Here is a 60,032-nt window from a genome sequence, read left to right on the forward strand (position 1 = left end):
CAGTTACATGCTAATCTTAATTGATCCCATTAGGAGTGTAATTGTCAGCAATCAATAGAATCACTTCCTCTTTTGATAAAAGACAAGTTAATCATTTCAGCTCACACCTACCGCTTGCTACTGCAATAGAGTCTAAAGGTGCCAATCACTCTTTCAATATACAACCAGCACAAGTCACGTCTATGTTAATGGATTGGAGAGCATATTAAACTTGCAATAACACTATATAGAAGCAATATTTGAGACTCATATTTTGAATATAAGTACAGTCAGTGACATTGATCTGCTAACAAACAGAAGACAAATATTTTGATGATTGTACACTTTAAAGTCCAAGGTATAAAGTCCAGGGTATTTTCTTTTTCTAAAATTTTACTAACCATATCTTTCTTTGTTGTATTTCTCATAATATAATTAATTTGATAACCTGAAAAAGCTTGGATCAAGAAAAAATATCAAGGATAATGATGATGCTTTTGAATTTTTGATGTTAATAATTTTTAAAATTCCTGGATACCTCAATAACGATAGATGGGACAGCAGCGTATAGTAGGCATTTGCTGATGGAGGTCGACTCATGGAGGACGCACAATGGCTCAGTGGTAGAGCAGTGGTTTCCTATCCGGAGGGTCCCAGATTCAAAACCAAGTCAATGTGCTCGTGCCCTTTGATCAGGCCTGCATCAATCCTTATTACCAAGTCCCTCGGAAAGGACTTAAAGCTGTTGGTCCCCTGGTTGCTTAGTACTCACAAGCATATAATGCTTTCTTATCAGTCAGGTAAAACACTCCTCAAACATCAAACGTCAATTTAATACAAATGAGCGTCAATGCTCTTCTGGTTCTCTCTACCCACTAATGAAATTATCAAGTATCACAGACATTATTTATGAACCAGAATACATTATCATTGTATTTTTATTTTGTGTGTTTTTTACTGGTGTGTGGAGAATGAATAAATTAAATAAATGTGGATATTAAGAGCTACTTAAACACCAGAATAACTTTTGACATAAATCTAACATTAAAAGAGGAATTCAATTTGAAATTTATTCTTGCAAGGAGATTCTTTATTTTTCAGATTAAAGTTAATCTCATTTGAGTCTGATACCTACACTACATTATACTATTTCTAATATTCAATGCCAGTAAGATTTGGTGTTCTTAATATTAGCAATAATATTTATAAGACTTTACTAAATTAGCTTATTTAGCACAAAACTCATCTATGAATGTCCTTCAAAAAGTCTAAATCATGTATGCTCAGTCCTACAAATTAAATAAAGGGATGACCAACTATTGCGTGGTGAAAAAAATGGACCTACACCATGGTTAAAATAAACAAGCAATAAGCATAAACTCCAATCCAAAAACAATGACAATGTATGTAAATTATACCTTGATCCACTTAATATTCCCCCAATTTATTGTCTTTAGTTTGCATAGTAATCATCTGTGCACACGTTAACAGCCTTGCGTGAGGTCGGTAGCATAATGGCAAATAACGGCAGTTATTGATCCGCATTGTTTGTGACTGGTCTATTAGGGTTAGGAGGCTGTGTTTGCTCTCCCTGTTTACCGTGTCCTTAGATGCCCTAGTTTATCTGCAGCTAATTATCCACGCAAGAGAGAGCACAGCTGTACGCCTACCAAATGGTGGTAGATTCATTCGCACTGGCCATGCAGGTAGATGATTCCCTAGTGTTTTAACGGTGCAAGCTTTTCACAGACTTACTGTACGTAATCTTTGATTATAGTACCTCAAGCTTTCTTCATCCGTTGAATAATCTTTTGGTTTCTATCTTTTTCCTGAAGCTTAGATTATTATTTTGTATTCTCTCTCTGTCTCTCTGTCTCCCTCTTTCTTTCTATCTCCTCCCTTACATGTACATGATATGTATCTCTATTCAAAAGATTCCCCTAAGCTCAGTTCCCTCTTCCCCCACTAATATCCCCCTTTCTTTCTTTCTTTTTCTCTCTCTCCACTTTTCTCCCCATTCTATTTCTTTCTTTCTTTCTCTTAATCTCTCTCATCCACCCTCCCCCTCCCCCACCCCCCCCCCCTCTCTCTCTCTCTCTCTCTCTCTGTTTCTCTTTATCTCCCTATCTCTCACTATCTCACTCTATCCCTATCTCTCACTATCTCACTCTATCCCTCTCTCTCTCTCTCTCTCTCTCTCCTTCACCATACTCCCTTCCTTTGTCTTGTTTTCCATCTTAATCTTCTTTTAGCCACTATCTTGTACTCCCTTTCTTTCTTATACATTATTACTAACCTCTATGCTGCTCTACATTTCTCTCCTTCTTCTGTATTCATCTGTTCTCTTTCTTGCCTTCTTTCCTCTCTAGTATTTGCTCTACCTACCATTCCTCCCCCCCCCCCCATACCCCCCTATCTCGCTCTCTCTCTCTCTCTCTCTCTCTCTCTCTCTCTCTCTCTCTCTCTCTCTCTCTCTCTCTCTGTCTCTCTTTCTCTTTCTCTTTCTCTCCTTCTTCTGTTACAATATCTTATAGCTGTCTATCTTTCATTACTCTAATATAGATGACTTTGCTCTAAACTGAATACTTTACAATAATGTTATCAGTCTCAAATAAAAAATATTGAATATAGAAAATATAGAATTGATATAGTCCAAAATACAATATTACACACATATTCACAAAAATTATGAATATACTCTAAAAAGTTGCATTCAAGATGCTGAGCAAAATGCATTCAGCAAATTCTAAAATGCAAACAATATCTTTTAAGTGCTGTCAGCAGATGAACTGCTATCCTCCTCTTTAAAAAAAAAAAATAACCCTGAAAATTCAGAACTGAAAATGTTCACTGATATGTTTTACTTTTGAATTATTGGGTTTTGTTATCACTCATCAAAATATTTGACAGTACGCTTCATCATTATTTGTGTGATCACTTAAGTTAAAAGGAAAAGGAAACTACAACCTACATGTAGTTGGCATTCAGAATAAATTCTATGATACTCTTTTATTTTATAGAGAAAATCATGAAATAGTCTCAAAATATTAGTCGTGGAGACAGGCCATTGCATTCTTTGTAGTCAGTCAATGCATAATCAGAGGTCATCACATATCAAGATTTCACTCGACGCTATATATTGAAATGCTTTTCATTTGCAGCAAATTGCAGGCATATACGAGTCCATAAGGGTCATAAATTACTGATATTGATCATGTAAAAAATAAAGTTTGAAACATGAATTGCTCCCCTTCATATCATCTTCTCCTTATATTTCTTCTTCTTCTCTCTTGCCATGCCTCCTCCCAAGACTCTCCTCCTATCTTCCCTTTCTCCCCTTTCTCTTGTTTCCTTTCTATCTTTTCCCTTCTCATTTTCTCTCTCCTTCTCTAAATTATTCTTTATTGATGCAGATTCAACTGCAAGATAAGAAAAATATTATATTATTCTTTCATCCAATCATCAAAATCATCACCACCACCACCATCATCATCATCATCATCATCATCATATCATCATCATCATCATCATCATCATCATCATCATATCATCATCATCATCATCATCATCATCATCATCATCATCATCATCATCACCATCACCATCATGATCATCATCATCACCATCATCACCATCATGATCATCATCTCCATTATCACCATCACCATCATATTCATCATCACCATCATCATCATCATCTACAACATTATCATCATCATAAGGTAATTTAATAATGACATATAAATTAATGAAAAAATATGGGTCAGATAAGCTATGATTTGAGAAAATGTGAAGGGAAAACAGTAACACACAACAAATCATCCCTGTTTACATTCACACACCGTTACTGACCTTCTTTCTACGCCGAAAACTCCGGCTGATAACGACAGCTGATTGCGCTGGAGAGTCCTCCTCCAGATAAAATTCAGCACAAAATCAGTCCAAATTTCAGCCTCTTTGATGACACAAGAAGACGAACCAGTCGGACAAAGACGGATACAGTTTTTGAGAGACAAAACGGCTCAACTTAATTTCTATGAAGCAACACTAGTGTGAATACAAATGCGATTTTTAGCTGCTGCTATGCAGATTTGTGTAGCGGTTTTAGAAGCTAGCTGAGTAAGCGCAATGTAGCCTACCACCTGCAGTGTCTGGTGCAGAATAATCAAAACATTGAAGAGCGTTTTGATGACCATAGATGGCGCTCGTTCTCTGCAAGGAAAGATTCAAAGCTTACAGCTAGCTCTTCGAAATCAAAGTTTCAATCAATAGTTTTGATTTCGATGGTATATATATTTCATATATTTTCCACCACGTGGTTTTACGTGGATATCCGGACAGGATGGTTATGCGGACAGATAATTTGTTTTCAAACAGAAAAAAGACAAACGGCGGATCCAAAGGGAGGAGGGGGGGGGGGCACATGTTCACCACACAGATCATAAAAAATAGGCCATTGTATAGGGAATGCCTCCCCCAAGAATCTCCGATATACTTTTGAAATACTACCCCCCCCCCCTGCGCCATATAGGCCGCCACCCCCCCCCCCCCCCCCCGTTTTTAGTTCTTCTTCTGCCTAGCTTAGATGTCGGACCAGATTAATGGCAGCTTAATGGCAGCTTTAGACCCTAAAAATAGATTCTTTGATAGGGGTGCACCTCCCCTAAGATTCCCCGATATTTGTTTGCTATACACCCCCCCCCCCCCGCGCCTTATTTCATTAGTTTGTTTTTTGTTTTTCCCCAGCTTAGCTGTCGAATCCAGTAAAATGATAGGTTAGTGGCAACTTCAGGCACTAAAAAAAGACCCACATTTAGGGGCGACCTCACAAAAGTCTCCCAAATATTTTTTGCTATACTACCCCCCCCCCCCCCCTTACCGCCATAGGCCCCTATTTTCTTTCATGATAAGACAATTGACATGACGTTTATCTTACATCAACAACAACAATAATTTTGATTATAAATGGCCAGACTGGACAATTTTCTTTTTAAATATTGAGTTTTCCCGCCAAAAAAAAAAGATTTAATCAATCTTGGAATTCTTGTTTTCAAGTGATAACCTATCTAAGTGATTTTGTCAAAAACATGCATAGTCCAAGCCTCCAAGACATTCATGATGGCGTTCATTGGAAATGAAGTTTTAACAATGTACTTCAACTCTTCATCCTTGCTCTCATGTTAAAATCAGTCTCTAAAAAGATGGATTAAAGTGTGAAAAACCAAGAAAAGGACACATGTTTTCACGTGTAAGTAACTTATCTAACTCGTTTTCTTTACACAGTAATTTCCGCTAGCCGAGAGTAATAGGAAGTAAGTCAGAATAAATTATCTTGATACTAATATTAGAGGTCTTTGCTTCCATCCTGAAAAAATGCTTGACCTTCGGCTGTTGATGACCAAACCCTTCCAAAAATTAGTAAATAAAAAAAAATAAAAAAAACACAACAATAAATAGATATGTCATCACCCATTCACCTCAAAAGGGGGAAGGGCACATAATTATTTGAATTTGTGAACTTATAGAATATATGACTCTTTGTTTCCAAAAGACAACCATAACAAAATGGGGAAGGGGTCATCAGATGTTTTTAATGTTGACTTAAAGTTTTGGGAAATTCGAAAATTGGGTGGAGAGTGATTCTTTACAATTTTGATATATTTGGATGCCCCTGTAGATGTATTATAAGCACATGAAAAAATTAGCCCTTAAAACACTTCTCCTTTCGAGAAAAATTGAATATAAAAACTTACCGGTGCTCCCGGTAAATTTTGATAAATTTCAAATAGCGCCTGCGTTGTTGTTGTTCGTTTGGTATTATAATGGCTATTAGTCAAATTTGACTATTGTTGCCAATAGTCAATGCGGACGTACAATGGTAGCTGTGAATGTCCAAACGGGAATAGCTAATTGGTCGATTTTAGTCAAGAAACATTGTTTTATAGCTTAATTAATATCTTGACCTTGAGAGGGAACTATATAACATAAATAATTTATTATTTACAATTTCATAACTTAGACTCGATTTCAACCGTAAACACGATCCCTGAATATTGTAGGATCGCATTATGCTTCCAATATGTTCATTTGAACCAAATTCATGATCCCATCCCAAAACTTTGTATCACCTTTAACCAAATCGAGAAACTCTCTTGGAAATCATTGTATAAAGATTATTATGCAAAAACGGCGGGGGGAGGGGGTCCAATCAGGCAAAAAAAAAGAAGGAAAAAAAGGGCGACGGACGGTCCACTATACGCAGCATTTTATGACAAGGTAAACAAAAAGATGGGGTCCGGATCCCGTGATCCCTCTTTGTGGGGGGGGGGGGGGGGAGAACTATTTTCTTCTTCTTTTTCTTTGCTCAAGGGGAGGGGCCCCGGCCCCTACATCCGCCACTGGTATCAGAAGCGCTACCTTCAAGCGCAAAACGAGCATTTGAAGAAAATCAAATTTTGAACAGGCTTGGGACTGAAGTTATAGACTACATCCAAAGAGAAATCCAACATGGCGTCAAGAATTTCCCAAAATCTGCTGTCTAAATAAAGGTAAAAACTAGTCATTTTGACAATCATTATTAATATTTATGTATAGTTTTGTAATGGCGATTCCGTATTTCTTACTCTACATATCCTATGAATCATATCTTATATTGTAACAATGTGATTTTGTAGAGTAATTAGAACCATACGAGAAAGCGTATTGTAGAATTCTAAAATGTAGTCCCGTTCTGTCATAACTGTGTCTTGTTTATCCAAATTGTTGGTGTCGCGACGCTGCGCGGACGGGGACTCGACGGCTTGGTCTGAGCCTCGCGACAATGGGACCTCTGCGCATTCTTGCTTAAGCCTCGGAGCACAGGCTCGGATTTGATGCCCAATGATTAATTAGGAATAATGAAATCTATTTGGTGTTTGTTTATTAAATCTTATTCATGTTCTTTTTCTTTATTTATTTTAGGAAACTCTGTTTCTTTCAATTTGTCATGTTTTGTCACAGTGACTGAAATTGATTCAGTGATGTTGGACATGTGTTATTCTCTAAAATTTCCTTTTTATGTTGAAAGGAATGAAATTTCACTTTTGAAGTATTATTGCTTGGCATGTATGAAAGAACTAACCTTCTTTATTTAATAAAATTTCATTTAGAAAACATACAAGGAAGGTCTCTCCATCGATTTTGAAGGCAAACAATGTCAGGGACGCCTGGAGGTGGTGTTCAGACTCCAGCGATCCCCGTCCCCCAGGGTCTGCCTCCCTTAGGATTAACCATGCCTGGTATACAGACCCCTAACCCTGGGCCAGGAGGCAATATGATGGGTGTGGCACAGGCAGGAGGGATGCAGATGGTTCCTATGCAACCAATGGCAGGTGGAGGAGGAGGGGGAGGAGGGGCTAGTATTTCTCTCGGTCTACTTCTGGAGCATCTTGTCCAGAAAACCTACCATGAGCTGACTGTCCTGTCTGAACTGTAAGTTCCAAGTTGGATTTAAAAACATGATTTTTGATGAGACGATGAATGTACAATGCTTTAAAAGAGGAATTGATCATACTTGCATTGTGTTTTTCAATACTTGAAGAAAATTTGTTATCATGAGCCAAAAAATGTCTAATCCTTTGTGACTGCATGCAAGATTTCAAATATATGTCATTGCAGCATCACTTGTATGTTACATCTTGGCAGGCCAAGAATTTAACTTCTCATGGATGCTTTAAAGTAGAGTTTCACTTTGTGTCACTATTGCATTGATACTCTAGACTTGCTTAAGCATGTAAGTGCATTTGCGATTGTCTTTTCTACAAATTCTTTTACAAGTCACTGTACCTGGATGGGAAATCATGTCATTCTATCTTGAAATATGTAGAGTGTAACATAACCATATACATGTGTATGTACCATCATTCTAGTGTTTACCGTTATGTTGAAACCTTTATTCCTGTCCTAACACACAATTTTTCTTAACTTCTCAGATTACCTCGAAAGATGGACATGGAAAAGTGAGTACCGGTATTACAATATTGCTATCTTAACCTTGATGATGTGAATAGCTCTGGGCCCTGGAACATAAAAATGGACTTACAATAATTTGTAAAAATGTATTGTAGATGTCTCCAATCTTGCTACAAATAATGGTATCTTACCATGAATTGTATCATCTGTGACATCAAATTAGTTTTAAACTTACTATTAAGTGAAGGAGATACAATTAATAGATGCAATCAATTGTAACTCTTTTTGTTACGAGGCCTTAATAGATCATCCATATATATATCCATATCGTTAGAATTGAATATGGAGTGTCTTAAATGGATAATTTTATTTATCAGTCACTTATATCTGTTCTTTCCAACTTATTACACCTACAGGAAAATTGAGATTGTGAAGTTTGCCCGCAGTACAAGACAGTCCTTCATCCGTCTCTTAGCTCTGGTTAAGTGGGCCGGCAGTGCAGCTAAGGTGGACAAGTGTGCGGTGAGTAGAGTCTTAAATTGGCAACCTTCTAGAGCACTTGTCTCCTGTATTGGATAGATGGTAGAACTGTGTTAGAAATCCATGTTTAAGAGCGGAAGTTTTTATTAATTCAAAAGTTTTTTTTTATTGTACATTTCTGTGACGTTGTTCTGTACATGTAGATATATTTTTGCAAATTGCGGAATGTTGCAATTGTTACACCAATTATTAATTGTCATGAAGTTGTCATTATAATTTTGTTTGTATTGTTTTTCTTCCTGCAGGCGATTTCATTATTTTTAGACCAGCAATCATTTCTCTTGGTAGACACTGCTGACATGCTATCTAGAATGGCCAGGGAGAATCTTGTCCATGCAAGGTAAAAACGCATTTTTTTTTTGGGGGGGGGGGGGGGGGGGAAGGGGGTCAGAAGTGTGAGTTTATTTACAAAAAATTCCAGTTAATTTTGTGGATGAAATACTCATTAAATTTCATTTTGCTTATCAATTTGGAATTTCTAAGGACATAATTCTTGTTTTCAAGAAAAGAATTTAAAGTAGAAGCTTATGTGTAAATTTAACTGAAGATCACCTTTGAATTATTGAAGAGAAAAAATCATTTTGTGTTTGAAAATAACACCCCTTATTTAAATTGTGTGATTCTGGCTTCTTGCTCTTTACATTGGGTAGTGCAAGACTAATAAATCTTGTATATCTTTAATCAAAGCTATTCTTTGATATTTAGTGCATGTCATTTTGTTGTGTCATATTTTCCTCAGGTTGCCCAATTTCAACTTGCCCCATGCTGTGGACGTGCTAACGATGCGTCAGTACAAGCGCATGCCGGCATGCATCAAGGAACGCATCGTTCCTCCCGATCCCATCACATCCGTGGAGAAGGAGACCGTTCTTCATCGACTAGATCAGATTATCCAGCATAGATTGGTGACCAGTGAACTCCCTCCCCAGCTCGCTAACCTTACTATCGGTCAGTTTCTAGGACATTTTATTTGAGTTAAAGCCTATCTGCCCGGTCACTGACAGGTGGTTATCTCATCAAATCAGCTCTCAATTAACATAAGAAAAAGGGGACCATGGGGGACCAACAGTCACCGCTTAGGCATTGTTTGCTATATTATAGAGGGAGCAAGTAGATATAAGTATTGCAGTAGGGCTTTAATGAGAGTAATCTCCTCTTACATGTATTTATGAGGAGACTATTTTTATAGACTGAGATCATACAGCTAGTACATATCTTACTATGGGTTAGATTCTAGCTGTTTGCTATAGTTGGAGATATTTGTAATATAGAGATGTTATATCATATTGTGATATGCACTATACAAAAATGGTTTATTATTATTATTATACATTTTTAAATTGAATTGACTAGATTTAAAAGTAAGTGAATAAAGATTTCTAATTCACTCTTGTTTTGTAATGAAGGAAGAGATGGGAATTGATAGCTTTAAGAAAAAAATAATTAGAACATGGAACATTCTTGCATATGTATATATTGTAGAGTATTGTACATTGTAGAGTAAAATGTTCAGAATTCCTTGGGCATTTTTATTTTTGTTTTTCTTACAGAGGAAGGGAGAGTCAAGTTCCGTGTACCGCAGGAGTTTGAGGTAAGTTGAGTTGAAGGATGTTTGCAGGGCTTATACTTCTTTAATTATTATATCACATTTTGTTCTGATTATGCCTGACCCATTCCCAAAAGGAGCTTGACATTATTTTCTTAAGTTTCATGCAATTCCTATTTAATTTCCAGGATAAATTTACAGAATATTTCAAGATGAATTCTCATAAAGTCAAACAAAAATGACACGTAAAAACTGTCTAATAATAGAGTAATATGTAATAAAAGATGAGAAAAGTGATTTTGTAGGACTGAGCTTGTATATATGTTGCAGTATATGTGCATTATAAACAATCAAGAGTTGCTTAGAGTTGGTTGGCTTAAGCTAGTTTCTCACAAACTCCAATTCTAATACCACATCTCATTTTGATGAGCAGCAACTGTGATTGTCCTAACCCTTTCTCAAAAAAGTTGTCATTCTTGATAAATCGGTGTATTTGCTTCTCTTTCATGTACAGGTGACTCTGACTTTAATGGAAGATAACAAGACCATTCCATGGAGGTTACTCAATATTGAGATCCTGGTACAAGATCCTGATACTGGAGGTGAGGTTGTCAAGTTAAAATCACCCCTTCCACAATAGACTGGTTTACTAACATATTTAAAGTTGATGCACACTTTTTAAAGAAAGGTTGTTCTTGACAATCTGAAAGCTTGTCTGAGATTTGCCTGACATAGTAACAAGTATTATATGCAGACTGGATTCCGAGTATTGCAGTTCCTTCATTGATAACAGGTTAATCAAATAACTTTTCACTATGTCCCCAGGAAAGAACCATCCATAAATTTGAATATGTTAGTAAACTGTAGGCCAGAGGAGAAAATCAACTGGAAGGGAGGTTGACATCAGGATTGGATTTTAACCTGTTTAATATGATTTGCCTTTAATATAACACATAATTTATCAATAGACCCTTGACTCAGTTATACAGGGCTTAGTATTCAAAGGGTTAATTCATCTTGTGCCATACTTAACGGATCCCTTGTGCTATTCTTTTAAAGTAGATATTCATTGATTTTAAAAACTAACTTTATTTTCATTATTGCAAGGTTGACACTTTGATTCGACAACGTTATCAAAATTCAATGCTTGGAAACATTCGAAGTAATGATTATTATAAATTACAAAACGCTTAAAAAAAGCCCCGGCATAGCACCTGAAGATCTGTCCGAACGCTGCTGAGATGTGTGAGATCACAGCATGGACATGACTTGCACAAGCAGACGATGCCCCATTACATCTCACACATTTTCAGTGCCTGTGTTTTCATCTTCTCTTGAGTTCTTTCTCTTACTTCACTACCGTCAGGCTAAATGTATAATCTATTGCCTCACTCTAAACCCCGCGCATGTATTTATTTTGATGACAAATGCAACGATACAAAAATAAAGGAATCTGTCGCTTGTAAACAAAATAAGACGCCATTGTATATTCTGCTGCACACACCGGGGTATGTTCGGCGTTTCAAGAGGGAACAAATGCGGTCCTTAATATCATTCTGGGGGGTTTTCAGTTGAAAGTCTGGTTTCTTTGATTGTTAATTAACCCCTATCCTGTGTATTTACAAGCAAAAGATTTTAGTTATCAGAATCGGGTCATATCCCCTTTTGAATGGTTTGACATGCCATTACATTTATATACACTAAACTCATTATAATTTGAGAAATAATAGCTTTGCAATTATGTTCATTCTCTATGGGATGTCGTCTGCTTGGGCAGTGTTGGTCCATAGAGTGACGTCATTAAAACATCGTTATTTTTCCGGCGAATCTCTCGTATATCCCAGCTGTTATGGAGGTGGTTGTATTTGTATTTTTATAAATCACCGGATATGTAGTTGACCTATAACTTGTACGATGGCCATCTGTTAGCTTACCAGTTTCTAGTGATACATGAGTTGACATACTTGTGATTTTCTTTGAATTTCACCTTTAACAGGGTTATTGGTTTCAGCAAAACCTACAGATTTTAGACAAAATTGTCAGTGTCTTTTCATATTATTGATACATATCTGAGGTGAAATTTTAATTTCTTCCATGTCTTTTAGTTTGACTCGGTGGAAATAGATTATTAATAATTTCTGTAACAATGTAATATGCATTATAGATGATAGTTGCCAATTGTTTGCATGATAAGTGTGAGTGGCACCAAATAAATAATGTTTTTGTCAATATTCTCCCATTTTTCAGATGGTAAAACTCTGGTTCACCCTATACAGGTAAGTCCTTTGTGATCCAATTTCAAATGTAAATATTTTTTTCATTGACTCTTATTAAAAAAGATTGAGGAAATCTTCAATTTTCTAAATCAACTTTGTAAAACAAATTGGGGATGTTTTTTGTTAAGATTTACAAGTAACACTGATAATGTGATATGTTACATGTGTTCTATCTTGTTTCTAACATCAATACATTGTGCTTGTATGTATGGGTTATTTTGTAGTGTGTTTTCTTTACCATGTTTACTGTACAACTTTACAGGACTACATGTTTGATTTTGTTATCCTATTTAATATATGTTAATGATCAGATAATTGAGATTTACACTAAATGTAAGCCTATTCTAACTGTATTGGGTTGTTGTGTAGTTTATGAACAAATAGATTGAATGATTGTAAGTTATGTACTCAAATACCCAAACACATATCAATTAACTAAATTAACTTTTAACATTGATTTATTTGTCTCTATCCAGGTGATGTGCATTCATCAGCTGGTCCAGTCACGGCTGTTCGGAGATGACAAGCCTCTGGTGGACATGTACAACGTCATACGTATCCTTTATAACAATCATTAGTCATGTGAAAATCATGGTGCTGCCTTTGGTGTATAAAGAATACATCTGATTGTACAGACATAGTATTGTAAAAAAAATGAATCAAACAAACCTTGGTCAATCCGTAAGCGAATATGTAAATTGACTTTATTCCGATTGGTAGTGATGATACAAGTACCTGCAAATTAAAAGAGAAGTAATATCGTGTTCTATATGAGCTTTTGTTTTTCTAAATTTTTCACTCTATTGTAGCGTTCATAAATGTAAATTTGCCACACTCCACCAAGATGAGGTAAATGGGTACATATGGCTAAATGCTTGAGCTTCTTTTCATGGTGGCTCGGCTAAAGCCGGGGTAATAATATGATTGTAGGACCGTCCGAGAGAATAGTATTAATGATGAGGCTACCCTGTGTAAACAAGACATATTATTATCATTATTATCATGGATCATATCTTTGTCTTTACTCAAAAGATGGAACAAGGTTATTGCGTCACTTGCCATGGTCTTTAGATTCTTAAATAGAAAATTCTCTGCTTAATGTTGTTGACCTTAACTCCAACTCTTTCTTAGACACTTTCTGCCAGTCCTTACAGCTTGAGGTCCTATATTCACAGGTAAGATCCCTTTCATTCCATTTTTATGCCTCCGTTACGAAGTAACCGGAGGCATTATGTTTTCGGGTTGTCCGTCCGTCCGTCTGTACGTACGTACGTCCCGTTCTCGTGATCGCGTTATCTGAAGAAACGATCGATGGATTCCTGCCAAACTTTGGTCATGTATGTATCTTGCAGAGCCGATGAACTGATTAGATTTTGGGGTTACGAGGTCAAAGGTCAAAGGTCACAGGGCTCATTATGTATGCAAAAACAGCTCGTGATCGCGTTATCTGAAGAACCGATTGATGGATTCCTGCCAAACTTTGGTCATGTATGTATCTTGCAGAGTCAAAGAACTGATTAGATTTTGGGGTCATGAGGTTAAAGGTCAAAGGTCACAGGGCTCATTATGTATGCAAGAACAGCTCGTGATCGCGTTATCTCAAGAACCGAGTGATGGATTGCTGCCAAACTTAGGTCATGTATGTTACTTGCAGAACCGATGAAGTGATTAGATTTTGGGGTCACGAGGTCAAAGGTCAAAGGCCACAGCGCACATTATGTATGCAAAAACAGCTCATGATTGCGTTATCTCAAGAACCGATTGATCGATTGCTGCTAAACTTAGGTCATGTATGTTACTTGCAGAGCAGATGAACTGATTAGATTTTGGGGTCACGAGGTCAAAGGTCAAAGGCCACAACGCACATTATGTATGCAAAAACAGCTCGTGATCGCGTTCTCAAGAACCGATTGATGGATTCCTGCCAAAATTAGGTCATGTATGTTACTTGCAGAACCAATGAACTGAGTAGATTCTTGGTTCATAAGGTCAAAGGTCATGGGCTCATTATGTATGCAGAAATAGCTTGTGAACACATTCTCATTAGAACTGACAGATGGATTACTATTTAACTCAGGACATCTTGCAGAGCCAATGAACTGAGTAGATTTTAGGTTCATGAGGTCAAAGATCAAAGGGTCATATATGTATATGAGAAATTGCTTGTAATCACGATATTCTGAGAACCTGTTAATGGATTACAATTGAACTTGAATTCGAAAAATGTGTTCTGTTTTGGTTTGTAAAATTGCTCTATGACGGAGGCATCATTTTCGACTGCGCGCAGTCGAATTCCATCTAGTCTTATGAAGGGAATAATATTGTGGTAAAGTGTTTCAATGATTCATCAAAAGTGGGCATTGTTGATGTTGATGACTTGTTGACTTTACGTCTAATTTGTGATATTTGTAAATAAATGTTTTTTTATAGTAATGGTTTCAACCCAAATCTAACTTGGTTGTTAAGGGTAATACTGATCATATAAAGCACTTTGAAATATAATATTATACCAATGTACATGTTATTATTATTATTATTATTATTATGTTACAGGTGCAGAGGCTAATCAGTGAGAGATGGGGAGAGCATGTGACGATTGATAAATACACAGCTGGAGAATGTCTTATGATGTCATACTGGAGGTATGGGTTTCACATCGTCTTTTGATTTCATGTCTTTCTTCTTTTCTCCACCTAAATTTCGCCTTTGAACTGCATCTGTATTCCGAAAGAGTATTTGATAGCGCTGTTTTGTTATATGAGTTCAAAGATAGGCTAACATACATGTGGATAACCTTCAAACAAATTCCTCACCAAAAGAATTTACACTTGAAATATAATTAACCTATTTGATTGTTTATGTACTGTAATGATATCCTTGGCAGGTTTTTTTTTAATGATTCAAATTAAAATAACCAATTTCTAATTGAGAGCTTTTGTTTTAGTTATTTTGTTTTAAACCACAAATTGTATCAGACAAGTTTGGACCAATATGCTCCCACCCCAAAAATAATCTACTTTTCTCAGCTGTCATACATTTTGACACGATATTGGTCCCCCCCCCCCCCCCCTCCACTAAAAAATACATAATTTTGTATGCATCCATTCATTGTGTTATTTCAGATCCCAAAGCCTGCACGCTTCCAAGAAGCCTGAATTATTCAAGCTGACAGTGAGCATCGATGATGACGATGTGGCCAAGCCCCTCCAAGTGCTGCATGACCCCCCTCTGGATATGGTAGATGCCGCACACGTCAACCAGGCTATACGGGTAAGTCTCCTGTAGGAGATACCATTTTACATCACGGGGGAATCTATTTTACTGGTATTATGATTTTGGGATATTTTATTTATGAACATTTTTGGAATAATATTGTTAAGGTTGTCAAGATTAGAATATGTGAATCCTGTCTTATCAAGAGTTGTCAATCTGATAGTAACTTAATTTCAATCGCAGCTCTTTACTAGACAGATATGAGTTCATAACTTTTTGATTGATTTGATTGGAGAACTTGCAATAATTCTTGATTAGTTGCAACTCTAGGTAACTTGAGGCCCAAGGAGGCACAACATTTTTTTAAAACTCTTTATATATTAAATAGCACCACACTGTTTATTTTCTATTAGAAGTCATTTCTTAAAGAAGCATGAGCAATATAATTCTACTGTTAATCATGGTTGTTTATGAAATGCAAATGAAAAACATGACTGACACTTAAAAATGCTGAATTGTACCTGTAATCTATTTATTTTCCTCTCGGATTCTTGATGATTAGACGGTTCAGATTTGATTGAAACTACATATTTATTGCTATGATCAATGAAGCTATTCCCCTTTTGTTTGATTCTTTTTGTTTCAGTGTGATCACTTATCGGTAGAGAGACTCCTAGTGGAGACTGTACTGGTCAGATCAAGACTTAAACTCAAGGTAAGGTCTTATTCAATTAACACTCGGCTCATGCATGGGCTTGTATTCTCAGAAATCCTAACCTGGGCAGCGTTTCATGAAACCGTCATAAGTACAAGTTCACTGACAGCCCATTGAAACGCGTGTTAAACTTAATACACGCATTTCAATGGGATGTCGGTGAAATTGTACTTATGATGGTTTTGTGAGACCCTGCCCTAGTTCTCTGCTATGTGCCATCCTTCATTGTATTTTTCTGAAAACTTTCCATGACCCATTTCTCTACTTTCTCTGCATTTAGTCAAGTTAACTTGATTTAAAAGTGGACTTTCATGTTGATGTTATTTGTCCATACCATTTATTTTTATGCCTCCGCCACCGAAGGTGGTGCCGGAGGCATCATGTTTTCGGGTTGTCCGTCCGTACGTCCGTCCCGTTTGACCGTTATCACAATATCTCAAGAACCATTTAAGATTTAAACTTAAGACTCGGGAATAGTATTTATCACCATAGGAAGACGATCTGATTAGATTTTGGAGTACGTAGGTCAAAGGTCACAGGTCACAGAGGTCAACTTATGAAATTCCTTGTATTGAGTTTGTTAGCGCGATATCTCAAGAACCATTTGAGATTTAAACTTCAAACTTAAGGATAGTATGTATCACCATAGGAAGACGATCTGATTAGATTTTGGAGCACGTATGTCAAAGGTCAAGGGTCACAGAGGTCAACTTATGAAATTCCATACATTGAGATTGTTATCATAATATCTCAAGAACCACTGGAGATTTAAACTTCAAACTTAATGATAGTGTATATCACCATAGGAAGACAATCTGATTAGATTTTGGAGCACGTAGGTCAAAGGTCAAGGGTCACAGAGGTCAACTTATGAAATTCCATACATTGAGATCGTTATCGCGATATCTCAAGAACCACTGGAGAATTTTCACTTCAAACTTAATGATAGTATGTATCACCATATCATAATATCTCAAGAACCACTGGAGATTTAAACTTCAAACTTAATGATAGTGTGTATCACCATAGGAAGACAATCTGATTAGATTTTGGAGCACGTAGGTCAAAGGTCAAGGGTCACAGAGGTCAACTTATGAAATTCCATACATTGAGATTGTTATCATGATATCTCAAGAACCACTGGAGATTTAAACTCCAAACTTGTTTAAATTGCTCTATGGCGGAGGCATCATTTTCGACTGCGCGCAGTCAAAATTCCATCTAGTTTGATAATGTTCTGTGTCATGGCATTCTTGTACACCCCTGTGGATCATTTGCCTTAAAATGATGCCCTATTTCCTTAGCACATCCTGCAAAAATGTTCATTGCTTGTTATATTAGACATCAAAGTACATATTTACTATATATCTCTTCATAGCACTATTTATTGTGTTAACAGTGTTTTTTTACTACATGTAATTTAAACAATTTTATTTTTCCAGGGATTGCAAGAAGAGTTGGAGAAGGACCTCCCTGGCTGTAAATGTAAGTTAATCATCTATCACACTATCAATTCTCAGTAATCACATGCAAATTCTGATGTAATATATTATTCCTACTCATGAAAGAACAATAACTGTAGTAAACATACCAATATGGCTATCCAGGGGGGGGGGGGGTGTTTCACAAAACTTGTTCTCAGTGACAAATGACAGTTTTTGTTATAAGCTAATGAAATCCTTGCTTCTGATTGGTTATCAGCAGATTTGTCTCTGATTTGTGTCACTTGTCACTGACAAAAGGCTGTGTGAAACACCCCCATGTTTTTTTTTAATTAGGAGTACAGAATTTGTATATTTATACAGGTGGCCATGGTCCTCCTTTAATAGTAAGACGTATCTTAACATGTTAACAGTACTTTAAATCTTAAGCAAAGATATATTAGCTACATGCGATATGTTAATCACGGTAGAGGTTTACGGTACACCATGTGTAAAGTCCTAGAAGGACTAAGGAAAGTGGATAGAAAATAGAGGTGAAATAGAAAGGCGAGAAAGTGGAGGTTGGAAGGAAGAGTATCTTTCAGAAGTGAGTATAGTCCTGAAAAGGACTGTAAACCAGAAAATTGTAGATGGGATGAGAGGTTTGTGTAGAAGACTGGATTGAGTTGGAGAGTTGAGTAGAGTTGCAGAGCAGGAGCAGGAGAGTAGACTCGACGTTTCGGACAGGTTGACTGTCCGTCTTCAAGAGTGAGTGTTCGCTATGCGTGCGGCGGTCCTTATAATGGCGTGAGTGCGGACTTGGGGGAAAGCACTGGGCCGGCGGGCTCGGCGGGTTGGCAGGTAGCTGTCGGTGGTAGCGCTCGGTTGCGTGAATTGGCGGGAAACGAGTGGGAAGCGGTTTATGCAGACGTCGTGTGGTTGGTGTCGGCAGAGTAGCGGGCGGTGTGTCGGCTGATGAGTGGGTGTATCGATCGGCGGTGAGGACAGCTATTAGTGGTGTCGCTCTGTGTGTGTTGGTCGGCGGTTTCGGCGGGCAGGTCTCGGTGGGATCAGGTGGGTAGCTTGGTGGCGTCGGCGTAGGTTGTAGCGAGGTGTGGGCGTGGCCGGTGCTTGTGTGGGTGAAGTGGCTAGTTGAGAACGTGTAGTGCTTGTTTGAGTAGGAGTGGTTGGGTGGTTGCAGGTGGTGTCTGGGCTGACGGATGGATGGATAGGTGACGTGTTGGTGGTTGGCGTGCTGGTTGTGGAGTTGGTTGAAGATTGGTCGGAAGTAGAATGGTGAGGAAGGATTGGGTGCCAGATGCTGTTGATGTGAAGGCCTGGGTCTTGGGGTACGGTGTTGTGTTGGTGGATCTTGATGGCTTCTCGGACCCTTCGGGTGTGCCAATGTCGGATGGTGGTGATGAGGTGACTTTTATCCCAGTGAATGCGGTGGAGCTCTTGTTGTGCGTGCTTGACGATGGCTGACTTGTCCCAGTCGCTGCGTCGGTGGTGGGTCTTGTGTTCTTTGAGTCGGGTGTTGAAATCGCGGCCGGTTTCTCCAATATAGACTTTGCCGCAGTCGCAGGGAATCTTGTAGACGCCTGGTTGTTTGTTGGATGGATGCTTGTCCTTGTGAGAGTGAAGAGTGGAGTGAAGCTTGTGGCTGGATTGGTGTCTGACGAGGATGTTGGCTGAGCGGAGGATGCGTTGTAGTCGGTGTGATGTCTTGCCGATGTAGGGAAGTACGATGGTGGCGGTACGCTTGGTATCAGGTTGGGTTCCGGTGGTGATGTTGTTGGTCTTGTGGTAGGAAGTTCGGGTGTTGATTTTCCTTCTTGGGTACTGGTTGATGGAAGTGAGTGCGTGCGTGATGTGCTTGAGTTCTTGCTGGAGATGTGCTTTGTCACTGAGTTGGTGGGCTCGTCTGATGAGTGAGTTGGAGACTGATTGGTGGACTGACGGATGGTGGTGAGATCGGAAATTGAGGTAGCGGTCTGTGTGGGTTGGTTTCCGGTATACTTGGTGCGCGGGGAATCCTGATGGTGTCTTGGTGATGAGTACATCTAGGAAAGGGATTGAGTTGTCGTGTTGGGTCTTCATGGTGAACTTAATGCTGGGATGTTGGTTGTTGATGTGGTCGAGGAACTGGTGGAGGTCTGGTGTGCTGTGTGGCCAGATGACGAAGGTGTCGTCGACGTAGTCCGCACTCACGCCATTATAAGGACCGCCGCACGCATAGCGAACACTCACTCTTGAAGACGGACAGTCAACCCGTCCGAAACGTCGAGTCTACTCTCCTGCTCCTGCTCTGCAACTCTACTCAACTCTCCAACTCAATCCAGTCTTCTACTCAAACCTCTCATCCCATCTACAACTTTCTGGTTTACAGTCCTTTTCAGGACTATACTCACTTCTGAAAGATACTCTTCCTTCCAACCTCCACTTTCTCGCCTTTCTATTTCACCTCTATTTTCTATCCACTTTCCTTAGTCCTTCTAGGACTTTACACATGGTGTACCGTAAACCTCTACCGTGATTATTCATACCACCATGCAAACCTTCAAACATCATGCGATATGTTATCGGAGTTAATTAACTTTGGTAAATCTCTTGAGAAATAGTGAAGAGCACTATGTGCAATTAAACATAATGTGCATTGAAACTATTTGTCAGTCACTCACTTCAGATCCTTATCAATGACAATTCTTTTTAATTTATTCATTTTATCAAAGTCCTTGTATAACGCACATTGAAATTTATAATTAATATGCTATATAAAGTCAAACCTGCTTTAGTGACCACCTGCCTACAAAGACCTGATTTTGTTGTTTCCCTTGAAAATGGTTCCTCATTGAAACATGTATTATAGGCACCTGTCTTCAAAAACCACCTGCTCATAAAAACCACTTTTCTTGTCTCCCTTGGGTGGTCCTCATAGGGCGCGTTCATGCTTGATTTTGACGGCCAGAATCAGGCATCTGTTACGCGTTTAGTTTAAAACACGATTGCGTTCATGCTCACTTTTGTAGAATCACCGAAAAACGGCGATCACGATCGCCGATCGTAAACTCACAAAAAGATGCGTTTACAATTTGTAAACGCGTTTTAATAAATGGGGTCAACGCACTGACCTCTAGTGGGTCTACGTAGCATGCACAGTGCAGGTTGCGAATCCAGCTGCAAGGCCAATTAAGGCCACACAAGGAGAATTGCCTGGGGGAGCCAGAGAAGTAAGCATGAACAGTACACCGTGGAACTACGATCACGATGAGCGTTTACGATGAGCGTTTCAGATCGCTCATTCTGCCTTCAAAATCAAGCATTAACGCGCCCATAGACAGGTTTCACTGTACATGTAACATATTATTATTATCATTATCATGGCAGGTCATGTGGAAGGTTCCCCATCACTGCTGTACATACCTGTTGTAAAGCCTTGTAGTGAGGATGAACAGCTTATGGTGTCGGTTGATATGCAGACTGGATCATACATACCGAGCATTGCACACTGTGGTAAGTCCTGGATGAAGTATTATGGGTTAGAGAGGGAGAGAGAGAGGGAGAGAGAGAGAGAGAGAGAGAGGAAGAGGGGGAGAGAGAGAGAGAGACAGAGAGACAGAGGTTGACAGAAAGACAGACAAAAAGACATACAGACAGACAGACATACATATATACATACAGGCAGAGACAGACAGACAGACAGACATACATACAGGCAGAGAAAGACAGACTGAGAAAGAGAGATGGACAGAGAGAGAGAGAACAAAAGCTTTATGGAACTAGTTATTTTGAAGTGAAGAAGACGAGGTCAAAACAGAGAAGAAGACTAAACAAGGAGATGGTGTAATAGAAGCAAAATGGGTATTGGTTTTGATGGTTATTTTGTCGGTGATGATGATTACCGTGATATGACTAATAATGATGGTGATGGGGATGGGGATGGTGATTGTAATGATGATAATGATCATGATGTTAATAATGGTGATGATTTGAAAATATGATGATGGATATTATGATGAAGCCGATGAGTTAAACTGCTTTACTTTATAGTTGCCACTAGGTTTGTGTATATCACATCACATAGAACAATGTCCCTGGATGCTTCAAACTACTTTTGGAATTCTGATACGATTTTCTCTTCTTCCTGTTGTCTTTCAGGCTCCACACTCCTAGATGAGATAGACCAGGGTCTGAACCATGAACGTAGCAAGCTGGAACCTCTCATCGCAAAACTCAGGTACAGCATTAATGACAATTACAGTCGAACCTGTCTATAAAGACCACCCAAGGGAGACAAGGAAAGTGGTCGTTTCAGACAGGTGGTCTTTATGTACAGGTTCCTTTAGTATATGTTTCAATGAGAAACCATTTTCAAGGGAAACAAAAAATGTGGTCTTCGGTGGTCTTTGTAGACAGGTGGTCGCTAAACCAGATTTGACTGTATAATTATTATGATGAACATGTACAAGGTATTTGTATATCATCTGTTAGCTGATATACTTAAAGGAAACCAAAACCTTCATACTAAGTTACTTTTATTGTAAAGTTTAAAAGATTAGAATAAAATCAGTGAAAATTTGAACTAAATCGGGCAAGGAATAAGGAAGTAAGAGCTTTTTGAAATAACTAGTCACTAGAGGACGATGACATCATCTGTGAACAACTCTCCATGCCTTTTGTACATAAAATTTCACAATTGTTTTGTTTTCTTCGTATTTATTTGTGTTCTTGATCCGACTTCATAACATGTGAAGTAGAATATCATTTTGCATTCTATGTCATGCTTTCGGGGGAGTATATTATCTCAATCACAAGAAAGAAGGAAAAACATGAAATTTGATGTACAAAAGGCATGGAGAGTTGTCCACAGATGATATCATCAAATTGAATACCACCCTCTAGTGACTAGTCATTTCAAAAAGCTCTTACTTCCTTATTCCTTGCCCGATTTTGTTCAAATTTTCACTGATATTTTTCAAATATCTTAAACTTTACAATAAAAGTAACTTAGTATGAAGGTTTTGGTTTCCTTTAATACAGATTTATTGCCCTTCTGGCTCTAAATAGATGATATATAAGTTAAGAAATTTGCTAAGTGCTTTATATATCATGTAAATTTTTAGAAAAGAACAACTTACAGAATCAGTTGAAATCTTATATTTGGAATGGGCAGGTCATAGTCTTTTGTTGTAGATTATTTTTGTTTAGTTGAGATATATTGTTGCAAACACCTTTTTAGTACGCCATTGCGCAGTTGTGTAGTCTCTCCACCTAAGTGGAGCAATTCCGTATCCTCTAAGCACTAAAAGAATTAAGACCCCAGAGAATTGAGAGTTGATTTAGATCACTTAAAGCCCCACTGTACTACTCACACCCACTTGCACCCTCTACATAACAAACAATGCCTAATCGGTGACCGTTAGTCCCCCATGATCCCCTTTTTCTTATGTAAAGTGAGATCTTATTTGATGAAATAACCACCTGTCAGTGACCACGCAGGGAGGTCTAATCCCTACTGGCCAAACTAGTGCGGAGGAGCATTAAGGGAAATTTTGATAGTTGTTGAGGGAGTTACTTCCTGATTGATGGATGTTACTCATACTCACAAAACTTTTATTTGAATCTCTTTGATTATTTGTGAACTTATTTTGAAGGGTCCTGTTGTACAAAATACTCTGTTAGGGTTGTTGAGGAAGTTTCTTCCTGATTGATGTGATGTTACTCATACTCATAAAACTTCTATTTAAATCTCTTCAATTTTTGTGAACTTGTGTTTCAAGGGTCCTGTTGTACATGCGTCATTGCCAATACTCCGTCTCCATGCTCCCCGTCACCTTTCTCAAAGAGCTCCCTCTGGTGACGGTATCACCCGAGCACCCGGTGAATCGTCTCTTGCCTAATTACATCTACCTACGACTCACCCAGCATCCTCAGTATTATGTGGTAAGTATGGATGGGTGGAGGTGGTTTGTGTGGGAGAAGTGTTCATGCAGACATTATCGTATAGAAAAGAGTTTGATGTGCCATAATAATATTGGGTGTGTAATTGGGTCTTTTACAGACGTTTATCAATCAGATATGATTATTTACGTCTAACAACCTTTAACGTCACCATCTGAAAGACCCGACTCAGTTTCGAACCGGGGTCGTCTGAGCCAGTTTGTAGGCGAAGACAGAGAGCTGACCAAATGAACGTGACGCTAGACCAACTAGCATCTCCCAAGAATCTATCAATAATCTATGACATCTATAAAGCGCTTAGTACCATGTTTCTAAGCAAATAAAATGCTAGAACTCTTTTCTTAACCATCCTGTTGAAACTGATGAGCAACTTTTGTCAATCATCAGTTAGATTTGTTGATTATTTATTGATATATTGAATGACTGAGTGGTGCAGAAAGCAGAGAGAGAGAGAGAGAGAGACAGACAGAGAGACAGATACAGAAACAGACAGAGACAGAAAGAGAGAAAAGAGTGAGAGAGAGAGAGAGAGAGAGAGAGAGAGAGAGAGAGTGAGAGTGAAATAAGAGAAAGACAGGGGGTAAAGAAACATAAAAAGACGAGTTCACATCCTCAACCTTTGAGTGAAGACCCCCTCCCCCTCAATGTTTGAACCCATGCTACACCTCTAACCGTAAATCACACCCCTTTATCTCTATGACAGGTGGTTGACTTTGCCCTCGGTAAGGGCCTCGGTGACTTCCTATGTCGCTATCATCTCATGCGCTGCAGCTCCGCCTCCTACATCGACGCCCAGACCATACCCCAAGGCGGGGCCGCTCCGTCCGCTCAGAAGGACACGCCCGAGACAACGGAGAAGTACCTCCACCCCGATGTATTCGTTGACTTGGATCATTCCACTATATTGAGGGGGCCGGATACATCGGTGGAGGGTAAGTTTTAGACGTAAAGGTTGTATCAAATGGTTCCATTTAATGGTTGATGATTGTTTTACCTGACTGCTAAGAAAGCAGCCTGGGGACGGAGGGATTTGGTAATGAGGGTTCATGCCTTACCAAAGGGCATGAGCGCATTGACTTGGTTTTAAACCCGGGAGCTCTGCTAATACTGCTGCACCACTGAGCCATCTTACCTCCTTTAATTAGTCATAAGTTAATTTCCATGGATTGCATTTAAAGATAAACTTGAGTTCTGGTTAAAAAAGAAAATTAATTCTCACAGAATCAAACAAAACTTACACTGAATGTTCAAAATTACAAATAAATGCCATTTGCCAAACAATTTGGTAGAAAATGTATACTGGCTGAGCAATGAGCATAGAAAGATAAGGAAATCAAGGTAAGTAGCCCCGACACAATTTGTGTAGTCCCATATACATCTTTCTGGGTACAGTGCTTGTTACTTTACCAAGACTGGGCAAAATTTATTATGATTTTGATGTCTCCAGAACCTTGGAGTGCACACCAATACTTACATGCTACATGATCAACTATTTCTGATACATTCCACACCTTTTCTTTCACAATGCAATCGCATACTAGAACTCAACTTTATATTTAATAAGTTTTAATCTGTCGAATGATTTGGATCATTACCATCATTTTACTATTAAGATTCCCATTAAAAATAACAGACAGTGAGAGGAATAGTCCTTGTAAAAACTTTTAAGAACCGAACATGACCGTAACACACTATGTTGAGTGGGCAGTAATCAGAAGATAGATGAGGACAGGCTTTGTTTTCATTTTATTTCTTCTTTAAGAAGAATGAATAAAATTCTTGCAAAAAATAAAGAGAGGTTTATGGGTATCCTGTAATTTTGTGTATTTTTCTGTTTCCTTACAGATCTGGATGTTGACGATGATGAAAAGAAAAGGAAGGTAAGTGAAATCTTTACTGACTACTACATATATAAAAGGATGTATTAAGACATCTGCATTTCAAATGAAAATCCAAACATCTTTCTATGAGGTCACTTATAAATAACTATGTATTTCTAATAAGCTAGTTCATAGTTGCAGTCTGAGCATGAGCAGATACAGGTCATTGCAGACCAAATTGTGAAATACATGGAGACAAAGTACTGGATACGTGCTCATGAAAGTTATGTCATCATTATTCATTTATGCACAAGCAGTGCACTCCAGGTGGAAGTATTCTTTGAAAAGGGGAAACAAAGGCTATTTATATAGCACCTCCATCGCTATAGGAGTGATTATTTCATAATGTACAAAGTGGGACCTCTTCATGTTTTGGAGATCTGTAGATATTCAGGGTTTTGTGAGACACTTCCCTGAATCACTCTCCACCAAGGTGAAATTAATGGGTACCTACTAGGAGGAATGCTTGAGCGCCTTATCATGATAGTTTGGCTAAAGCTGGGGTAATAATATATATGCAAGGCCTTCAAGGAGAACAGTATTGGTACTGTTGAGGCTACCCTGGGTAAACAAGACATTCTTATTATAATTTTTTGATTAATATAACAGTATGATTATAAAAAAGGCTGTAAAAATATTGGGTATCTTTGCCTCAGATTCTAAACAAAATCCTGGATTTAGCTCATGCTGCAATCATAATTATAATAATATAATTATAAGCAGATCCCATCTTTGATTATCAAGATATTTATGATTGGAATTGGAAATTTAGAAACCGTTTTCCCAAAGCTTTTGATAACACTACAGTCTCTTGGGGAAAATGAGTATGGTAAAACTGGCCTCTCAAAGATTTTTACTTTTTTGAGGCACTCCATGATTATTTTGAAGCGCAATGTTTTTTAGGGCTTCAATATTACACCATATCACAGATACTGATAACATTGTTAAACGATGCCTTTAAATACAGATCATGTTTTACACGTATCATTTCAGGTTCATCATATCACTGCAGGGGAGCACAAGAGGAAGAAATTGACGAGCTATTGTGAATTCTTCAACTACACACTCTCCCATGTGGTTTCCTTATGCAACATACGCATTCCATTCATCAAACTCTGTGAAGAGGTAAGTGATTTATAACACCCATCGCCCTGAGTTAGGTCAACCTTTGGATATGTTTATTTTCTATTTTGTGTCTAATCTTCCTGAAGTGGATTGTCAGTGATTGTCACTGTCGTTGATGTCATGGATGATGTCATTCACAATGTAATTGACTTTGTCATTAACCATTTAGTTGAAATTGTCACAGACATTCTTTTAACGCTGTCATTCCTATTTCCATTTATATTTTCATTGATACTTTCATTGATATAATTGTTATTATTGTCATTGATATTGCCATCGTCTTTTTAATTAATATTGCCATCGTCTTTTTAATTAATATTGCCATCGTCTTTTTAATTAATATTGTTATTATCATTACCAGCTGTCCCAGAACAATCTAGCTCACCAGGGCATCCAAGTAGAAGGAGAAGGGGTGGGGCTCGTCATCAAACTCTGCTCCCTCCCACCTTGCAAAGGGGTTGCCAAGGAAACCAGTATGGCACTGAATGCTGCCCTCTTGGACTGCTCGTTCAGACTCCATAAGAATCAGCACGGCATGTGGCAAGTTCAGGTATGTCTAAAATATCAGATCAATCAATTGAGCATTACATTTATAAAAACAATCAATTGTTGTATAGAAATTTTGTGTGGTTGCGCCTATTAAATTGAATTGAATTGAACTTTATTTGTTTCCAATCACAGTAAAAATGACATTATACATTATTGTAATACATGCATAGGCAATCTATAAACAACGCAACATCCCCTCCATGACCATTCAAGCGAGGAGCTTGGTAAAACAAATAACCAGAAAGATTAAAAATGCTACTTTTGTTATACATCCAAGTTTCAGTAAGTCATATAGCAGTAAATGGAAAATTTAGCGACATTAAATAATCAAACTTCTTGCATTAAAATGAATAAGGCTAAAATCAATAGGCTTCATAGATTGGACCCTGTTAAGAAATTCCACTTCGTTGAAGTATTTTGACTCAGATAAATTATCAAATAAATTCTCAATTGTATCATCTTGAGAAGTAAGATAGCGTATAAAATTTCTGATTGCAGATTCATATTAACAGTTGAGATCAGAAGAAAATTTACCAGCATAAAAGAACTCTCGCAAATCAAAATCACTGACATCATGAAATGGAAATTATACAAATTTGGTTGATTACATTGACAAGCTTGCATAGACATTTAAATAAATAAATAAAGTATAACAAATAATTATAAGGGTTGGGTGAAGGTTACAAAAATCCTAATCGAGTTTCTCAAGGCCATTTTGATTGCTCACCGGAATTTTGCGTCCATCCTTGGTGTGGGAGAAGATCTTCCCATTGGACGACCAGGTATGGACAGTGTTTGTATGTTTCAATGCTTTGAAGAAGAGCTCTTGACGTCGGGGTCAAATCTTCTCTGATCGCAATGCCAGTGTTCTTTAGTTTCGACTTAGCTGAGTACATGAGGTAATGAGCGTTGTATCTCGCAAACTTTACGATGAGTGGTTTGATGTCGAGGAAGCTTGATGTCGAGTGGTTGTTGAGTTGCAAGGACTCGGCCTCTAGGATACCCTCAAGGTACGCCTTGCGGGAGTGGTAGAGCTTGAAACGCATGGCAAAGAACTTTCGTAGGATCTCTTTAACGACAATGGTTTGCTTTTGCTGAATGTCTCTCAGTGTTTGATTCTGCTCTCTCGTGAATCTTTGTGCGAAATAGAGACTGCGTGCTCGATCTTGTAACTGAAAACAAGTCAGAAAAAAATCTAGGAACCAGCGGGATTCGAACCTGCCATTGATCAATTCAGTCTGGTATGGTTTGATTCAATACCTTTCAGTGCTGTCAAAACGAGCTTCGGGCGATGTGGTTTGGTTCAGTCTTAGAAAGAAAAAAAATTCTGAATGTGTGTGTGTAATTTGATTCGGTTTATTGAAATAAAAGAACATGCAGCTGGGAAACTGAAATTATTCAATTTACAAAGTCAATATACAACACAATAAACGATCAAAATATGCATGACTAAAATGTACGACTATAAATCATGCATATTGAAACAAAATGAGAATCAAATATTACATCAAAATTAAATATATTACAAACATTAAATCAAAATCTAAATATATTACAAATATTACGTTAAAATTTAAATATATTACAAGTATTAAAAACATTAAAAACCTTCTGTGTCATCAAAATAGTAGAGAGAGAGAGAGAGAGAGAGAGAAAGAGAAAGATGGTACTAGAAATTGGGTTTTTGTAGATTTAAACATTTTGACATTCTGTTGTTATACAGTAGGCTTGCGGGCGCACCATGTGAGAGAGAGGGAGGATTGAGGAGTCCTGAGAAGGACTCTCGGTAATCTTTCTTGAGGGTTTGTAGTCCTGAAAAGGACTGTTTGGTATAGTCTTGAAAAAGACTGTTGGTTATCTTTCTTAGCTTATAGTGCTAAGGAGAACTATAGCGCTTGGAGAGGATGAGTGGCGGGAGTGGCTCAACGTTTCGAACATTTTTTACTATCCCCCGTTGTCATCAAGCCTACTGTATATTTACATCACCTGCAAGCCGACACTTACAAGCAGCATTCTGTTGTTGTTGCTTAGTATGTTATAGATGAACATCCTTGGAAGAGGAAAAAAAAGATTACAGAAAAACTTGTCTCTGTCAGTCAGATTATCAAGAATTCTGTGTGTATCGAATTACAGATAATCCTAAAAATCAATGATAATTTTCATAATAGGGCTTTCTTACCACCTTTCAGATTAATTTTCTAACTTAATCACAGGAAATGTAATGGTTTTATTTGATTGTATCTTTTCACTGTTAATTCTCAGATGGTGTTTGCAAATTGTCCTGTCACAAGCTGTTCATCCAGAGAGCAAGGTGAGGTTGTGATAAATGTAGAAATTTCCTTTTTTTAAAGTATTCTACATAATATTCTACATAATATTTACATAATTATATAAAGATTTGAATCAACAATAGAATTCGGCAAATTGCATTTTGGTCTTACCAATGTTCTAGGTAGGTCGAATCTGTCACAATGTGTTTCACTAGAAATGTCTGCATGTTGAAATTGCTAGCTAACAATTGCAATTGCTTATAATCATAACAAATATTAACAAATTTTAATAAATGACATAAATCCTTAAGAGTTCTCTCTTTTAATGGCCTATCTTTGTTGTTGTTTTCATATATGAATAATAATTTTTTTGATAAAATATACATGAATGTTGCTTTGTGTATTTAGATGTCTAAATGTTAGCATCTTTAACTGACAGAGGTACAAATCAGATACATTTAAAGCCCCACTGTACTACGTGCAGCTACTTGCTTTCTCCATATATAAAACAATGCCTAAGCGGCGCCTGTTGGTGCCCAATGATCCTCTTTTTCTCATGTTAAATGAGAGCTGAGTTGATGAGATAGCCACCTGTCAGTGACCACACCGGGTGGTCTAAATCCCTCCTGGCCAAACTAGTATAGACAGGCTTTAAACAATTTGTTTTCCCCTTTAGGTTCAACTCGTCTGGTCTACCTGTTCTACAAGGTCCTTGGCAGTCACTCCGTAGTCAAGCAGTTCCAACGGGATTGGGACTCCATTGGACGCCTCTATCATTTGACCCTTGACCTCCCAATATGGCTGCCGTACCTCACCCTGTCTCATTCTTCACGCTCGAGCCTGATACAGGGTAAGACTGATTGTTAAAGACATTGCACTTTTGGTTTGCCTGCTCTAGGTTCCTAGTGCAATCGATGTCTTTTATAATAATAATAATAATATAATAATAATAATATAATAATAATAATAATAATAATATGTCTTGTTTACCCAGGGTAGCCTTATCAGTATTCATATTTAGGAACGCTAAAAACAGGAAGTACCATAGCGCTTACAAATACAAATATATGAAAGGAGGACAATGTCTCACAGGGACTGATCAAATGTTTTACTATGGCATATGTTTGATGCTCGAGCCAATACACAGAACACATTCCATCCCACAGCCTCAATTCTGATAAATATAGGATTCAATTCAATTCAAAGTTTATTCAACACTCTTCATAAAAAACATTTAAAACATATAAATACAGAATGGAATAATAATAAAAAAACAAGAAAGTGATAACAATGGCAATTTATAAGAGCATTTGGGATAGGCAGAAAGGAGGGATTCCGTATCTAAAAGCCTACCCCTAAAAAACACACATACAGGAAAAAAAAGAAACAAGAATATAAGAACCGAACAAAAAAAACACAAACATACTAAAACATACTATCATGTACGATCAGAGTAAAAAATAGTGTCAAACTTGCCCATGCTAGTAATTAATGATTATATCTGCAATTAATGATTACACGACAAAGGATATTACAATTACTTAACTAGCTAAGCATTCTCTCCTCACTTTTCAGAATATCTTATATTAATGTGGAGGGATTTGATTTAATATAATCTGTACTTTTTGTGTTTTCTTTCTCCTTTTTTTCTTCAAAACAGACAATCCTCCCTTCACTACGTTGGTTGATATCCAATCATTCACATACCAGAAGATCACTATAGCATATGGAAAGGACAGATCAAGCACCGTAAGTTTTTGTTTTCAATTTTTCTCCAAAGAGTTGATTAAAATGAAATTTGTGCTGTATTTTGATGCTTGCAATGTGTGAGGGTTATTTACGGTATGTGAAACAATTTAATTTATTAAATATTTAAAAGACTGTCATATGCTATTACCAAATTGTGATATATAGCTATTTGATAACAATTTGCATAAAATTGTTTTACCTACAGTAAATACAACTGTTCTCATCTGACTGTATATCACAATTTAGTGATAATATCTGAGTCCTTTAAGTGTTTAATGAATTTAATTTGATTTGAAAAGTATAGCCAATAGTATTTAAATAAGTCAGGAAATAGTCAAGCTTTCCTTATCAACATTGAATATGTGGAGGGGGAAAGAGACCTGGCCAAACCAATTTTATTAATTACTTATTGCCCTTTTCTTCCTCCTCCTTTGGTGACATTGTAATATACAACATACATGTAGATGGCCATTTTTGGTGATGATTGTGGGAATAACAAATTTTCTTTCATGAAATCTGTGACATGATTATGGAGGATGTTGTTCAATGTTGTGACTCCCCCTCAAAAAAAAAGGTCTGTTCTTGAAATTTCCATTTATTCACTGTTTTGTTGTTGTTATTGTTGTTGTCTTTGATAGGTTATGGTGTGTTGGGATCCAGATATTCTGAGGTTTCGACTCATCTTCAGTGCTGTGGGTTCGACGTCAACAGCAAACTGTCACACCATGGTGCAGTCGTACCTTGAACATGAACTGAATGAGGAACAGAGTCTGCCAAAACTCATCAAGGTTTGTAGAGAGAGAGAGGGAAGGAGGGAGGGAGGGAGAGAGAGAGAGAGAGAGAGAGAGAGAGAGAGAGAGAGAGAGAGAGAGAGAAGAGGGAAGAGGGAAAGAGAGATGGAGAATAAGATGAACAGGTAGATTTTATAACAGGAGTGAGGAAACGATTGAAAAGTAGAGGATAAAGATAAAACTAACGATAAATTGGGTGAGAAAAGCATAATTTTATGGCACAAAGCAGAATCATAAGTTCAATAGTTAGTATAATTTTGATACATGTACCTCTTATGTAATTTAAGAAGAGATAGGAAAACATTCAGAAGAGACAGAGACAGACACACAGAGAGAAAGAGAGAGAGAGACCATAAAAACACCAGAGAAATGAACGACAGAATGAATATGATACAAGAGTGGCAAAGAAAAGACAGAAGATGGATGAAGGTGGATGGGAGGGGGAGACAAATACCCCATCATATTTACAAAATGCAATTATTGTTATTCTCCATTCTATTCTTTGTCCACCCCACCACAGAGTCTGTGTGAGAGCCAGGGACCCCTCCATGCGATCTGCAGGCTGCCTCTCATCCCGTCCTTGGGACTGATAGCCGCAACCAATCAGGTCGCAGGACCCATCCACAAGTTTGCCCTCTGCCCTCAATCCAGCACCCATTACAGGGTTGTCTTCCACAATGCGTACTGCTTGGATATCCATTGCAAGGGAAAGAATACGGTGGCTGTCAGAGGTATGGCTTTATCTATCTCTATCTCTTTCTCCCTCCCTAATTGTCTTTTGTTTTCTCTCATTTTCTGTCTGTCCATCTGTCTTTTACTTCTTAGCTCTCTCTCTCTCTCTCTCTCTCTCACTCACTCTCCTCATTCTCCCCCATTTTCATTCTCTCTGTCTCTGTTTTGCTTTCTGTTGCTCTCTCTCTCTTCCTCCTTCTCTGACTACCCTTTTTTCCTCTCTTATTTCCTGTCTGTCGCCTGTCTATCTGTCTTTCACTTCTTCGCTCTCCCTCACTCTCCCACTCTTTCTCTCACCCTCATCCCTCACAAAGGATCACCACGCCTTCAAGTTAAGCTTACGTGGCAATCCTTCTTCAAGATTATTTAATGTTAGTATTACAATGTGAGTATTTTACATTGATGATGTATTAATTATATGATTTGTTTATAATCATGATTATGTTGTAATAGCTTGTAGCTTTGGAAAAAGATTATGAGAAAAATATTTATAAAATGAAAAAAATTAATTCTCTGTCTCTAATTTTCTTTTTGTCTCCCTCTATCTTTCCATGTCTTTTTCTCCCTCTTTGTTTCTTTCTGTCTCTTTTTCTCTCTTTCTGACTCTGTCTTTCTCCATCCTTCCATCAGTCTGCCTGTTTTATTTTCTCTCTCTCTCACTTTGTGTGTATATTTGTCCTTCTTTCCTCCTATTAGTTTTACCTACATTTTATATCATAGAGTAAACAGTACATGACTTTACATTTCTCTATTTAAACAAAAATGTCACCTATATTATTGTAAAATTTACTGATGTCATGTTTTGCTTTTCTATCGCTTTCAGATGGAGCGTTCAGTTTGTTTGATATGAGGAAGGTTGTGGAAGGTCTCTATACAGTACCGAACCTCAAGGTGAGTGTCCAGTCTTATACCCTCAAGTCTCGTTTACATACAAAATAGTAGACTGCCTAAAAAAAATAAAAGAAAGCTAATGAGTCAAAATACAATGACAGTGCAGTGCACTGTTCTTCAACACACTGATAAATGAGTGATTTTGCATAGGGGTCTTTTATTGCACACAGCTACATTTTGCAAAATAGTTTTCATTTTGATGAAGCTGTGTTTTAGCATGTTTATTGATTGTGCTTACATTTTCTACTCCTTTTGATTCTTACGATAAAAAATAAAAAAAGTAAAATGTGTAGAAATATGATCATACATCATAAAGTATTGGTAAAGAATATGTACTCTTTTAATCTGCCAGCATCATAAGACTGTAAAAGGAATTAAAAATGGGAAAGAATTCATTTGTCGTTGGTACAATGTTTTTTTGTTGTTGGTAAAATGAATTTATTGATAAATATATGCATTTGAACAAATCAAACAATCAATTGAAATAACATTGTAACATGATTCAAATAAAACATGTTTCGGTTTCTTGAATAACAGTGTTTTCAAAAATGCATACCTATTTTGTTTTCTTTAATCGGTTATGGATTAATCTTTTGAAAATACAAAGAATAGAGACTTCATGAAACCTAATTTTGCGATTTACTGCTTGCATAAATGTTGGTACGATGTTAATTCTTCCAATCACATGTATGTTGACCACTTGTTTCCTATCACCTACCAGGCATTCCTGGAGCTCTTCATCGACGAAACGGTATCCTACCACCACCAGCATCGTAACAGCCGCACCCTCCCGGCCAACGAGGATGACGGTAACCCCATCTCCCCCATGAACATCGATGCAGGCCCCACCCCACCGGATCCCTACCTCCCCACCCAGGTCTCAGGGTACCCCTCAGGGGCGTCGCCCATGTCCAGGGCGGGGCTCGGTCAGGGTGGATCGGGAGGCTTCGCTTACCCCATGACCCCGCCCACGGCACCAGGTGGACCGGGGAGTAGCAATCCAGCGACCCCTGCCTCACCTCACACGTCGGTCCTATCACAACAGCAGGTAGGTGTATATGTTATAGAGAAATTTTAAGGCATTTTAAATAGAACGTAAACAGAATATCGCTATGATGTCATGCACACGTAGGGCTCCTTTATTGCCTTTGTAAAATACACATTTCCTAAAATTGAAATTTTATCATGAAAAGGTAATCTTAAGTGCTGATGGAAACAAAATTTTTTTTCCCACCCTTCCAATGTTTAATGTTTTATCTTTAAATGTTAAGACTAAGTCCTGGTTAAGTTTTTCAGAGTATTTTTATCAAGATATTTGCTGTCATGATAAATAATAGATGAATATATTTTGAGAGAGTTTGAGAGTGTTGGTTCCTTTCTTTATAGTATTATGCCTTGTTTCCTAGTTCCTCTCAGTGATGAATTTATTTTGAGATAGTTTGTATTCTCGTCCTTTTTTTGTAGCATTATACCATGTCACTTGGTGCATCTCATTGATAAATCATATTTGATTTTGTGTATTGATTGATTTCTGTGTAGTATCATGTCCCATCTCCTAGTCCTATAATATTGATGAATATATTTAAAAACCGAATATATTTCTTCATTTTCTTGTAGCATTATGCCATGTCACCCGGTGCGTACCCTCTAGCATCGCCCCCTTCCATCCCTGGACCTTCCCCATCGGCCGTCATGAAGGGAACACCATCACCAGGTAAAACAATTGCATTCCATCTGTTTTCTGCTTATTCTCTTCCTCCTTCTGTCCTCTTGGAATCGGTCATTAATCATGGTCCCCACTCTCTTCTGTGTCTTACTCTCTTACTCACTCTCTTTTCCTCTTTCTCTCTCTCTCTCCATCTATATTTCTCTCTCTCTCTCTCTCTCTCCCTCTCTCTCTCTCTCTCTCTCTCTATCTGTCTCGCTTGCTCTCTGTTTTGCTCTCTTTATTTCTGGTGTCTCTCTCTCTCTCTCTGTCTCTCTCTTTCTCTATCTAGTCCCTTCTTCTCTTCCTTTTCTCTGTCTCAGTGCTTCTCTCTTGCTCTTTAAGTCCTTCTCCTCATATCCTTGTATTTCTTCTGATTGACTGATATATACAGTATATATATATATACAAAATATAACATTTGATTTATATCTGTGTCCTATCGTTGCCCATTCTCTCTGTATCACCCCCTTTCTTTCTCTCCCCCTCTCTATATCTTGCTCCCCCTCTATATCTCCCCCTTTTCTCCCTCTCCTCTCCTCTCCCCTTTGTAAGTCTGTCTCTCTCTGTTTCTGTCTCTGTCTTTGTCTCTGTCTCTAACTCTCTAACCTCTCCCTCTTGCACACTCTCTAACTCTCTCTCTCTCTTTCTTTGCCCCCTCCCAGGTTTAGTCGAGGGAGGATCGCCCTTCACCTCCTCCATGGGTCTCACCATGCCATCCCCCGGATCCCGCCAGTGGCCCGGCAGCCCCTCCATGCCAGGGCCCTCCCCCGTCCAGCGCTTTGGTATGGCCCAGTCTCCCGGTGGTAGCATGGGACCATCCACTCACTCCCCGGGGAGTAGCGGCATGACCGGACAGCAGGGACAAGTTGGTGAGTGAAATAAATCATTCAATCTCTCCTGTATGACTTGATTAAATGTTGATTACCAATGTCGATTACCAATGTGGATTACCAATGTCGATTACCAACGTCGATTACCAATGTCGATTACGGATGATTACCAATGTTGATTACCAATGTAAGGTACACAAGGAACTTCTATCCATTGAATAGCTGAGTGGAAAGAGAAAATGGTTAAAATGTCTTCTCTGAGAAATCTGTAAGCAAAATTTTTTGGTTTTATTTGCTCAGTGTACCCAAACCAGTTCTAATAATGCTCTTCCAGCGAGCCTTACAGGTACTACAGTCAAAGCTGCTTTAGTGACTACCTGTCTACAAAGACCACATTTTTTGTTTCCCTTGAAAATGGTTTCTCGTTGAAACATGTACTATAGGCACCAGTACATCAAGACGACCTGTCTTTAAAGACGACTTTTCTTGTCTCCCTTGGGTGGTCTTTATAAACAGGTTTCACTGTATTAACCTAGCAATGCCAGGTACCCATGCAATCACTCCTGGGGGGTGTTTCATAAAGCTGTTCGTAAAGTTAGGCATGACTTTACGAACGACTTGTATATGAAGTGCCAGAAAGGATGCCCAAAGTTTTTCCTGATGTTTTAACAAAGTGTGACTATATTTCCATTAACCCCAATTAAATTATGGCAAAAAAATATACTTCACATTAAGAACGTTTGTTATAATGAGATTGTTAATCTACATCCGCACAGTTCAACTTTAGTTGATGCAGTTAATAATGATTGAGCATCCCATTCGGCTTTTCATATTTAAGTCGTTCGTAAAGTCATGCGTAACTTTAAGAACAGCTTTATGAAACAACTCCCTAGATTTAAACTAAACAACTTAATGTTTCTTAATGCGTACTGAATAACAACAGACAAGCAGAATTCTTCATGTCGAGTTCTCTATCACACCCATTTCAGTGCCCCGCCAGACGAGGGTCCTCCCTCCCCGTAACCTGGCCACCTCTCTGCCGACCATCCTCTCCCACGAGGCGCTCCACCGCATGTTCACCCCGGCGGCGATCCACGGCACACCCACCACGCCCCTCACCTACCTGTGCGCTCCTATAGAACGTTTCCTGGGATCCACCTACCTCCAGAGACACCTGAAGAGAGTTATCAATGCTGAACAGGTATGTCTCTGGGTGCATTATCATCTTTTTCCACTCAAAAACAGCATTTCTTTACATGCATATTGAACCCGACTATATCAAGTCGTCACAATTTGAAATAAAGCCTAGTCTCTGCGCAACTGCTTTGCACCATTGACTCGGGAAGCAGAGAATTGCTCGGAGGTCAACTAGGGCACAGCACATGGCACTATTTTTCTTAACGGGAAATAAGCCTGGGGAAGGTCCGATATGTATGTGTGTTTCAAAACAGCTTTGCATTTATCACCTCTTAAAAACTTGATTCTGGCTCTATGTCACATTCAAAATGCACTTTTTCTTTGGCGTTTCAATATACCCATATCTAAAGACGTTTGATAACAGGCTTGCGTTTATTACCATGCAATTTTGCCTGAAACACATTTGATGACGCTGATCATAGGCCAGTAAAGGGATGATCAACGCACCCTTTATCCTTCTACTAACCTATTACTTACTGGAACCAGGGGTATCATGTATTTAGCATATGGGAAAAGGAAAACTCGGGTGCCAATGGGTTAAGGCTGTTTACTTCTGAGTTACCTCATTCTCATAGTCTTCGTACCAGGGACCAGGGGCTGCCCCGTTTCTGTGGGCAACAGGCTAAAGGGGAAAGAAAAATGACAGGAGCAGGTCAGTGAAGAATTGAGCAAATTGCTTTAGGTGTAATCTGTTTCGCTATAATTTTAATGATTTCAAAACCCCATAATACACAATATTTCTATTTACTACTTAACCACTCAGAAAAAAACATGCATTGAATAGAAAGTTATATACCCCTTGTTTTCTCTCTCCTTTAGACCCAGACTTTACAGGCTGCAGAACAAGGATGCAGATTAAAGGTACATGTAAGACGTACATGTATGCTTTTGTTTATCGTTATCCTCATCATATAGAGGTCAAAGGTCATGTCGTTTATCTAAATATATTTCATAATGATTGATAAAGACCTTATGGTATCGAAAACACACCTTTGTCATACAAATTCTATTTAAAATTGGAAGAAAAGGGTGAAATAATCAAATTGGGATGTCATGCTACTTTATAATGGCTCAAGAAAGGGATGTTTGTATTATACAGATTGATAATGACCTCCGAAATTTCATAAAATACAATGTTTTTAATACAACTTTTACGGCAATGGGTCACTTACTTGTGCTGCCCCTACACACTATCCCATCTCATATGAAGGAAGCATCCACAAGTTATAAGTTTAAAGAACCTCCTTAGAACATATTTGTTTAAATAGCATTTTGACTGAGTTACAGTCAGGCATTTACAGCACCTATTTCTCCCTTTTTATATCTTTCATCCTAAGCGTATAGAGATGCTATGGCAGTGAAATGCACTATAGATGAATCAACGCTCATTATTATGTTATTATATTTGTGTAATTGTTGTGTTCATTTGGATGCCTGAATCAACAAGCTAAAACAAGCTTTCTACTGGTGCTCCCTTTTCGTGCTGCCCATTTTCAATTTGTTTAAATTAACTTAACATAAATGCTCATGATTCATATATTTTGAACTGTCTGCACTATATCACATGTATGTATTTGTTTGTGTTTAATAGAAATAAAGTCTTTTGAATTAAATTGAATTGAATTGAAAAAAGCACTGTAATTTTAATATTTAAGGTAAAATGTTTTTTTAATTTTTAAAGCTGACTCTGCTGCCCCCTAGTGATCAAGGATTTCACTTCAAGAACGATTCTCTGATATTCCGTGTTTGGCTGAACCCCGCCCACATGCAGCAGCTTCATCTACAGGTCAAGCAAACACCAGGTAAATCATTTTGTGTTAAAGCCCCACTGCACTACTGATAGCTACTTGCGCCTTCTATATAGCAAACAATGCCTAAGCGGTGACCGTTGGTCCCCCATGGTCCCCTTTTTCTTATGTTAATTGAGAGCTGATTTGATGAGATAACCACCTGTCAATGACCATGCAGGGAGGTCTAATCCCTCCTGGCCAAACTAGTGCAGATAGGCTTTAAATTCATTAAATCGAGAATACCATTCAGGAGCAGGTGCCACTGTTAATTCTGTATATGGGCTGAATCAAACCGTAGACTGATATGTATAACATGTTTATGTTATGTATACACACTCTAATCGTGGCAAAACTCTACTGCGCCAGTACTCTGTTTGTTCCATTCGTTGACCACAGCCTGGAAAGGGTTAATACCTTAAATAATGTTTGTCATGATGGTGGACATATATTGAATTCCATTAGTTAAAACATTGAATAAATCATTATTTTAAAGAAAATATTCATTGCCACAGAAACAGTTAAAGGAAATTTTCAAGAAAATCATTTGCCAGCTACATTGTAAACGTATGCTTTTTGTACCCAGATGAAAATTATAGAAAAGTCATTTGTATTTGTTCCATGAAAGTTGACTATTAAATTGGCAACATGAATTAGCAACTCAAATTGGTGACCTAGCTTCAACAGTGATCAGGTGTTAGCATTTCATCTACTTCTTATACTTTCTGGTGATGCAATATTGAACTTTTTTTCTTCTTACAGATGCCAAAGAACGTTGGAGCCCAGATGAGCTTCATGTCATTGAACTTTACTATGAGAATAAGGTGAGTGAGAGAAATATTATTGCCAATTTGCAAGGGATAGTGATTTAATTTTTTGAATTCAGATACATCATTGATGACCCTTTCAATCAATGTTATTGTAATTGTATTTGCCATTTACGTTTAGTTGGCCAGAACTTAGTTATAACACGACTGTGCCTTAATTTGCTCAACTCAGTTTCCAGCCTGACATTCCAACCTGAGTGTGACCTTACATTCTGTCCTGTCTGATTCCAACATCATTTGCAGCATGTGGGACTGAGCATCTTTTTTTAAAACACAATTATAACACAAAATACAGTAGGTGGGGCTTATCTTTCTTCCTTCCCATTTTAGCCATTACGTTTTTTTGCCCATGTTGTGTGTCCCTCCTGGTGTGTTCAAGGATCTTATTCAGCTAATGCACCTAGAACTTCAACCAGAGTCTCATCTCATATGAGTTTCCAAGAATCTTTAATATATGGGACTAAGCTCTTATTCTTCCCTCCTTCTTAGGTTGCCTGCCCGCCGTTCAAACCCAAGGCTATCACTTCCTTTGCCCGTATGCTGTGTGCCATGCCTGGTGTCTTCAAGGACCTCATCCAGCTGATGCACCTAGAACTCCAACCAGACCCCTCCCTGAAGTGGTCTATGCAGCTCTGTCTCACCGTGCCACAAGGACAGACCTTCGCTCCTGTCGGTATCCCAGCTGTTGTTATCAAGACAAAGATGCTCCTATTTGTAAGTTTCTTGTCTGTTTAATTTATTTATTCTTTTGATTATACAATTTCAAGAAGAAATGAATTATTTACTGAAATTTTAGTGTGCATGAAATGTTAGCAAATGTTGAGAGGGGTTCAGATTCACAAATATTTCATACCATGAAATAATCAAATCACTATTGACACAACACCAACTGTTTGCAACTTGTGAAAGTTTCTCAGAGTGAAAATTGTTGTTCTTAATGATCCATAAAAGTTTCATGTCACAAAAGTTTTTCTGGTTTTACTGTAATCAAATTGGGGTATAAAACAAATATGCCATGATTTATTTCTGAAGTTTGGAAATATTGGGGTCCAGCTTCCTCATCTAAGAGTAAATATGATTTACGTTATGTGGGATGGTGTCTCCTTTATCAGACTACGACTTGAATGTTAGTATGTGGGACTGAGCATCGCCATAGATTACAATATAATTTTACAGTATATGGGACTGAACCTTTCATATCTGATTCAAATATGATTGATAGTATTAGGCTTATCAATCATGGTCGTGGTATAGTGGTTCATTCACTTGACCCTCAATCCAAGGGTTGAGGGTTCAAGTCCCTGACTGGCAGTATCGTCCTTTGGCAAGACATGAATCCACATTTGCCACTCTCTACCCAGGTGTAAATGGGTATTTGGCTTAATATAAGTATTATTTCCTCAAAAATTAAGAATATCTTGTTATAATTTTAATATGTGTAAAGTGTATTTGTATACATTTGTACATGAATATGTACATACATTATTTTCATACACTGTTTTCATACTTTCTGTAATAATATCTGTAATACCTTTGTTTATCTCTCTGTTGGAAATGAAATAAATACGAATTGAATTGAATTGAATTGAATTGTTAAGTACTATAAACTTTGTTGTCCACTGCAGATCCAGCTGAGCAGGCAAGACACGGCGCCCATGGTCGGCCAGGAGGCTCCCTCTGTGATCGTTCCCGTGCTCTACGACATGCAAGCCAACACGACCCAGCACATCTCCGCCATCAAGCCTTCGGTCCCGACCAGTCAGAATGACGGCACCATCGCTACCATGCTGAGGAGATGGGCAGAATTCCCAAACAGTGGTAAGCATCTTAAAGCCCAACTGCACTACCTGTAGCTACTTGCGCCCTCTATATAGAAAACAATGCCTAATCAGTGACCATTGTTCCCTATGATCCTCTTTTTATTATGTTAATTGATGAGATAACCACCTGTCAGTGACCATGCAGGGAGGTCTAGTCCCTCCTGGCCAAACTAGTGCAGTGGGGCTTAAATGTCTGTTTTTATTCCTGACTTTGTTATTGAGACATTTAGTTGCTATTATGGTCCTATTGAGTGACACCTAGGCCATCTTGCATAATCAAATATTATCTACTTTTATATTGTGCACATATCAATCCCAGGGAATGTTCAAGGCACCTACAAAGTAGTATTATTTCCCTGGCTTTAGCCCAGCTGCCCTAAGGCACTCAAAGCATTCAAGGAATAAATCCATACCAGGTACCCATTTGCATACATGCCAACTGTTCAGATTAAAGAGGAACATTCCTCTTTTTGGGAGAAGACAATTATCATTTTAATGCAGGTATTCCTCTTCCTGTACAAATTTGTCTGTAGTATTGAATAGGAGAGTTAGGATTGTTCCTCTTTTTTTTTAAAATAGCATAATTTGTACAGATTTCTGATTTTCAAATGTTGGCATGTATGCATTTGCTACACCTGCGTGGAGAGTAGCAATTGTAGATTAACGTCTTGCCATGGTGGGACTTGAACCGCAAATCATGTGATCCACAGTACGGTGAGATGTCCGCCAGTCATGAAACCTCTAAGGCACCTTAAATGCAAAAGGCTCCTGGTTTCTAGAATTTGACTAAAATATGCTCTGGTGACTATAGCTCCAGGCTTTGTTTTGTCAGAGATATGGGTTTAGGATTAGGGTTGGAACTTGGATTTAGTTTAGGTTTGGTGTTAGGGTTAGGGTTATGGATAGGGCTAGGTAGCGGTATAATGTTTGGTCCAGGGTTTAAGTTAGTACAGTGAAACCTGTCTATAAAGACCACTCAAGGGAGACAAGAAAAGTGGTCTCTATTTACAGGTGCCTATAGTACGTACTTCAATGAAAAACCATTTTCAAGGGAAACAAAGATTGTGGTCTTTGTAGACAGGTGGTCACTAAAGCAGTTTGGCTGTAATTTGATTAGTGTAGGATGTTATTAGTTGAATAATTGTCAACCATTTATACTCATGTTTCTCACTCTCTCCCTCTCTCTCTCTCTTTTAGCGGAGTGCACTCTATTCCCTGCTATCAGGGATCTCATGGCCAATCTCAACCTACCGATGTGAAGACATCCAGCTCCAAACCAGGTCCAGGACCCTTCAATTTTCCAGGAAAAATAAAACAGAAAAGAACTTTTTTTTTGCTGAGTGTTTTTCGAGAACAACAGAATGACATCTGATGAACATCTTCGATTCAAAATCAATAATAGCTGAGTAATAGCCATAGAAAGTTGAGGAAATTGGGTAGGATAGGCCTTCCAATAGAATAAGTAGTCCCACATGTGCACATATGTGCTGGTAGTTCTCAGTTTACTTTCAACGAGTCTGTAAATTTTGCTTACCCGTTGACTTTCCCAAACAGCCATGTATGACATAAACCAATGCAGGATTAGTGAAGTATACAGCATGGAAAAAAAGGAAAATCAAACCAAACTCTTTTTATCAGGGTAGTATGTTACGCATGTAACTAACAAAACATGATTCTACTACCGGTAAGTACTCTCTTGAACGAATAACCTTGTGAAACAATCGTTCTTTGCTACCGTGGTATTTTATTTCCTTCTGATCACAAAATTGTCATCAGTAAACTTTCTTGGTCTAATAATTTCTTATTCTCTCTCAAAACTCAGTTTCATTATCAGAACTCTAGATTATCTTTACAACAAATTGTTTACCTGACAAAGTTATTAAACAGTAATCACTGATCTCTTGAAAGTTTAGGTACATTTTGAAGCTCAGATTTCATTCAGAATTTGAATGAATGATACTTCAATTACTAATAACCTTGCTCATGAGAAGATTAAATTGTCAACTCTATGATATCGTGTTAGAAGAATTTGTTATGTTATGTTTTGTGTAAATAAAATGAATAAACTATTGCATTTTATATAATTATTGTTCATTGAGTAGACAACGTTTTGCAAACAATAGGTTTTAATAGACTTCCGGTATTATTTTCTCTAGATGCACAGAAAACAGCAAACAAATTAGTCATGTGACTACATTCAACCTTGCATAAGTTGACCTCACACTTGGAAATTTGAAAAGTTAAAAAATTGGCCTTCCTCTTAGGGATGCTAGAAATTGAAAGGGTGACAAAACAAAAATCAAATGAGTTTTAGATCACATATTTCTTTTAAGGGATCATTTAAAGGTCCCAGGAAAGGTTATTTTTCTGAAACAAAGCAGAATTGTAATTGTTTTCTCCAAGGTTTTATCACTCTATACACTCTTGGAATAGGAGTTTAATTTCACAGCCTCCTATTCATATTGTATCCACTCAAAATTCACTGAAATGTTAATTTTTTTTAAATCTAGATTTTGTACATTAAAATCATGAATGTAGTAATTTTGATTGCAAATGATGATATAAAAGATTTATTGATTCAGACAAAGAACTCGATCGAGAAATTAGTAAATTGTAATGCCACGATATGTTTTGTTTTTTGTTTGTACATTTTTAGTATGTTTATTTGAGGTTATGCGACCCTCATCAGGGTAATAAATATAACTTCTGAAACAGTTCAGTCTCCAATTAGTCGTTTTATCATTAAGAGTGAATCCTTATTCATAGAGATATAATGTAGAAGAGAGAGTTGGTTGCATACAATTGGAAACAGATAGCAATACATACTGAGAATTCCTGAGCTGGGGGGGGGGGGGGGGGGGGGGGGGTCTTCATACACAGTAAAATTTAGCTTGAAATGAAAGTAGCATTGTAAATGGGAAATAGGTATGGTGAAAAGGGTAAGAAGAGAGACAGAGAGAGCAAGAGAGAAAGAGACAGAGAGAGAAAGAGGGAGGAGAGACAGACACAGTGAGAGAGAGAGAGAGAGAGAGAGAGAGAGAGAGAGAAAAGGACATTGAGCGAAATATTCCTCTCGAAACGTGAGATTTGTCAGCAATGTTGGCACTCCCATATATAGTTTGCCTACATTTATGACAAGCGGTTAGGAAGCAAGCAAATACCAGACACATAGTCATTTTCCTTTAAGGGGGTGTTTTTAGACCTTGAGAGAGATTTATTCACATTTTCATGGATTTCATTTTCGACATAAAATTTGACGTTTTGACATTCGTGATCCAAATAATTTTGATTAACATTTAAAAAAAAAAAGAATTTCTTGTTTTCAAAACTTGTGTTGTCGTGGATATCAAAGCAAAACGAAACAGACACGGATAAAGAGCAAGTAGAAAGTAAAAGGGGGAGGGCGTTGAAAGGAGAGAGAGAAAAAAGGGAGGAAGGGAGAAAACGATCGAGGGAGAGAGAGAGAGAGAAGGAGAAGGGTATGATCAAACGTTTTCTTAGTTAATTTTTAAAACATTCATCCTTCATATTTAAACGAAACAGGTATTTCTATATTTCTCTTGATGTCAAATGTCGATTGTTATTCTTTTTTCACCCTCCTTGTCCTGTTGTTCTGTTTGACATTGTTTATTTCCGTCTCTTTGTCTGTTGGTATGTATTGTATTTTCTTTTCCTCTTTTTCTTTTAACTCTATAAATATCTGTATCAGACTCCCAATCCATGTCTGTCTGTCTAACTGACTGCCTGGCTGTCTGTCTATCTATCTATCAATCTATATATCTATCTGTCTATCTATCTATCTATCTATCTATCAATCTATCTGTCTATCAATCTATATATCTATCTGTCTATCCATCTATCAATCTATCTATCTGTCTATCTATCAATCTATATATCTATCTGTCTATCTATCTATCTATCTATCAATCTATCTATCTGTCTATCTATCAATCTATATACCTATCTGTCTATCTATCTATCTATCTATCTGTCTATCTATCAATCTATATATCTGTCTATCTATCTATATATCTATCTATTGTTTACCTTGTCTACTCACTGCTGCCAATATTTTTTCAAAACTTAAGATTCCTACAAATGAATCATGCAATATTTCTCTGTAATTATTCCCCCCTATATCCCCACATTTACCTTGTCCTCCATGTCTGTCTCTGTGTCTCTCCCTCTCTTCCTCCTTCTCTCTCCCTCCCCCTTTTCTCTCTCTCTCTCTCTCTCACTCTCTCTCTCTCTCTCTCCCTCTCTGTATGGCATTTCTTCCTTTTTTCCTTTGACTCCTCTCCTTTTCTTTCTCCTTCTCCTCCTCTTCTTCTTCTTTTTCTTTTCTTCTTACGTTTTCTTCTTTGTCTTCTTTGTCTTGTCTTCTTACTTTTTCTTCTCCTTCTTCTTCTTCTTCTTCTTCTTCTTCTTCTTCTTCTTCTTCTTCTTCTTCTTCTTCTTCTTCGTCTTCTATTTCTTCTTCTGCTTCTCTTTTTTTCTTCTTCTTCTCCTTCATCTTCATTTTATTCCTCCGCTTCCTCTTCTTAAAGCCCAACAACACGCACAATATACCAAGTGTTTTGAGATGCAACGAGATATTGATTACATGTAACGTCTCCTAATTTTCTAGTGAATTTCACAAGGATCTAAACAACCAAAAAACTACAAAGTTTTGATCATTTTGTAAGACACAGCATTTTTCAAATATTATACAAAGAAATGTATTATATTATTGCACCAGCAATAATGTTTATCAATTGAAGTGTATGTTACTATACAACAACCCCGAGTTTTGATTGAAATTAGTTCAGTACCTTTAGAGAGTTTTTCGAGTAAAATTTATTTTTGAAACACTCCGTGTAATCTGTAAACTGTACATATACATCGAGTAAAATTTTCCTATCGAAACATGAACAATTTCTCAGCAATTTTGGTACTTCTACAGTATATGCCTACATAGTTTATGAGAAGCGGTTAGAATATAAGCAAATATTATCTATATAAGGCTTCCAAGTGTTACAAAAAAAATCAGCGTACTCAATATCTTGAGCGCAGTACCCGGATGACTGACCAATATTGCTTTCGTATTGCTCAGTCATCCGGGAACTTCAACTATTGATATCGATATCATACGAAAACAAAGCCATATTTACCGAGGTAAGTCAAATGTTGTTATTTTGCTAGTCAGAATAATATAGATGATAATAATAATATTGTATGGCTTTGTTTTCGTGTGATACAAGAATATAGACACGTCCTTGACTCGTCCAATATTGTCATAGCTCGAGCAATATATTCTTGTATGATCACACTCAAAGCCATCCAATATTATATAGGCCTATATACCAGAGGTACCAGACACGAAGTCATATATGTAAGGGGTGACTTTGAGACCTTGAGAGAAATTTATTCACATTTTCATCACTTTCATTTTCAACGACAAATTTGACGTTATGACATTCGGGTTCCGAAATAATTTTGCGTAACAAAAAAAGAAGAAGACTATATTGAATTGCTTGTTTTTAAAACTCGTGTGCCGTGGAAATTAAGGCAAAACAAAACAGACACGGATTAAACGAAAAAAAAATAAGTAGAAAGTGAAATGGGGAGAGCTTTGAAAAAAAAGAGAATTAGGGGTGGGGGAGAGAGAGAGAGAGAGAGAGGGGGAAGAAGGGATGGAGGGAGGGAATGAGAGAGAAAGAGAGACGGCAAGCTAGAGAGAGAAAGGAGAGGAGGGGAGGGGGAGGGGAAGAAAGAGAGAGAGAGGGGGAGGAGAAAGAGGGAAAGAAAGAATGAGGAAAAGAGAGAATGAGAGAAAGAGAGAGAGAAAGAGAGAGAGGAGGAGAGGAAGGGATGGAGGGACTAGGGAATGAGAGAGAAAGAGAGAGCAAGCTAGGGAGAGAAAGGGGAGGAAGGGAGGGAGAGGGGAAGAGAGAGGGAGAGGGGGAGGAGAAAGGGATGGAGAGAGAGAAAGAGAGAGAATGAGAGAAAGAGAGAGATAGAGAGAGAGAGAGAGAGAGAGAGAGAGGAGAGGGTGATCTTTCCGCTCAATAGCAATTAGATAGCTAGCTTCTATAAACTATCACGAACAAAAATTGGAGAAGAAACAAAATGGATTGATTTGAGAGGAGGTAGCTAGCTAGGGAGTTAGCTCATCTCCTTGCATGTATGAACGATACATTTCGCGGGTGCTGTAACACCACAGCTCATCTGACCCAGTCGGCAAACCATATAACAGGACCATGATAGCCACATCCAGTTATCCACTCAACCAGACGGAGTGAGATTGACCGCTCTGTCAACTCTGTTTGTCGGCTGCTAGCTACCGCTGACGCGCCCGAAAAGGGAAAGACGGAAAGTGATCATAGCATAATGGTATAGAGTAGTTCTTGAGACAATTATCACCTTTTTGTGAACCAAGCATGGCCGGGCATCCACAAGGGTGTGAATACCATCTTAATGGAATTAATCAGAAGACTTTGTACCCTCTTATGCTCGTCTTGATGCTCTGTTTGGGCGCACCGGTAGTATCGGGGAGCCGCCACGGAGGCAGTCTGACACCGGATAGGGAGCGGATACCAGACGGCGGGGAGCGGGGAGCAGATGACACGCAGATGGTAGTAGCGACGAGCAAGTTTGCTGCATCAGCACCACCCGGAGGAGAGGCTGGGTTGGTGGAGACATTTGAGACGGTGATGATAGGTGGAGTGGCCGCTAGGTCAGGGGACCAACTCTCGAAAGACGAGACGAAGGGTCTCCATGTAGTGGCTGACACAGTCTCAGGACAGACGGAATTTAAAATGTCCTGCTACGATGATGACAAGGGTAAGTAAGTTGCGCAGAAAGCTTGTGATGATGACGTCACAATGACAAAGATGCCAGAAAACATTTTCTTTGTTATGTGACCCCCATGCCACCCCCTTCTCAAGATTTAGGAGGTACAGAGAGAGAGATAGATAGATAGAGAGAGAGAGAGAGAGAGAGAGAGAGAGAGAGAGAGAGAGAGAGATGGAAAGGGGAGGAGCCAAGTTGGGAGGATATTAAGAATGATTCACTGAAAATCCACTAGCTGTGCTTTTTATTTAGGCTCTTTTTAATTTCTCTCTTCGCATAATCAGCATATAAAGTATGTGAACAATTTGAATTGTCTTGATTTACGGTTTTTAGGAATGTGACAGCTTATATAATCTCAAAATATTAACAAAGTCCCTAATTCCACCAGTCCACCTTTCATTCATGAGTTTCGAAAAACACAAAAATATCAAATGCACTAGGGGTATGAATAATTAAGTATATCTAAAAACTTATTACTTATTTAATGTAAATTAAACTAATCAACCTGTATTGTTTGTAACTGAATAATCAGCTTGTATGAGTCATAATTGATTTTATGTCAATGTAGAACAAATGACCTTCAGACTTCATCGTGGGGAAAAGTCTTTCCAACAATTTTCACCCTCGCTAGATCCACTTGAGTATGATGATGATGATAACGCAAACTAAACGAGCGCATGAAGAAATATACCTATTAATCTTCATGTAGTGCTCCATTAAGTTATCAACATCTTAACCTACTTGTAATGCATCCAGCCTACGTGGTCTTCAACTCGTTTAGTTAAATGAAAGTAAAGTTGTAACTGTTGAAAGGGGTAAAGAAAGGTCGAAGCCACTTTGGATAAAGGTCATCTGTTAATGTGATCAATGTGAAAGTCGGCTCTATGAAGTCAAGACGAATGCTATATCCACTTAATCAATGAACTCTTTCTGTCATGTTTCATTGCTTTGACAACTAGTGGCGTATCCATTAATAGGGCGGAGCTGGTGTAAGACCCCCCCCCCCCACCCCGCCCCTTGTAGTCTTAGAAAAAGAAAATGGAAGATAAATCTAGTACAGTATCATCTCACATCGGACTATGGCCTACAATGCGTCTTAGATTGAATGTTTCAAACTCTTTCGGCTGTCACGAAGATAGGCTCGGTATATTCCGTACCTATATTAACACTTTGTGGATACAAGTCATGCACCACTTGTAACGTCCTTTACTGGGAGGGCATGCTATCTCTACTTCTTAAAAAAAAATAGAAATGTATTTCCACTCGTCCTTTGCTACTTTTCGTTGCAATAATGTAATGGTACATTAATATTGGAATTATGACGACGGGCGACGAGGGCCTTGTCTTGCATTAAAAAGTCTCAGATTTAAAACGCAACTCTAAAAAGCATGAACCCAAGTCCCAGGTCCCGCGTTCCCGATTGGTTGAAAATCGAGTTGCGTCAAACTGTCCCTTGTTCCGTTTAAAGACGCATAGTAGTGGGCTCTCATGGGGAATTTGACACCATTCGGGTGTTGTCAATTGCCAGAATTAGTCTTCAGTTTTATGACCAACAGGACTTACGTAATGCTCTGCATATTGTACCCACTCCCATATCGTAAAGTCACTATCTTACAATTCCCTCACCCGAAGACTCTCTGAGAGACTAGGTATATTGATCGATGGGACCACGGGTTTGCTGTGTGCGAGACTTAATGTACACCCTTTAATGGTATTTCCAACAACTCTGGTGCCAGCGAATTATGTCCTTCTGCACATGGAAAATGATTACCATCTCTCTTTTTAACGAACCGTGGATTTATTTTTTACGCGAGTTTTCCAAGGCCTAAGTCTAACAAATTAATGAGCCCTATGTGGAAATGAACTGAACATGTGAGGTTGTTCAATTTATTAAAGGGATCGGGTAACTTTGTCTCAGATTCTGAAAAAAATCCAGGATTTATCTCATGCTGCAATGATAATTATAAACCTTTAGATCAGTCAGGAACCCCATAACTTTTACAAGCCGATCGCCTGTCTGATTATTAAGATATTTATGATTGAAAATCGAAATTTCATTTTGCGTTTTCCTAACGGTTTTGATAACACTACGGTCTATTGGGGAAAATGAGTATGGTAAAACCGGTCACTCAAAGATTTTTACTTTTTTTTGAGGCACTTCATGATCATTGTGAAGCGCAATTTTTTAAGGCTTCATTATTACATCATGTCATATACACTGATAACATGTATGACCATGCATCTCAGATGTAACATTGTTAAACGATGCCTTTAAGATATTCAGGTAATGTTGAAATAGTCAGACCAGAACAAAATAATTATACTACTGAATCTGGAAAGTGTGAAAGCGAAGGACAGCAGGTGCTAGGTACATGCGATAAATGTGAACTTTAATCAAACCATTATGGAAGATCAAAGCAAGTTTTGATGCAGAGCGGGAAATGCTGGTACTACTTTTCGTACATAAGGCAGAAATATTTTTTCTTCTCTCTGCAGTTCTTTGCTGGGGCAACGTCGGAAGAGGTGATGAATTCCCTCTTCAAATTAGAAAGTGCATCCAGGTTATTACGACTCCACGAGGCTTAAGCGATAAAAAAAAAAGTTTATTAGAAAACTTAGAAGATGATATTGCTAGCTCGTTCTTAGTGATGAAATTCTTTCACTGCATGCTTTATGACCTCGTTTTGATTTCATAAATCGAGAAATGACAAATTGCCGACAAAAAATTTGCTTAAAACTTTTGCAGAATACAGCATTATTTTTTATACTCTCTTTTATACAAGAGATGTCTGACGGCTCAAGGAAAATTTCCGCATTTATAGGTAAATAAGGAAGTCAACATTTATCGAGAATGATTTTTTTTGTTGGGTTATTATTTTGTTTGTTGGTCGTGACTGTTATTTCCTCACCCCCGATCTGTAAATTCGAGACTGGTAATTTTTAATACTTTTCTCGATATCTGTGTTTCAAATATCATTGCAATCTGATACTATCACGCAGAAGTAAGGCTAAACATGAGGAATACGCACCACTTATTATTTTTATTACTCTATATGCTTTACTCGCACCCCTCCCCCATCCGTACCTGAATCGGCTTAAACAAATTATCATTAAGATGGGGGGGGGGGGGGTTGAGGACTGATCAGACTAAAAGTACAATGTAGTCTGCGCATGATGTTCCGCCAAGTCGGATAATACAGGGAAACCAAAGTTGTGGTATAGTCGTGGTCGTTTGGTGCGGGCTTTGGTGGGGGCTTTGGTGGGGGCTTTGGTGGGGGCTTTGGCGTATGGCGCGTCCCTAATTGCCCTCAATCCCCTGCTACGCCCCTGCCCCCAAACTGATCACCGAAATGCCTTGCTAAGCATCTTGAATCCTAACCCCTTCTTCTTTCACTCTGGATTGTAAATTTGTCTCTGTTGTATTGCTATGAGGTTAACGAGAGGACACACATTACCGCGGGCAGGTTCAACAAGTTAACGATGTAAAAATAGTTTGATGTGGGAAATGCCTCAGTCACACCGCCAGAGCCATCTTTGCACAGAGTTAGGCCAAGTTGTTGGTGTCTTTTGCCCATAACATGGCGTATATCTCTTGGGTTTTGTGCTTGCCCAACATAGCAGTAGGCGCCATATTGTTGTGCCCAACTAGATCCGGATTGGTCAACTTCTTTATAATGACAATGATTGCTGGCTCTGCACACCGCCAAATCGACTCCACATCGACTCCAAAGCGACCTAATCTTGGCCAATAGTGGCAAGGTTACTTTTGTTCGATCTGGACCCCGTCTGATAGTTGCGACCCGATTTGCGATTGACTTCAATCACAACTGTGTGCATAAGAGATTGGAGAGTGCAAACTTGCGATTGATTCGGATCAATTGCAACTCTTTGTAAGTCAGGGCCCTGTTGTCGGTCAAGGCCCCGTCTCACAAAGAGTTACGATTGATCCAAATTAAAGGTAAAGACCAGTATTGGAAACGCCCCAATTTCAAAAAATGAAATGGAAGCTCTCATTACCAATCATGTGAAAATATATGTTTTGACTTATACATGATGATAAAAAATTTGCCGGGAAACCGCCTACTAATTCATATATTTGGTAAATTTGTTTCTCTCATGGTCTGTGAGAGATATAGGGTAGTCCCATATACATCTTTCTGTGTATAGTGCTTGTAACTTTACGAAGAATGGGCCAAATTTCTTATAATTTTGATGATTCCAGAACCTTGCAGATGCTAGATGCTAGATGATCAACCTTTTCTGATCGATTCCACAACGTTTCTTTCACAAAAGTCGCATGAACACAACTAGTCTTTACCTTTAATCACAAGTCCTCCAATCAATCGCACGTTTGTAGTCTCCTCTCTCTTATGTACATAGTTGCGATTGATGTCAATCGCAACTAAGTTGCGATTGATATCAACTCTACCCTGGTGTCTCGTTAGTGTGACTGGATATATAAGTGATTTCACGAATGTCTAGGTAGCTACACCGCGGAATGGCACCCTATAGTTCGCTTGGTAAACACAAGGTGTTGCTCTATCTTCAAGTGTATCTAGAACTAGGATCTAGAACTAGCAGTAGGCCTACTGTGAAGATCTTGTATTGGTCTATTGTCACATTTTCCTGGTCCTTTATCTCATGGGTTCAAAAGGGTTTATGCAGTCATTCACAAAAGTGAGTAGGCCTACACCCTTTGAAAACATCTAACCTAAACAATATTACTTACGTAGTCCAAATGAGAAACAAACGCTAATGAGTATATCCCTATTATATTCGCAGGTAATAATAGGCTATTTCCATGAAAACAAATTAAGCCTAAGCCTACAACTAGGTGAAAAAGTGCAACGTATACTAACTTGTTTTCCAACGGTGTAGTCAATTTTGTTAGCCAACATATTAAGTATGCTTGTAGTTTATAAATTAATCAGTGAATTATATAAGCGAAGGATGAATATGCAAGAAACAAATTTTGAAGGCAGGGTGCATTGGTCTTCTGTATATAGCCAGAAAAATGTTTGCATAGCTCTGTAATGTACTGCTGTATAGAATCGGACTGTATGGGTTTTTCCCCTTTTTTATATTGTTCATTTCTATCATACCCTTCGATAAATAAACCATGCAATAAAAGTAACTAATTATGTAAATCCAAAACGGGTCTCATGATCAAATGATCAAAATGAGTTGTCGTAGTCGAGTGATTAAACAGTGGACCGTAAACGCGAAGGTTGCGGGTTCGAGTCCATCACAGCTCTAATGACGTCAATCCAGGTTTGCTACTCTCGACCCAGGATAAAAGGGTTCATACAAGATGTTGCATTATACCCTGAAATGTCCTGTGCACAGAGGACGCGTTGAAGGACGTTAACTAATATAGGTTAACACTGAGCTAACGCCCTTCTGACCCTATTCAATTCTGGTCGGTGAAGTATATAAATGAGGTTCTATTTTCCACTATACATACACTTAACTACCCGATGCCACATTCAATTTCAATTTGTACATGTTATATAGCAGATCGACTGTGATACTGTTTTTATTTGTGACAACAATGTCTGAGATAGATATGTCATCATTGTCAATATTATTCAAACTGACAACATGTCCTCCGCTCCCAGATTTAGGTATATCTTTTACCCCTACATAAGCCAGGATGTTGACAATGTTTTGGTCGAGAAGGTAAATCCAAATGTGTTCAATGTACTAAAGGACAAGCGAAAGCAAATGGGAAAATGTAGGGAAGTGGTATGAGGAAATGGGAAGAGGAGGAGGAGAGGGAGGGGGAGGAGGAGGTGGAGGAGGAGGAGGAGGAGGAGGAGAAGGAGGAGGAGGAGGAAGGAGGAGGAGGATGAGGGGGAGGAGGAGGAGAAGGAGGAGGAGGAGGGGGTGGAGGAGGAGGAGAAGGAGGAGAAGGAGGAGGAGGAGGAAGGAGGAGGAGGATGAGGGGAGGAGGATAAGGGGGAGGAGGAGGAGGAGGAGGAGGAGAAGAAGAAGGAAAATTTTAAAAAAGATGTACAGAGAGAGAAGAGATATGGAGATATACAGATGGGGAATAGTCAGGCAGAGGTAGATACATATACATAATGTAGAGAGGGAGAGAGAGAGAGAGAGAGAGAGAGAGACAAAGATGAGACACAGATACAGAGATAGACAGAGACACAAATAAAGATAGATATAGATCGATCGATCGAGAGAGAGAGAGGGAGAGATAAAGTAGGGATATAGAAAAGATGAGCAGATGTGGGGAGTGAGGGAGTCCAAATAAATACGTTGAGAGGGAGTAATGGAGGAACTTGAAAGGAAGGGGGGATAAAGAAATGGTGGGGGCATAAAGACAGATAGAGAAAGAGATAGATAGAGGAAGCGAGGGAAATAGAGACAAGGAGAGCTATACTATTGTCATGCAGACACAAGTGACTCTTTGATCAGACTATAAAAGTGAACAGTAACATTGTAACAAACACGAAGACAGACGAGGAGGGGGCGATCGAGATCAGACTCACACACGTGAAACTTTAGATTCGGCGAAGTTTGTCTGATTGGGGGAGACGTGAGGTCAAGGGTCAATCTCATCGGCACTCGAAACCGAGTGGGGGAGCGTGATGAATATCTGGGGTAACAATTCATGGGTCACGAGAAGAGAAAATATAAGACGGCTGGGGGTCAACATCAGGATGGTGATCTGCAAAGAATTATATAGCGTTCATGAACTTTTAAATACAAAATTAATGTCCTAACTATGTCTATGTTTGGTATATTTAACTTTGAATTGCATGTGTTGCATGAATTCTTTATCATCTTATGTTGACAACTTGAATCTTGAACCATTTCAAACAGGGTTATAATATATAGACACTAACAATGATGATTTAGCGGGTTTATTTAATAGCAATTTTTTTAAAAACAAGACCCGAAATTGCCTATGGTATTATTTATAGTTATATCTCTGTAATGTTCTATTTTGCACTTTGGGGGCAAGTTGAAAGTTACTTTTGTAGACGTAACGAGAATACCAAGCTAAGAGTAAACAATAAGCACTTTTTAGTGCACGCTTACATACTGCTATTCTTTGAAGAGTGCAATGAGACACAGTTTTTCTTACGTGGGAAAACTTTGAGGAGGGAGAGAAAGAGAGAAAGAAAAAAAGAGAGAGAGAGAGCAATAGAGAGGGAGAGAAAGAGGGAGAGAGAGAGAGAGAGAGAAGAAAGGGTTGACATTAATATAGGCTGCCAAAATGTTATTTTCGGACTGCCGAGATTATAAAAGTACAATTATGATATGATCAGCAGATTACAGATCAAACTTGGCTGAGTCATATCCTTCGAGACCACTCTGGTCTGAGGTTTTATGCGTTTCCCAGTCTAATGGCGTATCCAGACGGCGATGGAGGGAGGGAGAGGGGGGGGGGGCGACACCCCATTTGAAGCGCGGGTCCAGCAATTTGGGAGGCAGTGATGTCATAGGGGGTGGGGCCAATATTAATGTTGAGGAAATGAAGGAGAATAGGTGTTCTGATATCCTTATCCATGTTGATTCATGACACCTTACCTCTCGCTTTCTTTCATATTTTTCTCTTTCTATTAATTCGCCATTCGGTGAGAGGAGGGGGCACATAATTCATTTGCCCCCCGTTCCCCTTACCCCGTTGATACACCAATGTATACAACTCCGAAAGAAGTGAGACTATAAAGATCGAAACTCACGGAGGATCTAGCTCACGAGTATCATCTTCTGCAGGTCATACGCGTAAATCTATAGACCCTTGGCTTATTGATACATGCAGGGGGTATTGGGGCGCGTGCTCTTTTCCATTGAAATGCGAAAAAGGGAAAATGAAAGAGAGAGGGAGAGATAGAGAGAGGGGTAAGGGGAGAAAAAAGAGGGAGGGGAGATGAGGGAAAGAGAGAGATAGAGATAAGAAAGAGAGATAGATATATAGAAAGATAGAGAGAGAGAGAGAGAGAGAGAGAGAGATAGAAGTAGATATATATATATATATATATATATATATATATATATATATATAGCGAGAGAGAGAGAGAGAGGGGGGGGGGAGAAAATGAGAAGAGGGCGGTAACATGAGATAGATAATGCGACACCCTTTACACACCCATTCCTCACTCGATATAGCTTTGCTCCTTCGCATCTCTTTAGTCTAGTTCCTCCAATTTTTAAAATAATAGTTGCCCCTCGGTGCTTTACCCGCGCTACGCCACTGGTAAAGAAGACACGTTGCCTAGTTAATACCCATCTGCATCTAATACAGAAGATGTTGTAAATAAATACACGGTTGCAGGGTCGTGGCGCCATCTATTCTCCCTCTTTTTCTCTTTTTCTTTCCCTTTTGCCTTTTCACCATTTTATTGGTAATGGGCGGGGGGGGGGGGGGGGGACTATACTCCAAATAGCTCTGAAAATCACTGATTAGTAGTGTGAACGAGTTCAATATTTTAAATTTGCCTTCAATTTTTGCAGTTAATCGGATCATATAATATTTTCCATTAATTCCTTATAAAAGTTTGAGCCAGATATTTTTTTCGTTTTGAACGCAGTAAGTGATTTCGCATTTTTGTAATTTTGCCTCCAGTCTGTAATACAATTATGCCTTGTAGCTAGGCATCAACTAAGTGTATGATTATTCGAATTGACTTTTATTTTGAGTGTCAAATTAATTATTTCGATGGGCATTAATATCTAGAAGGTTAGGGTTGTAGAGAGGGGAAAGGGGGGCATCCGGGGCAGATGTCGCCCATTTTTCATTTTTGGAGTGTCCATAAATAGACCCGGAGTACTGCCCACAAGACTGATCGACTTTATTTATTAAAAGAAAAAATGTACTTCTGTGTGAGCGTTTTCTCCGTCTTTTAGGGCATTCTTGCAATAATAAAAAGCATAATATTGTGATTATTGTTAAATATCATGAAGGCCTAAAGTTATAATATTAAATGATACCACTGTAACAGGAATTGTTTTTGATAGTTTCCTACCACATCAACAGACCCCCAAGGGCAAGTCTTTACCCCTCACAATCCTCCAAAAGGGACCTGTCTACACCCCTGTTGGTGGTAAATACCATAATTCTGAAAATAATAATAATGCGTTGCCTTGAGACGAGATTAAAATCCCTTTCACATCGCACAAAGAGAGAGAAAAATGTTGAAAATGTAGGATTTATGTTTTATGATGAATTAAGGCGTCGGTAAGTCTAGCAGCTGAGCAGACATTTGCCTTTCTGTCTCCCTCCACTCAGACTCTCACAATCTGATCTATCATTAAGGTTCAGTTCATATGCCCCTAGCAATACGCTTTCTCAAATCTCAATTCTCATACATATTTCCAATTTTTCTTAAAGGCTGTGTTGAATTCATACGCCCCTGGTAATGGACGCCGTCTATTTTCTGTTACAATTTGTTTGCCCCTTCGACGGCAGTGCAATTTTGATATGCCTTGAGCAATGCGCCTTCATATTTCTGTCAATTATTTCCCAATTTTCTTTAGGGTTGATAAACATGTATTGTATTGTATTGTATTTATTAAACTTTATTGATGTACATCAAAATTCTGTTTATAAACATAAAATAACTTTACAATGTAATGTAACAAATCAATATTCTGTTTGGAAACATATACGTCATATAAGTCAATTTACAATGTAATGTAACATATCAATATTCTGTAAACATGTATACCGTATAAATCATGTCCCCCTCTCTCTTAACCTTTATTGTGAGATGTGCGTGAGGTGTGAGAGGGGGAGGGACGTGGAAGTGCATACGTGTGTTTGTGTGTGGGGAGGGGGGGGGGGGGGCACAAAAGGGAATAAGGGATGCCATAAAATATGAGCATTGTCCCTGTCCATTTTTCGAAAACTAGGAGTTGTTTTATTGCCTTTATTTATTGCAGATGAAACATAGCCATGACAATGTCGGAAGGAATAAATTGTTCATGTCCGAAACGAGGTTAGGTTACAAAACTTTCCTTTCGGTCAGACCACGGCCGTCAAAATCCTTTCAACAGTTCTCGATGTAAAGATTTATTGAAGAAAAGATAGAAATAGAAATAAAGTGATATAAAAATAGATGTTGAGATGCCGGTCAGCTGTTATGATTGATGATGTCACGTATCGTTTTGTTAGTCTAATGGTCACGTTCTGTCTGTTCTTCAACTAGTAAAAAAAAAGAGTAAAAAATCGACCCCCTGAGTGACTATAACCAAACTTGTGAGTACAAATTTGAAGACTTGTGATGGTGACAAGCACTGGTAAGAGAGAGAGAGAGAAAGAGAGAGAGAGAGGAGGCGCGATAGCTCGGTCGGTAGAGCAGTGGTCTTGTAATCTCGTGACCCGGGTTCGAAACCAAGGCGATGCGCTAGTGCCCTTTGGTAAGGCATTAATCCTCATTACAAGGTCCCTCGGAGAGGACCTAAAGCCGTCGGCCTTCTGGTTGCTTACTTACAAGCATTTATGCTTTCTTAGCAGTCAGGTAAAATAACCACCGCCTTTCCACAGAGAGAGAGAGAGAGAGAGAGAGAGAAAGAAGGCGGGGAGGGGGCGTTGTAGTTCATAGCCCCTCCCGGCCTCGTATTTAATGCATGCTTTTCCAACCTATTTTTTCTTCTGAGAGTCAAGTCCACGTCGATGTATACCTTTAAAACGACTGAACTCATATTGATATGACTGACTTATCATCTGTTTAAACATCGTTAAAGTTCCTCTAATTCTCCCAGGACACACTAAAGCAGGACAGGTTTCACCTTACCGGCATCTTGTTGAAAGTTACGATAACTCAAAGAGATAAAAACCTGTTGAAAACTTGAATGACATTGACTGCCATGTCTACAACCAAAGTTTCGCTTCGTGGTCTTTTTCACATCAAGGCGTAGTTCCTAAAATTGACATTTATCGATTTTGGGTCATCACAAAATATTTTTTCTAAAAGTGTTTGGTATTATCATACCCCTATTCATTATATCTCTTTAAAAAAAATTGAGTGATCACTGACGTCACTCCTCTGGAGAGTGAAAATGTAGTGAAAATAGAGTGAACATTCACTCTTTTCTTCTTAGAGAGCACGCTTAAATCAATCGAAATTCACTCCTAAACAAGTGATCACTGACGTCACTCCCAAGAAAGTGAAAATAGAGTGAAAATTCACTCTTTTTTTTAGAGAGAGAGAGTACGATGCAATTCAAATATAGATTTCCAAATGCGTGATTTGAGAATGCAGATTAGATGATGATTTGTAGTCAGAACTCATTTGCTTTTTACACAGATTATATCTCTTGTATCTCTGAGCGGACAATTTATCGTGTTCCTAATCGATAACCATCAAATCTACATGTGTTCACAAGTTTTGTTCGTCTAAATAGGCTAAGCCCCCCAGAACGTTCTATTATTAATATATCAAATAGTGCAATGACTTTAGAAACATGTGTCTGAAGTATCG

The 60,032-nt window shown here is 38.4% G+C and overlaps 1 protein-coding gene across 1 annotated transcript; it reads left to right on the forward strand.

Annotated features, from left to right (window-relative positions):
• Positions 1-6,467: 6,467 nt before the first annotated feature.
• Positions 6,468-44,471, forward strand: LOC577617 (mediator of RNA polymerase II transcription subunit 14). Its single transcript, XM_030982011.1, has 38 exons — positions 6,468-6,527; positions 7,128-7,449; positions 7,950-7,976; positions 8,346-8,451; positions 8,715-8,809; positions 9,209-9,417; positions 10,020-10,060; positions 10,530-10,617; positions 12,263-12,291; positions 12,768-12,846; positions 13,423-13,466; positions 14,845-14,933; positions 15,414-15,561; positions 16,151-16,219; positions 17,662-17,704; positions 21,028-21,153; positions 21,799-21,877; positions 23,421-23,583; positions 24,305-24,533; positions 25,447-25,481; positions 26,475-26,606; positions 26,968-27,156; positions 29,418-29,466; positions 30,102-30,275; positions 31,086-31,174; positions 31,813-31,962; positions 32,486-32,696; positions 33,521-33,588; positions 34,310-34,636; positions 35,206-35,302; positions 35,959-36,165; positions 37,116-37,327; positions 38,143-38,184; positions 39,005-39,125; positions 39,873-39,934; positions 40,427-40,651; positions 41,563-41,755; positions 42,955-44,471. Exons 2-38 carry the CDS (start codon positions 7,172-7,174, stop codon positions 43,014-43,016), a joined length of 4,587 nt encoding a protein of 1,528 aa, XP_030837871.1. The 5' UTR covers positions 6,468-6,527; positions 7,128-7,171; the 3' UTR covers positions 43,017-44,471.
• The last annotated feature ends 15,561 nt before the right edge of the window (positions 44,472-60,032 follow it).

The sequence above is a fragment of the Strongylocentrotus purpuratus genome, unplaced genomic scaffold (genome assembly GCF_000002235.5).
Source record: "Strongylocentrotus purpuratus isolate Spur 01 unplaced genomic scaffold, Spur_5.0 spur5_scaffold_12, whole genome shotgun sequence".
Taxonomy (NCBI): Eukaryota; Metazoa; Echinodermata; class Echinoidea; order Camarodonta; family Strongylocentrotidae; genus Strongylocentrotus; species Strongylocentrotus purpuratus.

Coding starts and splice junctions, on each gene's coding strand:
- LOC577617 (XM_030982011.1), top strand. CDS start 7,172: ATGTCAGGGACGCCTGGAGGTGGTGTTCAGACTCCAGCGATCCCCGTC. Junction 23,584..24,304: donor AGCATCCTCAGTATTATGTG/GTAAGTATGGAT, acceptor TCTCTATGACAG/GTGGTTGACTTTGCCCTCGG. Junction 34,637..35,205: donor CGGTCCTATCACAACAGCAG/GTAGGTGTATAT, acceptor ATTTTCTTGTAG/CATTATGCCATGTCACCCGG.